General features: G+C 46.9%; 1 protein-coding gene across 1 annotated transcript; it reads right to left on the bottom strand.

Annotated features, from left to right (window-relative positions):
• Positions 1–23,096: 23,096 nt before the first annotated feature.
• Positions 23,097–68,923, bottom strand: NTSR1 (neurotensin receptor 1). The gene is made up of 4 exons (XM_032198538.1): positions 68,261–68,923; positions 34,935–35,136; positions 25,566–25,656; positions 23,097–23,352 (listed from the first exon to the last, which is right to left on the bottom strand). Exons 1-4 carry the CDS (start codon positions 68,921–68,923, stop codon positions 23,103–23,105), a joined length of 1,206 nt encoding a protein of 401 aa, XP_032054429.1. The 3' UTR covers positions 23,097–23,102.
• Between the last annotated feature and the right edge of the window lie 2,391 nt (positions 68,924–71,314).

Genomic DNA, 71,314 nt, shown 5'->3' with positions numbered 1-71,314 from the left:
TGAAAACACATGACAGATCCATATCTCCCACAGCTCTGCAATTTATCGTGCGACTGCCACTTCCATTTATAGGGTACAAATTGACTTGGTGCCCCTTGGGTGAGTGATGGGCCAAAGCATGGAACATCTGTCTTGGCTGTAATATGGCTGTAGTCATGGCATTAGTTTGGTGCCTTAGAGGCAGGAATGCATTTATCATTATAGTACCCTTCGGAGATCAGGAAATAATATTAAGATTTTTCTTATTTTATTTATTTTGAAGACAGGAGGAAAACAAATGAGATATTAAAGGTTTCAGGGAGCATTTCTTGCAGACAGGGACTAAAGCATATTGTTCTAACTCATACTATAATATCCTTACCACAAGACTCCCTTGACAAGTAGCATCCTAAAAAGCTGTTGTATTTTCTCAGCCCCTCCAGAGTCTTCTGAATATATACATGTTGAACATATATCTGCAGAAGACAGAGTTTAATGTTTTTTTGCTGCTTCTCCAAGTGAGATAACTTTAAAATCAGCTGTGCCCTGTTTTCAGTATTGCAAATTATCTCTGAAAAAAATATCAGCTGCACATTGGCTTTTCCTCTGTGTCCATTTATGCTTGATATCTCTCGATATCAGTGATGCCTAAATTACAGGTGACTCACAGACAATGATCAAGCACTAAATCCAGTTTTGTTCCTCTGATGAGAAGCATAGGAGACACAGGAGAAATAAGGTGGTTGAAACTTTAGAACTTTACCAAGAAACACCGTGTTCTTCCTATTATCCCAATAAAAGCTTGTCTGTTAGCAGGAACAGAGCTTCTCAATAAGGCTATTTCCAAGGAGCATCACCATGAATAGTTATTTACTCAGTGGCGTGTCATTGCATGGAGAAAGTTAGGGCCCTTCGTAACTTAAGAAGAAAAGTTGTCCACCCAGTCCCAACTTCTGGTGGAAATAAAGATTTGCCTCATCCTGAATTCCCCTAATTGATCCTTCCGTGCCATGTTCAGGCTGTGCACGCCACTCCCTGAGCCCCAGTAGACCTATAACAAGGACTAGGAAATGTAATTATTCCCACTCTCTCTGTTTTCATTATGTCTGTATTAATAGTCTTCCTCTTTCAAACAACCCTTGCTGACAGCAAACCATTACCATATGATGCACACACACACCAAGTACAAATTCAAGCTAATACACTGTGATGCTGTGTAAGACACTGTCCTGCAGCTGAGCTTAATCTAATACAACGTGATGTAGGAGGCACCATGACACAGCTCAGTTAGCTCATACCGGGATGCATCATCCTGGAAAACCTTGCAGAGGGCTGGTTTAAAAGCTCTCATTCTCCACCAAAAGCTCCGAAGGCGTTGCACAGAGGCTGTCTGTGGCCTGCAGGACTGATATTGGCACCTGCTGGTATCAGCTGGGTAGCTGCTGGCTTCTGTGTCACCCTCTTTCGCTGCCATCTATGAGGATGGCATCAAGGGAAGAAGGGCTTTCAGAAGGGAAGCCCCAAATATCACCAACCCAGCCCTCCGCCAGCAAGCCCAATAAATTTCTTCTCTCTTTACCTCTTTTACATCAAAATGGGCTGCCTGGGTCAGAGGGCATGAAGGATGGCAGCAGAGGAGAGAAAGGAGAGATCTTGTGGCCTTCGGCAGTCACCCAAACAAGATTGAATGAGAGGTGTGAGCACAGCTTCTTTGTGGATCCTGCCAAGGAGTTTAATTAAAGCCACTTGCTGTAGCAGAGTGACCCAGTTTCACTCTCAGCTATCACATCCGATGTGATGTTTTATGAGATGGGCTACAACAGCAGAACAGCATTTCTGTCTTTTTGCTCTTTTTCTCCTCATGCAGAGGAAATAACAAACTTGTATTGCGGGCAAGAAGAGCAAAATGTACCTATGTTGTAGGCCTGGTGGAAAAACATTGACATATCACCTGGCTTTTCTGTTTTCCAGGCTCTGTCAATGGCTCCTTCAATCCCATATTGCCTTTTCCTCTAGGCATAAAGTTCTAGCAGGGCAAAACTCTATCTGGAAATCCGGGTGCTGCACTGGCCTTGCCTCTCTCTTCCATTCTGACACGTCCCACTGAATTCAGTCTCCACACTGTATCTCTGTCTGGGACAGGTCTGCATTACCCCTGGCTCCCCAGGGTGCTCATAGTTAGAGATCCCTTGGTTTTGGCATCTTTCTGCTCCCTGTCATGCAGATCATTGCAAGTCCTTATTGCTATGGCACCATTACATCCGTCTACAGTGGGGGATTTCCCCCTCATCTGCCTTGGTCTTCTGACAGAGGAGCCAGGAAGAAGTTATTCACTGCATCTGGAGAATTGTTCCAAGCACCCTCTTAGAGCTACACAAACAGTCATCTTTCAGCCTGTTCTTCCTCCTAAGAATAAGGACCACAAGCCATAAGAAATGGCAAGGTGGAAATAGTTTGGCTGGTTATTTTAGGGTTGCAGTAGAGGATTTGTATCCTCTTACCAAGGCTGTTACAGCTGTTTAATTCATTGGACCGCAGCATAGCTCCATTTGGCATACTGTACACTGGTGTGAGACCCAGATCTACCATCTGCAAATCAGCAGCAAATCTCACTTTTCTTCTCAGAGACAGATTTATGACAGCTGCTGCAATCTCTCCATTTTTATAGCAAACTGTTAATTTAGACTTTTCACTCAATTCAAATCCAGAGAAAATGCCAGTCCACAGCAGCACTGACAATCACTCCTTCTCTAGAAACAATGACACTGCCTAAACAATAGGATATTCACTGTGAAGTCTCAATAAAAGTTATGCTGACACTTCAGATAAAAATTGACTTATCTTCAGTCGGTGGCAGAAAAACCACCTGCCTGTCATCGTGATGAAAATAAAATGAAAGTTGGATCTGATGCTCCTGGATCTCTGTATCTCGGGGACAAGGAAATGCAGATGTTCCAAATGTAGGCAAGGGACTGTCCAGCTTAGAGCAACATCAAACCCAGAGGCACTCAGCTGTCTCCCAGCACTATTGTAATCTAAATAATCCTGGCAAGCAATAACTCCTACCAGCAAGTGGATGTCCATAGCATCAGAATTACTTTAGCTTTTCTTATTAATTAGATGTGCTAGGAAAGATACATCATACTTCCACAGCTTATATGTATTTCAAGTCTCTGCAAAGCCAACAGCAGTGCTTTGATCTCTGAGAGAGACGCTAGCTTTACATTGAACAGAGCCAAGAAACAATCTACTCCTAGAAAAACATCCCCCCAGTAGTGGGGAAGAAAACCAGTGCCAGGAGACCCAGCCATTTAGCCAAAAGACTCAAGCAAAGTTGCTGAAAAAAAGGTACAAGAACCCAGAGAGATTACGTTTCCTCCAAAGAAGACTTTTGCTTGACCTCTCTTCACATTTACATCATTTTGCACATCTCTGCCCTTACTGCATATCACGCACGCTGTCATTGTTGAAATGCAGAGAAAAGCAAAACCACAGAAATAAAAGAATATCCCACTTCACCTTTATCTTCCTTCCAAAAAGGAGCAAGGAGAAGGAGCTGTATTAAAAAACCAACAGCAACCAACAAAAAAACAAACAAACAAACCAATCTCCTTCCAGCCACCTCCACACAGCTACTTAAGTTTAAATGGTTTCATTGCTGTAGCGGGTCAATTGCTAATTGCTTCCCTGCTCTCCACTCTCCCCCAGATTTGTCTAATTCAACCAATTCATGTCAGAAGAAGAAGGTGAATGGCAGAAAGCTCAGGGGTTGAGCAGCTCCTGCTGCAGATGTCAGTACAAATCTGGGAGAGGCAAGAACCCAGGGAGACAGGACTAACAGATGAGAGAAATTGCAAAGGGCAGCCTATTGCCCTGATGCAATCTGCCACTACAGCCAACCTGCCTCTTTATAATTATGTCCGAGGACCTTTGTGAAATGAAGCAAGTCTTCCAGAGTATTCAGCAATCAATTCTTTTGGCTTTGTGCCTGTGCTCTTTAATAAATACAACTGAAGCTGAAGTAGCTGCAGGTGCCATTAATATAATAGCAGTTGGTAACCACATAGCTAACATCAGTATATACCATTTGCAGTAAGTCTCTATGCATATTAACAGGAACTTGACATTTTGCTCTCATATTTGAAGCCTGCTCTATGGGACCAGATTCAACAAGAGAATTGCTTTCAAAGGCTCTTGAAACAGGCTTGGTAAGTCTGGTAGCATTGTTCCACATGAGAGATTAATAACAGCATGAAAGGTTTTATTACAGTCAGATTGCCAACCAGAAATGAGAGAAACTATTGGTGTCATTGAGAAGGAAGAGGCTGTGAAAACCAAAGATATACATGAAATAGAGGGAGTAGTAGGGAGAGCCTTTTCTAACTAGGATCCAGAGGATTTTATACATTACATGCCTTGTACCACATTGTTGACCCAAACTGGATTCTCTAGATGAGTGCCAGGGGTTTTATGCTTACATTTGTTTCTATGCATGATCATCCCAGCATGAAAAATGCAAGTGCAGATCAGTGATGCACAAACTCAGATGTGAGCGTCTTGACAGTACAGGGCTTGATCCCTCCTGTACCAGAGCTGTGCAGTTTAGTTTCCAGCACTCCAATAAAACAGCAGCAGCCGAGGAACTGTTTGAACATCCAACATTTAGAATAAATGCAATAGCCAAGCCCTGAAGCTGGCAGAGCATGGTGGAAGAGCAGTGTAAGGTCAGGATCCTCTCAGCGTGCAGGAGTCTCTGATTATCAGGTGAGCCGAGACCATGTATACTGTAGTCCAGCTGGCAACATCTCTTGCATGACCAAGGTGAACATTTTTCTGTGCCAATTAGGTCGTGCAAGCGCATGGTCAGTTTTCCAAGGGCTGAGCAGAAACCAGGTTTCAACTGAATAGACAAATCTCTGGCAGATCTTTAATATAAATAAAACACTGGCTAATTTCACGCAGGGGTGATTGCTCCCACCTACCCGAGCTTGCTCTGGAACAGATTTTCTCTCTTCCCTTCTCAGAAAATCACTCCAACATTCTTCAAGTTCTGTAATTTTCTATTATTTTCTGCTTCTTTTTCTTTTTCATTATTTTTAAAAAGCGAACTTCTTTTGCCCTTTTCCTTTAAATACATGGCTTTTGAAAAATATAAATCAATACACTTAATGGAAAATGCACTTCTTCAAGGAGTTTAAAGAAGTAGCAACAGCCATCAGGAAACATGCACAGAGCATCTATAATAGAGTTGTGTCTTGTGAATCTATCTGAAAACAATTTATCATCCAGGGACAAAACTATAGCCAAGGAAGAATATTACGTGAGAACTTTCTATAACATATTGCTGCTAGCATAAGTGGAAACCCACAAACTATGAAATCTTTTAGTTTATTTAGGATAGGACACATGGGAATGGCCCAAAGCTGTGCCAGGGGAGGTTCAGACTAAATATCAGGAAAAATTTCTGTACCATGATGGTGCTCAAACAACAGAACAGGCTTCCTGGAGAGGAGGTTCATGCCCTGTGCCTCTCAGTGGTGACAGGAAATCATCCTTTGAGTTCAGCTGGCTCTGACCCAAAATGACAAGCTGGTCTCTCACAATAATGTTTGTAGCACATAAAGTTTAGGCTGTCATTGCTAACACTTACGGGGAGTCGTTAGTAAAGATTCCTTGTGTGTCTGGCCTCGGTTTTCAGTATGAACTTGTAGCAGTAGTGCTATTTTGAGGCTTCACTTCGGAATTAATATGCTTGAAATGGTGCGGGGAAAGGAGCTCATTACATAATTGTGTGTTACAAAATCTTGTTGTCACTATCATTTGTTTCCAGCCCGTGATAAGAACTCCAGAAAGGGGATTGTAAGGCTACAGAGAGAAAAAAGAAACAACCACAACAGAACAATTGGATAGTGTATAGGCAGCAAAACAGGGAGGCTAAGGAAGTACATAATGGAGCTCACTGTGATAAATAGGCAAAAATAAAGATCTGTAGGCAAAAGTGGGTAAACAAAATAGGCAATCATTTCCCCAGACTGACTTCTCAGTAGCAGATCCCGTGTTTAAATCCTTCTGTGCTTAAATCCTCACTGTACTACCCCGTGATGTTAGGACTTGCTCTTCTTTCAGCCACAACATCCTCTTATTTAATATGGCTACAATATGGAATTTTTTAACTAGATGGACGTTTTTGTTCAGCTTCATTTAAGCAGGTCTCTGGCATCTCGGCAACCATTGATGCTGCCCTGAAAACTGGTGCTTTGTAAAGAACCGCTGAAATAACAGGGGAAAGCTAATTCGTGTTCTTCTGTGTGTGTCTGGAGTCTGATGAAGGGAATGAACAGAGCTGATAAAGGATGCTCACAATTAAATCCTGGACACATAATAAAATCAGGTGAAGCACAGACCTTTGCCCTGAAGCTTTAATTCTTATTGGCAAAGAAAAGAGAGCATTAATACAACTTAATGTACTGCTGCCTTGACTCACTTCTCTTTTTCACTGACAAGTACACTTGTGTACCTGTACACATCAAAGTTAAGATTCTGGGAAAGGTAATTCAAAATCTCTCGTCTCCATTTCTAACTTTGGAAGCTTGGCTTTAGATCCCATCTCACTGAAAATTGCTTCAGCTGGTTGTTATGGCAGTATCTACATCACAAAGAAAGTCTAGCACAACTAAAAGGAGGGAGAAAGAGGCGAGGTCCCATTAAAGTGAATTTTTCAGAGTGGGAACTTGGAGGGGAGCCGAACTCTTTGTCACCGTGGACACAAAACAAAGCTGCACAGGTGCCATGTTCTTGCTCTCGGTTCATTAGGCAGCATATTGCTCTCTGTTTTCAATGTCATCATCATCCAACGATGATGGCTGCAGGTTGGGCTGCTTCCAGGAACGCTGTAATAGATGCTTGGATATGCTTGCTAACCATGCTAGCCATGATGGTTGAAGTTAATGCATTATTATCCGTGGCTGCAGAGCATACATCATCTCATCAGCCACCTAGCGTGCTCATCCAAACCCCTTAATTAGCCAATGCTCATTGGATTATTCCTCCTCTGCTCCTTCTGCTGCCAGTAGTTTCTAGAGCAGGTTCTGGATCTGTTACATTTCTGTTAATGCTGTTGCTTCTTTCTGCTTTTGCTAATGCCAGGGTATCTCTGTCTGCTTAAGGAGATGACAGAAAGATGAGAAATGAGTATTGACAAGAGTAATCCCTCCAGCACAGGAATAGGAACCTCTACTAAATCAAACGTGGATACAGTGCCCAAACAGTCAGATTAACACAGCTTCACCCTGTGTGGTGTTTAACTGAAAATTAATCAGACATATTCTTTATCCAAAGGTGTTGATTCTGCTGTACTTACTTTGATAGAAGACTGCCGGCTTCAGCTTCTGGTTTTAAAATACTGCCAAGGAGGTGGGATTTGCATAGACCTAAGGTAGGCAGCAGTCCTCCTTCATACAATGCAGTCTGTAGTTTTAGCTCTTTGGTGTGTACAGGGAGAGGCAGAAAGAGTCTGTGTCTGGTGACTACCAGTAGAAATACATGTTGCAGCACGAAGAGGTTTTGTTTCCTCTGCAAATTGCATCAGTTCCACTTCCCTAAGTAAAAAGCCAGCAACAGAATTAGCTACAATGCTAAATGAGAAATGGAGTTGAAAGAGAATAATGTCAAATAGTTGAACAGAAAGAAAGGAAATACGTGTGTAGCAGACCTGAAACAGAGACAGAGGGCTAATTAAATATAGTGCAATGAATTTCACACAGTGTCCTTCACATGCAGCATCATAAAATGTCTAGCTGAATGAGTTCACCTAGAATCAGCTGAAATTTAAGAAACTTTTCCCATCTCTTCTGCTCTGGTTTACTCTTACCAGACAGATGCAGAACGCTGTCATGAGAATAAAACATCACAGCTCAGCTTTCTGAAACTGAGCTGAAATTCTACCATCTCGAGCAAAGAATGCTAAATTGGGCAGCACCAAGAGCCCAAAGCTCTGGCATGGGCCACAGGTCAGAAGGGCAATCTGCCCTGTGCATTTGCAAGAACCACGCACATTTATTGAAAAATGTGTGAAACCTGTACCATGATACCACAGAATGCCTGTATGAGTACACACCACGGGGCTTGTTGCAGTGTGTGCACATGTGAAAGTGTCTCATGGTCTCCTTGGAGCTTGCTACCGCAGGTTGCAGGAAGGATTTCCGTGTTCCTAATAAAATTTTATTTCCTTGTTTCTGGCATTTTGGCTGCGCTATGCCAGGGAACTGAGTCTGAGGACCAGCTGGAGACCCCTTAACCATTTCTTGCTCTCAAATGGCAGGAGCCTGCTCCCTGTGTCAGGTTCCAAGAGTGCTATTAGAATGTGCTGCAAATTGAAGGATAATGAAAATAGCATATATTTCATTACTGTTAGAGTAAAAAATGGCTGGAGCAAGCTGAGAGTCACTGGAGAATGATGGGGATGAAGGGAAGAAACGAAGTATGTGAGCGTTCTTTTATGATACCAGCAGCTCAGTACCAGTGGCTTTGTGCAAAAGGCAGAGCTCGTGAGTGATAATGCTTCCTGCTCTGCCTCTAGTCTCCACTGCCTGACTTTCCTTCTTCTAACATAACATTTCCAGCAATTTATGCTGTGCTTGGAGCATGAACTGCAGAAATTCCTGGGAGCTGCGGTGCAGCTAAGTGCCCGATCAACACAGTTGAAGTAATTGGGCACACAACTCACACACACAGGGAACCAGCTCCTCTATTACCTGCACTGCTGGTAAATGATGCCCATCTTAGAGAGGCAGATGTTGTGGGCGGAATTCTTCTCTTTGGCCTCAGATAACTTTTCAGCAACAGTAACTTGGAGTCTCACAAAGGCAGGCTTTTCCTTGGCCATGGAGGAGATTCCCCTGTTGGCATTATCCATTAGTTAACAGCCCATCTCCAGGAATAAATCAGAATAACAAGTTAGAGCAAGCCACTTTCCTCATTCCCTATCTTAGGAGGACATCTTCAGCGGGGAGATGCTCTCCAGTGTGTTTTTGCTGCTATCCTAATTTCTCCTTTGTTGCCCATATGGGGAATAATTGAATCATAAGATAATTTGAATGTCAGCGCTAACCCCCTGGGTCATCCACTGTATGTGGGACATAATGAGTGGAAGTAGAGCTATAGCTGCTGACATTACAGCCTGTGGCTTAGGAAGGTATCCTTTTGCTCATCAGTGAGCTTGAGGTTGCTGCATTATATAGTTTTCGGGATGGAAAAAATAAGCAATTATTATAAGGCACTGTCATCTCCTGTCACATGCAATAAAATCAGTTTGGCTTTCTGAAAGCCCTGTGAGGAAGGCAACGGGATAAAAATTGGTGAGTGCAGATGAAGAGACGTTGGTGAATAAGACCTTGTGTCAGTCATTACCCTGAAGATCCTTTTAAAGGGAAGGAATGAGTAAGCTGGGGTTAGGGGACCTTGCGGTGTGATTTGCTGGGCATTTCGAAATGTCAACCCTCCATGTAATGGGCAGTAATGAATGCAGGTTGCATTAATGAGTTTTGTACCGCAGCAAGGTGGGGGCATGATAAGAATCCAACTCTGCCCGGGGTGATGGATGTTGGCTGCAGTCACCAGGCCACGGCTCCTTGCAGAGAAGAAGTGGTTCTCATTAAGGCAGAGACCTTCTGAAAGGTGTCACAGCATGAGATCTCTCATGGGCTCACATGTGGGCAAGGATGAGCGAGCAACATCCTCAGAGGCCCAGGTGAGCATCCCTGAACAAACCCTAAGTAAACCCTACGAGCTTGTGACAACGCCATGGGAGGGAGAGAAGAAGCCTCCTGTGCTTGAGTCCAGACTGCTTCACCGAGGTGAGATCTCTGTTGTGGGCCAGCCAGTGGCTTCTTTCTTTGTTGCTGTTGATTGTGGTAATACTGCTTCTATGAGCTGCTCAGAATCGTTGATGTGGATGCCAGGAATATGTGTGTTTAAATCCAGACTTGACACTGGAAGGGAAAGGACTCATCTTCTGCTCTGATGTCAAGGCTCTCTGGTGACAAACTGACAGGGCTTGCCTTTCTGACACAGACATTGTCACTTGGATCCTTTTGACCATGGGCTAGAAAATGAAATTCTGAAGTCAAATGACCCGTATTAATGGGCTGGTCCTTGTCTTTGGTGAATTCCTGGCTGGAATAGCTTAGATCCTTTGGAGATACTTCGTTAGTGTCCCAAGGGAAAAGGGGAACAAGAGGCTGCAAGCAGCCTTTCTGCAGCCCCATTCCAGCGGCGGTGGGCAGCAGAGTTGCTGATGTGTGCTCCCACCAGGTGTGCAAGCAGAGGGGCTGCGACCACCTTACCCCATTAGCTGACAAGGACCTCGGCAGAGTCCCCGTGTAAGCAAGAGGTGACACTGGGGAGGCGAGGCTGCTGTGGCTCACTGGCCCTGCGTCAGCACCCAGCGATTTCTCCAAAGGGGTGGTGAGAACTGAGGAAGTTCACAGCACCTACAAGCAGGGCTTTTTTGCTTTTAATTGGTTTCCATCTGTCAGACTTGTCAGTGGTGAAACTGGATGTTTGCAAAGAGAAAAAAAAAATCCTTCCCCTTCATCCGCCCCCACACCTCCTCCCTTCCCGCTGCTCTGTCTCCAAGCTCCAGTGCAATATCTGAGCAAGTTTATTCCAGCACCTGCAGGCAGCAGGAGTGGAGGAGTTTGTGAGAAGAGGCAGCCCACAGCCCTGATTGCTGGCGGATATTTTGCATCCTGTGTTTGGGAATCAGTTCCTTTGGGCCTCTGAGGGTCTGCCATGATCCGTGCCCTGGCCTTCAGGCTCAAGTAGCTTCTGGGACGTGCTGGTGCTTTGACAGCTTCGTAGGTCTGCGAGGGTGGGGTGATCAGGATGATCTGTCCATCCTGAGGAAGTCCCAGGTGCCATGATAATGGTTTGTGCATGGCAATTACGAGATAGAAAAGAGGACCAGACGTGGTGTTTACTAAAATAATGAATACGAGGGGAAGTGGGAAACCTCATATGATAACTGATGCTGTTCTCAGCATCAGCTGCCACAAAGCTGTCGTGTTGAATTAGCAGTTCTTAAGGGACAAGAAGTCCCTCAGTGAATCACAACTGCAACATCACCTGCACAAATAATTGTATTAGGTTTGGATCAACAATGAAAATAAAGGATAAACAATTATCTAGTTAAGTTCTTCATCATTTTTGGTGACATCACTGTGCAGAGTAACTGAATTACCTTCGTCTTCCCGTTTGTCAGAGGGTTTATAAGACACCCTTTCTTCCTTTTCCTCTCCTCTTGTTGTGAGCAATGAAACTGAGTGGGGTCTGCCCCAGCCAGCTCCGAGATGAGCTGAAAAACTTAGATCCCCACAGGGCTGCTCATGATCCCCATGATGGAGCTAGAATATCTGGCTGTAAATCTGTTTCTTCACCTAATCCTGGCTGTGCAATCCCAGTTTTGGATGTCTCAGATTTGCTTTCTGTGTTAATGCATAAATTTCATGCATTAACTCCCAGTATAAGGTATTGCTTCCACCCCACTTCACGATTTGTTTGAGATTAAATCCACTTTTCTGCATCACAGTTTTTCTGGGTATATCTGGTTGTGATGAGCTCTCAGTGTTTGACTTCTGAAACATTACATTTCCTAGTAGCACGGAACAGTCTAAGGGAAAATAAGGACTTGTTGCTATGAATATTTATGGTTAGAATTGAATTGTATTGTAGATTGCAATTCATTATTACTGGTGCAATAGTATGATAGAAGCTAACACTTAATTTAATTGATAAATTTTCTCTTTTGTGCCTTGACCAGTGAACGGATTTATCTGAAACCTGTATGCTGTTAGTCTCAGTATTTAAATCTGTTTAAAGTAACAGCCATACTAAAGAAAACTAAGGTAGGAGTAAATCTGTCCGTAATGCCAATAAGCCAGAAATATTTCTGCTCACAAAGAGTAAAAATGTAAAATTGACTCAATTTATTTTATAGAGCAGATATTCACTATGAACAGAAACACAAATTATCCTCAATTTAAACATCCTTGGGGTGTAACAACACCTGGTGAAGTGAAAAAAAAAAAAGGAACTCTCTCCAAAAAGAACAGCAATTTTGGGAGCAGGCATTTGCTGGGTGATGTAAACAAATGTAACTGCTTCAATGCTTTACCATGATGCTGGGTGAGGGAATGCTTCACTGAGCAGGTGAATGGGATTGTACCCAAGCCATGCCTTCAGCCCCCTGCACTGGGTGCAGAGCATCCCTCTTCCCCCTCCAGTTCATTTTGACCATTGTCCCAGTCTGGGTTTCTCTGTCTTGGCACAATTGAACAGCTTCCTGAGAAGCTCCAGTTTATCCCTCCCAAGAAAAAGGCTCAGTTTCAAATAAATATCCGAGATCCTCAGGTTTATTGCTTGTTACCCCAACAAAACTTCTTTCCCATCCTATTTCATTTCAGTCCTCTAGCTCCTAATTCTCCATTACTCCGGTGCCAGCTGCTAAGGAAGTCTTTTGGGCTCATCAAAGTCTTGCTGTGACTCACAGCCCCTTCGTACATCAAACAGCCTTGTCGTGGTGAGCAAGACAACCGAGCTGCAAACCCTATGGTGCCTCCCGGAGAGCTGGTTAGAAAAAATGGGCAGACCCTGAGCCCCGAGGCAATCTGTGAGGAAAATGAATAGCAAGGGGGGGGTGAATTGTTGTAAACAAGTAGCAGTGATATTCTGCTTGAAGAGAAAAGCTTTTGACTGATTTGTGAATATGTGAAAATCAGATGGGAGCAGAATGTTGGTTGTTGTTTTTTCCCCTTTTCCTTTTCCAGTGTTTTTCGCTATATGATGGTGTTGCTAACACAACTGTCTCCTCTCCGGAAAAAGTCTGCAAATCCTTTTGATGACATGATGTATGTGAAGACACAGAAAGCAAATAGAATTCGCATTGTATATTCATTTCTCCCACGCCTTCTGATGACAGTTGGAATTCTTTGTCCCTTTTATCCTCCACTTTAAGCTGAAATAGCAGCTTAAATCTTCCTTAAAGCTGAGCTTTGAAAAATGGGTAGTTTTGGGTCCGGCAGGAGTTTCAACTGGGGGCCAAAATGAGATCTTCCTTCAGAAAACTTTTCAGCCTTTGTCTCCCTGTGCAGAAGTTCACTGATTTTGTGTTTGCCTTCCAGAACAGCGGGTGGAGCACAGACAGCCCTTCGTGATTTCTGGTTTGGTGTTCACCCATGAGTAGCTTTGACTTTCCTGTTCACCAAGGGTGCAAAGTTCCCCCTCACAGTTAGCCCTGTTCTTTCTCAAGCTTCGTGCTGAGAGCTCTCCCAGCAGAAGCCAGCCCTTCTTCCACAGGAATCAGCTGATAACAAAGAAAATCAGTGGGGGCTGATGTCTGAGAGCTCTCCTGGCACCAGATCTGGAGGTAAAATCGCTGGTGATAGAATGAGTGGGTGGCCAAGGGATTAGAAGAGAGGCCACTGAGGATGAAGTGCAGGACTGCCATTCAGTGCAGCACTGTATATATCCTATAAACATCTGCAAAGTGCATTTCTAATGCACTAAGTGCAAATTTACAGATTCCTGTAAGCCAAGTGAAGGTCAGCAGTCTGATCGGGCTCCCCACTGGGTGCGAGCCCGCCGTGGTGCTAGCACCAGCGTGGGTGTCCATGCACCTTGGCCACTCCTGCACCCCTGAGTCAGGGCAGCTCTTTGGCAAGTTTCCTGTGACTGCCAGCACCGCTCAGCCACTCCCATGAAAAGTTTTGTTCTAGATTGGCAAATTTCGGATTTCAAAATATTTTCTCAAATTGTTTTCTTCTGTGACTGAACGCAGAGATCAATACCACCCTAGGGCAAAGGGAGGGGAATTTCTACCAGTTAGCTCTAATATTTTTCTCATTTCCCAGGCACCGCAAAGAACCCTATTTCTTGCAAAAAAAAAAGATGTGTCTGAATCTTAGTGCTCAAAGTGCACTCTGGTTTTGTAGCAGTGACAGCAGCCACCAGAAGGGGTGGTGCACAATGACCCGTGTCTTTCTTCCACTGAACTGACTGTGGTTGTTTGGTAAAGGACATCCCTCTTGCTTTGGTGAGGAGCTGGTTTTGACTGCATGTGAAAGGAGTAAGAGTGGCAGCATGGAAACAATGAGTATTTGTCTCCCAAAGTCCATGAAAACTTATTAAGATACAAAGTGAAATCTGTAAGGGTGCTTTGCAAATGCCAGTGAGCTCTATATGATAAACAGTATATTAAAAAGCACTGAAGCATGCCATGATAAACAGTCTCCTTCTTTGCAGTTGTAATATATACAATGAGCAAGAGATATCATCCTGTATTCAATCAAAATCAGGGCTGGAGTCTTTGTTCCTTCCAGACATCAGCTATGAAATGTGATTTCTTTTTTTAATCTGATCAGCGCCTCTGGCATTTAAGATTGGCTGTGGAGCTGCTAACATAATGAACTGCTTTATTCTCCCCCTGCTAAATGATATTTAGAAAAAAAAAATAAAAATAAGCCTTAGAAACGAGAATCAAACAAAGCTAGAGTGGGTCACTTAAAAACACAAAGGGTATTTGTAGGTGAAAACTGATTTATACCAGTTGTGCATGTGGCCTTCACCTGGCTGTAGCATCTTCCCCTGCAGTTTTACAAACCTCCCTTGTAGCTCTGGCTCTGGGATTCTGCAGGTTTGTCCCTGGCAGGGAGACTAACCATGGACCTATGTGACCTAGTGCAGACACTGCTCAATCCTGAGACATCTGTGAGAAAAAAATAGCATGTGAATGCTTTCCTTGGAGATTACATAGGTGGGGAGCGGTGACGAGTTGCAGAGCAATCAGACCTCTTTATTAATTACAGTGTGTTTGAATGCCTGAGGCTGAAAGCTGCACTGCAGTTGTGGTAGACACATCTTTCCTAATAAATAGCTTCCAAAGACGGGAGAAAAGACGAGTAAAGAAAGGAACAAAGAAACTCCAGGCTAACTGGTTCAGCCTTTAATGTGACTGAAGCTGATGCAGTGGCAAAGTACGGTGTGTCCATCTTCATGCTGCACATTACTGGGATGAAGGAGGGCGAAACAGTGCATCCAAGATGCTGATGTTACTCACAAGTGAGGAGTCAAGGGATCTTGAAGCAGATCTTCCAGGCTATACATTCACACTCATTCCTTTTTGTAACGTCAGCTTACAATGAAGCTGAGATGTCCACACCGCCCATGTCAGCTGCGCACAGCAGAGCAGCAGCAGCATGAAAGCAGACGAAGTGGGCTGCTCCTGCTTTACAGGGTGGTTTTACATTTTTGTGTTAAAAAGGTGGAGGATATTGCTTCCCATTTCTTCAGGATTTCATAGAGAAACATCTAAGAGTAATTAAATGTCCTGTCTGTGTGATACAAGCCAGCTGGGCCAGACAGTGCCTTCAGGTAAGAGGAAGAGCTCTGCACTGGAAGGACTGAAAACTTGCAGTGAGGTGTGTGTGGGCAAGAGTTGCACTCACACCTGTGATATCTATTTCAAAGACAACCATAATTTTTCTGGACTCTTCCCATTTATTTTCTGCTGCCAGGAATGAATTAGCTGTGCTCTCTCTGTAGTCACAGTCCCTGAGGGATGCAGGTGAGCTGTCCCAAACTTGCTATCACCATCCTGTCCCTGGGCATTCAGTCTCTGACCGGTGTGTGCTCACCCCACAGGGCTGCCTGCCCCCCCTAGAAGCAACCCCAGCATTTTATTTGGTGCTTGGGGCTGTATCAGTGCTTGTGCACTGCAGGAAGGGTTTTGCACTTGAGTGCCCACCGTCTCTTCATGCTTTCCTTCAAACTTAACAGCCCACATGAGACTTGTAATAATAACCAGGATGCGCTGCCTTATTGCTTGAATACCCTCGTGGATATACTCAACCTGATCTACAGTTCAAATAAATTCAATAAGGCAGAGGAGGGTTTAAAGACATTTTAAATAAATTAACTTCTGGATGGATGTTTATTAAGTTTTATGAAGCCATTTGCTAAAACGCAATGTTTGGTTCAAAAGGCATCTTAAATATTCCTCCTGTGAACTATGGAAATTACTTTTGTAATTGAAATGAGAAATATGGGCCAAATTGAAAGTGTTTCTCCTTGCTTGAGTCTTTGCCTTTCTAAAAGGAAAAGAAACAAAGAAACTCATTGACTCACAGTTTTTTGCTTTCCTTTTCATGGTGGGGCATGATGTGAGGCCTCATTGCATGAGATAGGTGGGAGGGGTGCATGGGTGGACTGAGGCTCTCTGGTTCCCAGGAGTTTTTGAAGAAATTGGTCCTGAGCTAGAGAATTCATGGGCAAAGGGCAACATTTTTCACCCCAGCACAAACCTGGTCTGGGTTTCTGCATGAGCACTGGAGACTCCACCGGGAGCATCCTGCCCTGCAGAAAAATCCCATGCAGCCAGAAGACGAGGCCATGGCTGCATGGCGTGGGTTTTCTCTGCTGAGGGCAGCCACTGCAGCTCTGTGGGCAGCAAAATGAAAATACACCCTCTAACAGAGCAAGGCTAAATACCAAATAAAAGGATCCATCAGATAAATGATTTGATTCTTCAATAATTGGTCGTGTAGGAGCAATAGTGGCTCCTGCTCTTCTCATCTAGAAGCAGCACCGAAATGCTTTTGGAGAGGCAGAAAATCTCAGCTAGGATTTAAAAGACGAATTTTGTGGCCGTGAATGACTCCAAACATTTAAACTTTATTTTGTTGTTGCTTTCCAAGCAACCTTTCATGCTGCCAGAAATCAAAACGGTTGGGCTGAATGGCTGAAAACTGTGAAGATTTTGTGGGTTTTCCTGGAGATCAGCTGAGCTATTTCATGACAGAACTTTACCTGGGAGCTGCGGGGGGAATGGAGCTGACTGATTTTTGCTCATTATGTGTAAAGACACTTTAATCTAGTCGGCAATACCTAAGCGTCCTGTTCTTACGAAATTACATCTGTGTTAGAAAAATCAGTGCCGGGAGGAAATGAGCCATGCAAAAGAGAGAGGAAGGTAGGAGGGAAAGGCTCACAGTTAGGGCACAGTAAATAAACCTGCTTTGTCTTTCAGCAGCAGATTATTTGGGGCCAGGGCTGTCTCCTTTGCTGTGTACCTGCAGCTCCAAGTGCAAAAAAGCCCCAATCTGCCCAGCGTCGTACGCGGAGCTATTGTAGAAGTAATGGCTGAGACAGAACGGTTTTAGTGCTTGCTCTACAACAGGGGAGAGCAAGCAGGCAAGGAAAGCAAGGCAGGAGTTTGGAAAGCAGCAAAACTCGTGTATTCCCACCTGGATCTGTGCAGCACAGGTCTTCCTTGAAGGCTGGAAGATCTCCACTCCCTTACTTCAGCCTTGTGTATGCCACACTCTCAGAGCCCAGGAGTTCAACCCAGGATGCTCTCTGCTGCTGCTCCTAACACCACAGCAGGCTGGACTCTGAACCAGCATGGACTCTCTGATTTTGCCAGGTCTCGGGAGGAATTTCTCAGGTTGATCTTCACTGATCAGTGTCTCCCTCAGCCCAAGCCAGGCTTCTCACCCCTTTGTTTGCCTACTTGCAGGTGCACACACGAGCTGGCGTTTGGACACAGCATTGGTGCCAAAGAGCCAGAGCTTGCTGTGGGACAGGAGAGCTCAGGACCCTTCTGCAGAGGGGTTGCAGTGGTTGGTTGGAGGTCGATGTGATTTCACAGGTCAGGATGGGCAGTCAGATAGCCTGCTGTGGTAAGCAGGCAGTATGATCCAAGCACAGCTACAAGGTCAAGCATAATCAGCCCAAAGCCTTAAATTCAGATATTTATTTCTTAGGATCAATAAACGACAAAATAAAATAAAATGAAGTAAAATACCATACAGTACAAAGGCTAATATCAGGAAGTAACCATTTCATTACTGTTTGATCAGTAAATACAGTATCAATAATATCATGTTACATTGAAAGAGTGTTTCCCATTGCTATACAAAAGGATTTCACACCCTCTTCCTTCCCTTTGTCACAGAAACTCATACAAAAGAGACTCACACACTTTTAACATTCATTTTTTTTCCCATTGCACAACAGGCCACAGAAAATAAAGCACATCAACATTTTGTATTTCAGAAAAAAAAATAATAAAAAAAAGGTGCACTTCAAAAAATGTTTACCATAGATACAGTATATGCAGGACTATCAGGTGGCACAGCTGGGGAAGGACTCTTGATCACAAAGCCAGGACACAGCACCATGGATTTTAGCAATTTCTGGTTCTCTACTGAATGGATCCAAACTGAAAACAGAAGGTTCGTCTGTGATGTCAAGAATCAGACAGAGCTCCAGCAGGTACAGCGTTGTTGAAACAGCCACCAAACAACACGGTCAGGAAGATACCCGACTAACATCTCCCTAAATGTTTGATGCTAGAAATGCAAAGGTCCTGTGACTCTTGCCTGTGTCCTGCTAACCCTCCTCACCAACCTTTCCGTTTAGGTTTCTTTTTTACTGGCGCCGCTGCTGAAGCGAGATCTCGTGCACTTTACCAAAAGACAAGCTCAGCAAAGCGTTCGGACTCTGATGCATACTGGGCCTCTGGTGAGAAAGTCCTGTCTGGGGGAAATTTCTGAATAGCATAACGACTTGGGAAATCTGATTTCACACGCTGCCAAATGGATGGCCCTGCCTAGAATGCTGTCAAGATAAACGAAAGCTGAAAATAATATCTGGAGAGGTCACTTGGTAGTCTCTCTTCAGATGGGAATCCCTCCGAATCCATCTGGCAGCACTTCACATCTGTGGGTTCAACAGATTTTTTTACTTGAAACAAACAGTTCAAAACACTTAGAGGAAATTTGCATAGATTAACAGCGTGCTGCATGAATGCTCACCCCTCTGCCCCAGCAGAGAATTCAGACAAGGCAGGAATACAAAGGATGAGAGCATGCATTTTGTCTAATGGCAAAAGCCACTTGTACTCGATCAGGTTTAAAGCCAAACCTTGTTGGGTTAGTTGTTCAACCATCGTTAAAAGGCATGGAAAGAAAGAGAACCATTTTTCTGACAGATGCCCTTGGTATATACCAGGCTTTTTGTACCTTCTTCCCTTGAGTACCATGCGTTCATCTACAAAACCGCGGGGCCTTGTACTGAGTTATCCTCACTTCTTTGAGCTCAGGGACACTAAAATTCTATGCTGGATACAGCAAAACTAGGTGGGGAGGAGGAAGAGGGTGAAACCAGCTGTAACTCCTGCTTCTCAGCTCAGGTAGTCAGATTTGCCCTGTGGAAGAGGTAGCTTTGAGCTGCACTCTCAGGTTAAGGCCATAGGCTTAGGTCTGCACCCACTAAAATTGCAGGAGCAGAGCTTTAGAAGCCAGTAAACTGCTCGGATAAATCTCCCAACATGAGCAGCTCTGCAGGACTTGTGTAGCCCAACAAACATTGCAGAAGTTTCTGATCAGTTCATTTTCACTCCAGCTCATTCCCGTTTTCATGTTAAACCCAAAATAAACCTACCACTCTCTCAGAGCTGTGATCAAAAATTCTGTAAACCGCCGGTGTGTCTCAGCAATGAAAATCAAAGCCAAACAGCTTATGTGAGATAACATTTTTTGTACAGTGTTTTCTAAGCTAATCAAGCGCATTTCAGCAGGTTGGTGTTTAACAAGCATAGTAGTAACTTTAAACGTTTCAAAGGTGGATATTTCAAAAGCAACCAAGACATGCAGGATGTTAAATCCTAACGAAAGTCAAAGCAATGCACAGTTGGAGCTTCCACAGGAGGCTTCCGACATCACCTCCCAGCTGTTGACTCTTTTTAGATGTGAAGTTAAAAAGTGTGGGTCCTCTCCAGAGCCATTTAAAAGTTGTCTTGCCTTGAAGGCCAGTAGTAAGCGTATGACATTAAGACTCTTCTTCCTCTGCTCCTTGTACCTGGACTCCTGTAGCACAGGAGCAGTGAGGGCAGTGGAGATGAGTGGCTTTGTAGGGTCTGTTATAGATGATGCCCACACCACGTTATTTGCTGTGTGGCCACCTCAACCTCCTTGTCTTATTCAGCTGGAAGCTGCCAAGCTGCCATGAGTGCTGCATCTCCCCCGTGCCTGTACAAACCTGCCTCTTTTAGGGCTGCTGCTCGCAGCTGCAGTCCCCCATAAAAGTCAAAATTGACTGAGCTTCAATGGACAGACATAGATGAAGGCAGCAACAGTGAGTAAACCAGGAGTACACAAGTAAGTCTGCCCATGGTTCTGCAGTTCCTACACGTAGTACATAGCCCACAAGGCAGCACGTGAGGTCTATAGCTTCTTCCTCCAGCCTGCCCAAGCCATTTCTAACACACACGCGATATTAAACACCAACATGATAGCATTTGCTGGTTCCTCACAGATTTACTTCCAAGGAGAGACCAGTCTCCTTTTTGCCTCTCTTATTTATTTGTCCCATTACCAGTTTTTCTTACCAAAGAGGAGTCGACTGCAAACGAGCAACAAAAGTGCTTTGTCAATTGTAAACTCTGCCCTCTGTTTCGTGCAACCAGGGCAAGAAATTAAGAGAAGGCATGGCAGGACAAAGCCTGTAGTTTGGCTGAATCAGAGGGAACTAAGGCCCTGCTGATTCCTATTTGGAGCCCTTTCTTTTGGAGTGGTTCTGTACTAGGCGTTAAAATAATTTCCCCATCCCTGCTAGGTGCGGTTGTAAGTCACGGCTGGTTGTAGCCAGATCCACGTGGTAGTAGCCAGCTCTGTACAATGGCTATAAATGCCTCAGGAGCAGATAGCCATCGCTCCCAACTCACAGCAAACACCACAACATACTACATCTGGAGTAGGAAATGTCACTGGTACCTGCTGGAGGTGACTGCTCTCCACGGCTGTGTGATGCTGCTCTGCAAGGGCTCACGTAGCTGCCTGCGGGGTCAGAGCCACGTATCCAGCACTGGGACCAGTGTCACGGGCTGTGGGTGCTCCTCAGTTGCAGGGTGACAGGGGATGGGCAAAGCCTGCAAGCTGGATGGAGCCAAGGGGCTCTTTTAGTCTTTATAGTCTTTAGTCATTATAGAGGGAAGCTAGTGACACGTGCCAAGGGGCTGGGGCAGCTCCTGCACGGAGCCTCCTGCCACCAGAGCTCAGCATTGTGCCCTACCCCTGGATCTCCCTTCTTACAGAGCCTTTCTGTGCTTCTGACCAGGAGCGATCCGCAGCCACTGGCTTTCCCACAGCTGCTCTGAGCAGCAGAAATGAACAGCAATGTGTGTCACCGCCAGAGAACAGCCCTTCTCACAGCTAAAAGCCAGCCTTAGCAGCGCTCTTTGGTCTGCCCTTTGCCCTGACACTGCTCGCCTCTTTTTTGGAGTCTCTCTGAATGCCTAGCAATGGTTTGTCACTGTCTCCCTTTGTCAAAGCCAGACCTTTAACAAAATGTGAGGTTTTCCTGATAGGATGTCTTCAGCTCACCTTAGTGTGAGCGTAACTGGAGGCTCGCTGGGTGGGTTTCTGACTCTGCCCAGGGTGTGGGATGTAGGAGGAGTGCACTGGCAAGGAGCATGTGGGCAGGGACCAACCCGATGTAGTTTCTGCCTTGGTGTGAAGAGGGACTCAAGGTTACTAACAGAAAATCAAGCCTGGGCTGCACAGGATGATGGTTTGGTTCCCAGGTTTGTGCAGGTCACAGCACCATGCTGTGACCACAGGGAAGGCCCTTTGGCTTTGTCCCAGAGACCCGTGACTTCTGGTGGTAAAGGCTCAAGAGAATTTGTTGCATCTCCCAGTTGGCTGTTAGAGGTGGGACCGTATGGGTGAAAACCTCATGCTACCCATCCTGGCCAGCTGAGAAATTTCAAATTCAAAAGAAAAATCAAGGTGAAGAAAGAAGGGGAAGAGAAGATAAGCTTTATATTCTCTTATTTTGATCCCTTTTTTTTTTTTTTTTTTTAGAGTATGCTCATAGTCATGGTGCAGCACAACCTCTGGCTGTCCCAAACTTGGATTTGCTGCAAACAGCTCTCGCTGCTGCTCCTCTGACTTGTTAAAGTTGTTTTAGAGCTAGACTCCCCAGCTTAGACTGTCCTGTGTTCTTCATTTGCATTATCTGAAGATGTGTATGTGCAGATCAGTAAGCCAGCAGGTTTGGTAGCAAAAAGAAATAAAAGAAAAGGTAGAAAAAGAGGCCCTACCGCCTACAACTGATAACCCATGAAATGTCAGCCGTGTGAAAATAGTGCAGAAACAAGCAAAACTGGAATCAGATTGTGAAAAATCTGAGAGTCCCACAGAAATGGGGCAGGTTGCTCTTCTCTCAGCAGACTGGAGCCTGGGAAAAAAAATAATAAATAAAAAAAGCAGGGTTTGGCTGTGTGGCATAAGGAAGATTTTCCATTTCTGTTCATTTGCAGCAGTCCAGCTGGGTACAGTTTCTGCATTCCTGGCTTTGCCAGAGACTCTGTTACTTACTGGTGTTGCAATACCCAAAGCAGGGGGTGCAGGGCTCGCTGTGCCAGGCACTACACACACCCTAAAGTGAACGATGATCCCAGGCTACTCCCAGCCCAATCTAAGTAAGGCATCATCTGTTGGTATTTAAGTTCAAGGAACCATCGTGGCTCGACTGAGCACCCAGGTCATATGCATAAGAATTTAGATCTATTTCTAAACCCACCACCTGGCTCCCTGAGGTTTCACTCCTTGCTCATTGAACATCCCATAGATGAGCACGTCCCTTCTCCAAAAACATCCCTCCCTGTTCAAAACTGCTTTCTCCTCGTCAGACTCTGCTCGCTGCCGCCAAGAGATGTGATCTCGAACCCTTGGACATGGAAATGGCATCTCTGCCTTGAGAAAAGGATGAAATGCAGTATGAATTTGCTTACGTTTAACATATATTGGCTTCCCAGTTAGCACTGCACCTGGATTTATGCCAGACCGAAGTTACAAAATGTGTAGACATTACTCACAAAGAGGCAAGGCCAACGCGTTAAAATAACCTCAAAGTTACTGGCAGAACGAAGCCTATTTTTCCCAACAAAAATGACTTTGCTAAACACGCTTGTGTTACGTGAATTTGGAGACCATGCCTGAAAGTCACAGAGGCCTCTCTCAAGTTATGACTCCACGATGAAATGCATTTCTCTTCCTCCTTTGGCTTCAGTACGTTGTTTCCCTTGTGACCTGGCTGGAAAACGTGTGGTTGCTGGAGATGCTGTTGGATTTCCTGGTGAAGGCCAGTCGTTTTTTCTTCTTCCTCCACGGCAGGCACAGGAGCGTGAGGGTGGAGAGGAAGATCTGTCGGAAGTTTGCAGACACCAGGTTGTACAGGATGGGGTTGATGGCCGAGCTGACGTAGAAGAGGACGTTGGTCAGCATGTAGAAGTAGTGGTAGAAGTTGTAGAGGAAACTGGAAGGACAGATGAAAGACAGAAGTCTGAGTGTGGAGAACTGAAAGAATTCAAAATCACAAGGGTGAAAAAAGTGTAAGTTGTTCTTCCAGCTAAGCTTTCTCTGCTATGTGCCCTGTGTTGTCAGCTGCCACTGGACAGATGTAGGTCAAATAGCTTTACAGAGCTCTTGCCCCCGTTGTTATCAGTTCAAAACTCATTTATGCCCTGGGACTGGATGGGATATTTACCTCACATACTTATTTTGCCTTTGAAAATAGACTCGCTTGAAATTGAGAAACCACTTGGAGATTTGCTTCCGTGTCATGCATATACATGAGCTTGACTTTCTGGCTGCAATTCTGGTAGACAGAGCCTGTGGAGGAGCCAAGACCCTGTAAGAGAAGCAGCGATCTCCTCCCCAGGCAGCGAGAGCTGTGCCAGCTCCTTCGGTGGGTCCCCGCGTTGGGATGTGTCTGTGCTCTGGGATGGTTTTCTCTATTCTGGGGGCAGGCTGATGACAGTGTGCTTTTAAACATATCCTGACCACCACAAGATAATGTTTTCAGCTAGAACTGGTTGAAAACACTTAGTTATTTTTGTTTCTTTCTGAAATAGTTTTCTTTGGGAAAACTGAGATCAACATCTCAGAGATGGTAAAGGGTTTATAAACAACGTGGGTCTCATTTTCAGGAAAATGTTCCTCGGGATCATTTATCTCAGTGGAAACCACAGACCTTTCTGTTAGTCTGAGCACTGTCTAACAAAAGATAAATAGCCGTGTGCTGGAGTACATCACCACTCCCCCATGGCCCCCACAGCCCTGCCAAGTACTGCCCGGCCCATCCAGCTCTTAGGAGCAGAGTTTCTCAATGTAGTTGTGAAGAATTAATTTAACGCAGATTTATCTTCTTCAGGGGCAGGCACATGCATTTCATTTATAAATGATTATGTCAAGCTGCTGCGAGCTCTTGATTAGCTACCATACTGATAGCTCAGCATTCATAACATGCCTGTAAATTCAACGTTTTCCTAAAATCACGTATGGCTTTTAATAGAAGAGAAAAAAGAAAAAAAAAAAAGTGAATGCAACCACAATGCATAAATTCACACTAACTGCTGATGGGATTCTCTACCCCTTTTGCTCATAGCAAACGCGGGCACTACAGAATTGATTGCTGCTTTAAGTACTTTACTTATAGGAAAGCAAACAAGACACCACAGTTGGCCCCAGTGTGTGCCTCGAGCTCCGTTGTTTTCGTGATTAAAGATAGGCTTTGGCTTTTACTACGGATGGATGTACAATCCCATTCAGGAGGCTGCTGTATCATAAATTACTATTATTTGCTTTTGGCGTTTATGAAATTTTAATGTCTCCTTGTTGCTCAGCTTCTTGGTACCGAGGATTTTTTCGTTTCCTGGACATTGCAGGAAGCAGAGCTGGTTCCAGAGGGAAGAGGGATGCAGCGCTGTGGGAGGAGGGAAGCATCTCTCACCGAGCACCTCTCATGCCATCTCTCTGCCAGGCTAAACTAGGTTTATATCCCTGGACATAATGAGCTCTTAATTGCGTATTTGAAATGAATAAACAGTTCTGTGGCTGCTTTGCCAAGGGACCTGGCCTGATGTGGCAGAAAGGCTGCCAGCAGCCGTCTGTGAGCACCGCACGTGCGTTCAGTGTAGGTGTGCAATGCGTGTAGGTACCTGTCCCTCAGTGACAACTACTGGTATTTAATTTTGATCCACTCGCTTTAAAACCCAGTAAATACCCTCAGTGAGCAGCCCGGTTATTTTCTCATCTGCGTAATCTCTCCTGTCACTAAGGGAAGGTGGCGTTGGGGAATGAAACTGCGCTGACAGGAGCTGCCTGGTCCTGGGGCCGGTGATCGATATCTCCACCACGGAGACAGCGATCCACTTCGGATGCATAAATGCCTCTGCCAAATATCATCTCATCAAGGGCTGTCAAAGGTGAATATCCATCAGCGTTGCCAGCGGGGGCGATTCTGTGGCCACAGCCACAGCAGGAAGGGCTGCTGATGCATTTCAGGGCAAGCTGATGCTTTCCCCTCCCACACCTGGGGGATTTAGGTGATAAAGCGAGGACTCCTAATTTTGTCTGGAAATCACGGCAAGAAATCCATAATAAAGAACAAACCAATTAAGAGGTTGAGGCTGTGACCCCGTGGTCACACCTCTGCTCCCCAGGCCCCACTAGGCCCCGATCACTCACTCTGTCCAGTGGCTGGAGGGGACGTAGCAAAACATGAGGCGCCGTATGTGGTAGGGGAGCCAGCACACCACAAAGGCGATCACCACAGCACCTGCAAAGAATGAAAAAAGTTAACTTTTTGCGAGCAATTCTTCATCGTGGGTGAGAAAGGCACCTGTGTGGGGAGGTGCTTATCGGCATAAACTGATTTCCTAAAGCCCCGCTTTGTTCTTACCTTGCTGCTGTGCCAAGAATTAATAACCCGGAGGGAAAAACAGCCTGAAAATGTCTGTAAAAACAGTCATAACAGAAATAATAGAAAATATCGATAAGCATGGAAGCAGTGACATTATGAACAAAAGATACAGCACAGATAAGGGATGGTTGATGCCTAGTTCAGACGCAGGCTAAATGAAACTGCTCTGCATTTGCACCTGTCCTTGTGTTTTATGCCCTTACAGCACCAGGTATTTTGTCTACAGTGCTCAGAGAAGCAGTTAGTGGATGTTTTTCATGCAGGTAGACAGGGAAGCAGGGACGCCGTAATCCCATTAGTTGGTTATGCGGAGCCACTGGCCGCAGTCCCCATGGTGCTTGGGATCATTAAACAGCCTCAGGAGCTGCTTTGTGGTGGCAGAGCTCGGCCTTTTGTTCTATATTTGTGCAGTACCTGAGACAATGATTACGAGATGCTTGGGTCTGGACATTGCCATCATACAACTCATTAATTAAAGAGCAAAAAGAGAAGGATGATAGTTTTTCTTCCTCTCCACATTCTCGCCAAGGACCATCAACCAATGAGAAACAAAATGCAAAAACTCTGAAGGATAAAAGCTCTTCTGGTGCTGAGCGTTCGTCAATATAGATTAAAAAGCAGATATATCAGGCAATCAAGGGAAAGACTTGTTTCCTTTTGTAATATGTATTTCATCCTCTGTATGAAATGACGGGATTCTGGCAGAATCCCAGCAGGAAACAAAGAAATCTCAGTTAAAACATAACACAATAAAATCCAAGAAGAAAATCAAGACTAAATAAAATGATTATGTTAATTTTTTTTATCCCAAATTTGCTCTACAGACAATAAGGGCCACATTTTTCTTGTCCTTTATGTGACCTGTAAAGGGCTAGGAAGTAGCAGAGCTCTTATCAAGCTACTTGGCACTTGGAGGCCAAAGTCTCTCTGCCTTGGGACTGAAAATATTTATGTGACTACATAGAAGTGATGTGTATCCCTTGAAAAACAGTCCATGAGGAGCAAGACTGCCTATGGCTGCATCTTCCCATTGCTATTACACAGCCAAGGAGCACAGGGGAGGCTCAAGTAAATGCAATGAATTTCCACCCCTCCAGTGGGGCAGGGGTGGGGAGACAAATGTCTGTGCCCTCTTTCTGGGAGTGTTATCAAGGCTGGAGTCACCGAGCAATTTGTACAGAAATCCAATAATTCTTGGTGTCCAGCTCTGTACTCACAGCTTTATTTCAAGCCCACGTTATCGCGTTTATTAAACGTGTTACTAACAGTGGAGATGGGGAAATTCTCTTAGCATCAGCCCGTGTGATGTAGGAAAGCATCTTCCAGGAATGCTGAAAAAGCCATTTAATCAGTAAAGTTGTAGGCATTGGGAAGGACAGGTTTAGGAAAGAAGGCTACAGAGTTTGTTCTTATTCTCTAGAATAAGAATTCATTATGATATATAATTATCTATTATATAATTATATATTATTATTATATTATTATATATTATTATAGTCCAGTTGAATTCATTATTTCAATCTGAGTAGTTTTGGCTGCTATATGGCTGTTGCGATCGCAGATGTAATCCATCACTACAGCCCCTGCAGCTCTTCAGCAGTCCAAAAAGACACCACTAAGGGGATGGATTTGGGCCGTTTCTGAGATTTCATGCCTCAGTTTTTTGAACTAAAAAATTCAAGAAACCTGTGACTCGTTTGCCTCTGTGCAGAGAGCACGGCTGCTCCCCTGCTCTGCTGGACAGGTAGAGGTGCATGCCTTGCATCAGAACCAGGCCCTTCCCTCGCTTCTAATTAATTCAATTGCCACGTGGAAATGTGGTTTGCAGAGGAGCAGAGCTGCTCCATTAACTCCTGATATTTCCCACATTTGAGCAAACGAGGTGCCAAACCTGTGAGGCTGGGAGCAGAGGGGGGAACCTGGGCAAGCCAACCAGGCTGCGTCTTCATTTCCCTTTGAACTCAGACTCCTAATTTAAAAGCGTATTTAAACCTGAATTATTGCATCCTATAATTCTCTATTTGGTCTTGTTGTGGCTCAGTTCTCTGCCTGTTTGAACCACATCCCAAGGAGGAAGGGCAGGGAGGAAGGAGGCGCGGCGGCACGGCGAGCCCCTGTTTATCACGCAGGAAACATAAATTTTGAGCGACAGCTTTTACATTGTGCAAGAGAAGATTTAAACCATGCCAGTCTTGACTTTCAGACTAAACTGAATGTGGAAGCAATCCGGGAATTGCATTAAATTGCAGTGAGTATTTTGTTTTACCGTGTGTATCCTGGGGCTCTGGCTGGGAGGCAGCCCTTGTCCGGGGCCAATGTCTCAGAAAACTGTCATGGTGTTAGCATGAACCTGGAGCAATGCCTGACATGTACAAAGCTCTGGCAGTGCCCAGTGGAGGGAGAGAAGAGAGATGCTGCTCATGCTTTCAGCTACCTCTGCAGTTGGTAAGACTTGCAGAGAAGCTCCAACCCAGCCTCCCTGATAGCTTTGTTGCAGCAATTTTGGCCAATTTACCACTTTTCCTTTGTGTTTCGAGGGGAGCTGAAATACGTGCAGCATATCAGAACTTGTGGGCAAAGGCAGGAGCTGTTTGGGTAGGGACAGATCTATCGGAGCAAAATCTCTCAGCCTTTCCTGAGGTTCAGCACATCAGCAGTGTCACATCTCCAGTGATGCTCAAGGAATGCACTCTCCATCTGAATAACCTATAAGGCAGTGTAATGGGGCTCACAGCAGGGATTTGCATTAATTTGGGTTTCTGGAGAAACAGCCCCTGTGTATTCGAAGCTCCTTGGGTCTGTGCTCTTATTTAGCTGGTGCCGTTACAAGAGAATCTATCCCAAAGGGAACACGTCACCGTGCAGTTCGATGTGAAAGATGGAGAGAGCTGGGCCAAGTGCAGATGTGGCTGGCAGTGCCTCGCTAAAGCTGCAGGCGCTGTTTATGTTAACATGATGCAGTACCTGACAGGTCGTCGGCAATATTTATTCCAGCAGGCCCCAGACTAGGGGTTGTGGTAGTTACAACGTGGGCATGAGCCTAGTAAAATGAAAACTGCTTATGCTGGTATTTGGGTCAGAAGGCTGCAGAAGAAAGGATTTCCATAAAAGTCGATCCCCACCAGTGGAGACTGGAGACCACCAATATGCACCAATAGTGCCTGAGAGAGCAAAAACGAAGAAAAACTGGGAACAAGAAAGGGTCTGGGAAGCCCTCAGCTCCTTTAGAAACTGGTGAAGATGCAGCGTTTGCGGGATGCAATCCCCCTGTGCTCTTGTAATCATTACTGAGCAGTGTAAACATGAGATTTGACTTCTTGATTTCCATTCCAGTGCAGCCAGAGGTCTGCTTTTATCTTTCCATATTATTTTCAGATAGCAGAATAAATAGAAAAACTTTTTAAAAGGTTTCAAAAAACAAAGTTTCATACTCAGGCTCCAGTACTGATTTTCAGTGGCTTCAGCTGACGGGTTTGAAAATGGATGTGAATTCCTGGCTCTGCTCACGCTGGTGGTTAAAACATCCCCTGGCACCAACAAGACCTGGTTTTATCCAAAAAGAGCAAGGCAAAATAGGAAGGTTAAAAAGCTAAGCAAAGAACCGGGCCCAGCGAGCAGCATGCCCATGCCAGCGCTGTGCAGACCAGGGCCTCTTCCAAAGTTCCCTTGTAAAACAGTCTTTGTGAAAAGAAAGAAGGTGCTGCATTCAATTTGAGCTTTGTTCATGTCATTTCCTCCAGGGATGTCAGGGTGTTTGAAGGAGAAGAAAGAAAGACAGAAAAATTCCCTTTTGAGGGACAGATGAGGGCTCTCGCCTTCTCCTCACCAGGTTCAAGGCTCTTTCTCTGCTATATCTGCTATAACCCAAGCTGACATCCTTTGCAGCCTCTCTTAATTCCCCCCATGTTGTCTCATGTGTCTTTTATTCCTCCCTGAGCTGTTTCAGCTTGCAAGGGGGGCTCTGAGGATGTGTTTGCTGCGTCCTTCTGCAGTGACCAAGGCTTCAGAGCTGTAGCCACGAGAGCCTGAACTGCAACGCCGGCTCAGAAGGAGCAGGAGCAGGGTGGAGGTAAGAAGGGCTCTGCCCATTGTTCTGCTGTGTTCTCCTCAAACTGAGAGCTCAGACTTGGAACAGCCAAGAAGAGGAATGCAGGAATTCTTCAGGACTTTAATTCAGGAGGGGAATTACTCACACACAAAGGAATGAAACATGTGGGCTGCACGCATGCTTCCTTAACACTTGGCATTTGCCTGGTATTACTTGAAGAAGTGAAGAGGCCCCAGCATCACAATTTAGAAATTCTCAGATTTTCAATAAAAAAACATGGTTTAATTTCCTCTCCTAAGAAGCACCTCACTGAAGCATCACCCAGCCAACGGTGGGAGACTGAAGGATATTGTTTCAATTGCTTAAACCTCTCTAAGTGCTTTCTGACTGCTTTCATTAAGCAGCTCCTTTAACAGAGCAAATGCTACCTGGAACTGATCACACTAATAGGCTTAGCCAATGTCCACCCGGGGACGTGCAAAGCCTCCCCTTGACGTCCATCAATTTGCCTCAACGTTGTTCTCCGTGCTCAGCTGTGCCATTCAGCGACTCCTCCTTCCAGTTGCTGCAGGAACCAGCCTGGTGTGTGGATGGGGACAATAAGTCCATGTCACAAAACTGTCCCCATTCGAGAAGAGGATGTTGGCCAAACAGCGCTTTCAGCCTGAGCCAAGCTCAAGTATGCCCTGATTTTTCAGCAGCTGTACATGTAAAAATGAGACCAAAAATGTTTGTATTGCCTCTGGATTTGGTATGCAATAGTCTGGACAGTGTGTACGGGGTTTAGCTGCTGAAAGCTGCTTGTTATGAAGGCTGAGTGCGTGCCTGTATGTGTTTAAGACTTAGTGCTGTAGTTCAGATTAATTTAGGAAGTTTTATGCCTTCTTAAATGGTTGGTGTGTCAGGATAAGCAATCAGATTCACCCTTCCATGCAGTATCACACAGCACCCAAGAGACTCAGCTCCCCAGCACCCCTCCAATACAACCAACGAATAACAACACAACAACAGAAGTCCAAAAAAAAAAAACAAAAAAAAACACACAAAAAGTGGAGGTGGCTTATTTTTGGAGACCTGGAAGCTGTATTGGCTGGGTGAGGGAGGGTTGAAATCCCTTGGTGGGAGGTATCGTTAGCGGCAGCACTGCATTGCCCAAACATTGCCCAGTTATCCTCAGAAAAGAGCTGGAGAGCTGCCAGATCCTGGAGCTCCCTGAATTGGGATCCTCACACCTGGAGAATGCTGACAGCAGAGAGGGAATTGCAATCAGGAATCACACGCTTAGCGAATTAACGAGCTGGCTTACAGGCAGCTGGGCTGACAGTTCCCTGATCCTGAGCTCCCTAATTATTTTGTGCACGACCAAAGTCAGCCAGAGCCAAGAAAACACTATCAAAGAGGAGGAAAATGATGCTGTGGACATTTTGAATGAAGCTGTTAGCCTGACCATTATAATGTAAATAAGTACATTCTCTCAGTAGATGTGGAAGAAGGAAGAAGGGCTTTTGCTGCTCCTATCTCATCAAACCATTCTGCACACCATGAACCGCAAAAATTTCTTTTCTGAGCGCTAGTTTGATGTGTTCTGAAACATTTCACCCTTAAGACAAAAACAAGCTTTCTGTACTTCAGGCCAAAGTTTACCTTTGGAAATGGAAAATGCTTTGACCCTCATAAAGCCTGATTTTGTGCCAACAGTTTTATTAGTGTGGACAAGTGCCATTTTTCTTTCTCCACTGCCTTCCATAAACTTGTCCAGTCTGGGTAGATGGTTTTGGATGCCATGGAGGCCAGGATAAATCATGTGTCCCCGTGTTTGGTTTTGCTGCTTTTCAGACAGCTCAGATGTTAAAAAAAAAAAAAAAAAAAAAAAAAAAAAAAAAAAAAAAAAAAGAAAGTTGTGAGGAAGAGGTGACAAAAGTAAATGTGAATCAAGCACCTCCAGTAGTCAAGTGCATCTGAAAAATGAAACAAAGCAACACTTGCTGGATAAAAAGAGCCTTTTTGCGTGATGTGGTGAGACACAGGCAAAACTGACAATGGATTTATTTGCTGCTTCTTCCTCAGTCCAGAAAGGGCACAAGCAGCTGCTCTGCCCTCCCTGCAGGGAGGGGACCACAAAGATGCACACAATGTCTGCGCATCGCTGCCCAGCACCCTACAGTGCCACCTCTGACCCATTGCCACATCAATGCAGACCTTCAGGACCAAAGCCCTCACTTCTGCAGACTTCTCTAAGTTTTTTCAATACATAACAAAAGCAAAAATTGGCCTGGAGAAGAAGAAATCAAGCTTATCATTCAGAGCAAGAAGGGCTGGTTTTCAGTGCCAAGGAGGAAACAAGGTGCTCTCCCACCACCACCAAGCAGTGCCCGGGGAATGACAGCCGAAGATGTAGGTCTCTCTGTTATTATCCACAACAAGTCTCCCTTCTTGATGTTAGATAAGTGTACAACACTGAAAGGAGAGAGTCAGGTGTGAGCTGTTGGAGCAGAGGTGAGAAGAGGCAGCTGCTCACTTGCCAGCAGGAGGCAGGAGCACAAGAGGAGGGCAGGGAAGCACAGCCCCGTCCTGGGAGCACTGAGGCTTGGTCCTAAAGCAAGATGCAGGAGAGGAAACCCCTCAGCCTAATAGGATCTGATGTTTTCTGGGGTTCTGACTCCTTTTCTCAACAGGCGTGGTGTTTGAAGCCGTGGTGTACCCGGTGGATTGCCTGTGGCACAGGCACAGTGCGCTGCATGGGATGCATCCCTTGGGAAAAAGAGCTGGAAAAATCTGGAGGAAAATCTAATGGGGGTTTTTGGTGGCTTCTCTAGAGCCAGGATTTCTTTCCTTATGGAAACTGGGGCCAAAGCACTGCAGCCACCAAGAGCCTTGCAATGAGAACTGCTGGTCGGAAAGCTTTCGGCTAGCAAAAACCATTTCATGCTCACGAGGGCTCTCCCAGTGTAAATCCAGACCTGGTGTATTTTATTAGATATCTTAGTGTGCTATTTTTGAACAGCTTTTGCTTTATCATCTGTCAGACGATAAAGCTACCAGATTCTTTGGTCTTTTCCTCAGCTTACTTAATTAAGGCATCCAGTATTTCACAGCACAGCTCAATTCCTGGGTGCAGGATCTTTCATTTAACCTTTGTCTGAACCTGAGCTCTGCAGAAAAAAAGAAAGGAATAAAGCCATATATTCAAGTCTTAAGTTGCTGCTGACAGAATCATTGAAATGCTGGGCCAGTTTTGCTTTTGAATTCCTTCAAAAGCTCTTCCTCGGAGAGTCTGTGTGTGCGAGCAGGTCTGCTCTGTAGCTTTACATATCCGCAAACAAATGCAAAAGAAAAAGATTATTTGTGATTACTCTAATTGTGGCTGTCTGGAAGAATAAACAAATATTGAAGCTCTTTCTGCCTTCTTGCAGGGAGATGATGATTGTGCCTCGTCTCTCTGCGAAGTTATGAGTGCTCATCCAAGCAGTTCATAAATGGCCATTTGTGCTCACAGCTATAAATGTTGTTTGAAACACTGCAGTAATTACAAGTGCAAAGGTGAACCCTTTATTGCATGTGAAATATGGAGAAAGGCATTTTCAATAACAGGGCATAGGAATTCATCCAAAATATATTTAGATACCCAGCCCTCAAAGCTCTGCAAAATTTAATAACATTCATATAAGAGGAAGTTCCTTTTTCCTTCTCTTCTCTTCTCTTCTTTTTTTTTTTTTTTCCCTCTGCTGCATGCAAATTTGTCTTAGGACAGAGAAAACATCTTTATTGTGATATCGTGTATGGCTGGGTCAGAGTTTGCAAAACATTGGTTGCAGAGTTTGGTGAGAGCAGAAAAAACACAGCTCACAAAAAGGTGATGTGCAGCCCCCAGGAAGGCACGGGGGAATGATGATGATGCACAGTCTGCTGCTGTAAGACACCGAGCACCAGCGCAGATTTGCTTGACCCTGGTTACGTGCAGCACAGGGACGGGGGAATTCTCTGCCGCTGCCGACAGAGCCGTTGCCCGTCACTGCCTTGCCTCAGGCAAGGATTGTGTGAAAAATGTTTTGCTATCAAATCAACAGAAATGGTGACATTTTAACATTGTTTCACTTCGGAATTGGAAGTCAGCGTTCTGAAGAGGAAAAACAATCTGATTTGATCAATTATTATTATTTTTTTTTCTGTCAGGAAGACAGAAATGGAAATCTGAATCAAAGCTGTGAAGGTTTGTGAGAAACTCATTTCTGTGTGTGTATTTTCAGGGCAAAATTGATTTTCTGTACCCTCTGTTGAAGCAGAGAACTCCTTCGGAGCAGGAGCTTTTGCCTGGGGAGCAGGGGAAGGAAACCCCAGCAGCGTGGGGCCACCAAGTGGGATCTGCAGCCGTAAGTGACCATGGGCAGCACCAGTGGAGCTGCCCATCCTGTGCCTTGTGGCCACTCGAGCTGATCTGTTGAAACCCAACCCCATGAAATATCTTTGGTTTTAAATCTGCATGAGTTCCCCCATCACACTCAGAGCCCCAGGCCAGCACCAGCTGAAAGGGAAATGTTTGGGCTGGAGCTGCCCAGTGACAGAAGGAGGAGCAGAAATTGGTAATACCAAGTTGTTTCTGTCTCACAGAACACAAAGTATATTTTTCCTTAAATTTGCAATTTTCATTTCTCAACTTCTCCTTCATTGAGCACAATGAATTAAACGCTACTTAAATCCCTAGCTTGCTTTCTCTATAATGAATTTTTGTATGCTTTAAGGGAAGATTAGGACTCAGAAAACTGTCTCTGGGAGAAAAAGAAAATAAAGGGAAATAGAGGATAAAATTCCCTAGAAGACTCTTGGTGTCTAAGCAAGAAATAGATGAAGAAGAAAGAGACCAAGAGAAGAAACAAATACAATTTCCAGAATGTGAGGCTTTGAGATGAGGACTGGACAATTACGGCAAACATCAAAGCATTTGTTGGAAGCAATTTGGATTAAAAAAAAAAAAAAGTTACTTTCCATTTAAGATGTTTCGGATGAAAGCATTTACCAATTTCTACCTATTCACCTTCAGATCAGATTTACACAGACAAGTTCAGTGCCAAAATGTGTTGCTACTTACGCAGGACCCTGACGCCGTGCTTCAGGGCTTGCACGCGGCCGGGCTCCATGGACATGCTGAGCATCGTCTGCTGCCCGCCGATGGTGCACACCTGGTTCTCCTGGGCTGCCTGCTTGAACATGACCAGGAGCTGGTTGGCGATGATGGTGTTGAGCACAGAAATGACGACCATGGGGAACACGAAGGAGATGAAAGTGTTGACCTGCAGGAGAGAGACGTGGCACAGTCAGGCAGGAGGAACGATCAGTGAAGCGGGTTGTGCTTCATTTCTCACAGCAGCAGAGGAGCAGCCTGCAGTGGAAATCTTTTCCTTCCTTACTCTGCTGCCTTTGGTTTTAGAGACTTATTGAGCACAGGGAAAGCTCAGTCTCCACTGACATACGTTCATTCAGGTGGGTCAATGCTCATGAAAGTCAAATTCACTCGCACCCAATTACATTTCCTTCCCCTTTTCAGTGTAGTTCATTGCCACAAATGTCATGACCAAAACATGCTGTTATCTTCCTATCTTGCAAGCAGTAGGATGCTTCTTAGCTTTCACTGTGCGTAGCATGACTTCTAAATAACAGCATGTTATTTTCTTATTTTTTTTTTTCTTTATTATGAGCTCTACTTGGGATGTTTTTAACTTTCAGTTTGTGCTCTGGCCTTCCCTTGTAGATTTAATGACAGCTTTTCCTTATCCAGTAATCAAATTATCCAATAGCCCTTGTGCCTTAACGAATTAAAATTGATCAGAATAAACAAGTGGAAGTTATAATGGTTTTAGTACAAATTATTTGATTACTGCAGTTTTGATAAAATTAAATGGAGGATCAAATTAAGCCGTGATTGAATCAAGTGGAAGTCGCTGTTCGTGTCAAATAAAAGCAGGAAGCCTTTGTGAGGGCCTCCTGCACTGCCGAGGAACCTGCTGGAGCCGAGTTTAACAAGCAGCAGCCTGGGGAAAAAGATTTGCTCGGCACCTGCAGGGCTCGTCCTTGCTCTTCAGCGGTTCAGGAGGAGGCACAGCACATCCCTGAGATGAGTATGTGACAGATCAAAAGCCTCTCAAAGTTTAAAATTTCAAAATATTAACAAGAATTGAACTGCATGCTGCAAATTGCCATGGAAGCAATTTTATTAAAAGCAAGGAAACACCAACAAAAGGACAAAACCACAAAAAGTAATAGGGAACTTTGCCCTGTGGTGGGGTTACGAGGCATGCTAACTTCTTCCACCCAGATAGACCCATCTCCTGAAGCTCAGTGCTTTAAAATACAGAAGCAACCTTGCACCCTGAGCCAACCCCATGTCCCTCTGCAGCCCCAAACCCAGGAAAGCCTCATCTACCAACATTTCAAATGGAGATGTCCCCTCTCCACCACCACACACACAGCATGATCACCATGGTGTCCAGGCACGTGCTGTATACCCGATACCTTGTTCGGATATACATTCTCTTTGTCCTGGAGGGATTCAGAAATACCAGAGATGAATGGAAAAATGAAGAATGAACAAAAATCAAACCAAACCAAACTAAAACCTAACAAACAACAACCCAGAATGCAATAGAGGATCCCTAAAACAAAGAAATAAGAAGCACGTAATCATGTGCGTAGCAGGTGCAGTGCAATCAGAAGCACTTCAGTTTCTTTGTCCATAAATTTAAGCACGACACAGCTCCTCTTTTGGTGAGGACAGGCAGGGTTGCTGCTGCCAAAGTTTTCTTTAGTTAGCTCAAGTCTCTGTACAGCCTTGTGCTGCAGAGCTCGAAGCATGCAGTAGAAGTACCAGCTGGGTTTTGTCTCTAGCAGCCCACATTGTGAGAACATCGTCTCTTGGTTTATGCTTGTAATAATAACAGAGCTCCTCTGTGGACAATTTCCCAAGGAAATTCCTAGATATACCCCACCGCTGCAAGCTGTTAACGGTCTCTGTTGTTAAATAGATGACACTTTTCTAAGCTTGTGTTGTCTTCTAAAACCTAACACGTCTCACAGCCTCCTGTATACAAAGAAGTTATCTTCTGGAGTTCCTTCAAGATGCTGAGAAAGATCATTAAGCGGCAGGGACCAAGTTCTCAGCTGGCACAAGATGACAGGCTTTCACTCGAAGTAGCGTGCTTGTCAAGGACCAGCTTTATTTATTTAACCTTCACAATTTAGCCTCAGCTGTGCTGAGCTGGGGCACACAGGTGAAGAAACTTTGCTCAGGCTCACCCAAAAAAAGCGATGAAATTCTATATTATATATAGAATATGTATTTTTTTGACTACGAAAAAAGCCCTGTGGTCCCACTGCTGTTTGTGCTGCTTCAGCTGCTGAGCCTCCTTCTGTCCTACCATTTTGCAAATAAGCAAAAGGAAATGCTTCACACTGTCACCTGGGATTCAGAGCTCATTGGATTTCACTCAATAGCATCGTCCAAGTTAAAAATTACTCTTGCCTAATATAATTATGCAGAACCTGAAAAGTCTTTTCTGAGTTTTCTTTAAAGTCTTGATTCATTCCCTAATTGTGTTGGGAAGTCTTTTTAAAGCTTGAGAAGCTGTCTCATACATTGCATACATTCTATGAAAGGATTTATTTAAAGATTTCTGTCCTGTCTTGGTTTGTACCAAAACTCTCCTATAGTTAAGAAAGCCCAGCTTGTAACATGGCCACCAAAGGTGCTGAATTTCCAATTTCCATGAGCCTCACAGGCAGCAGAATTTGACTGTGGGCAAGGCTGCCCTACACTGACCCCAACCTCTCTTCTCTGGATGCGCTCTGCAAAACGGGGACACCGCGGATGCCAGCGGAGGGTGAAACCCCAGCAGAAACCTCTGCCCAGATGCTGGACCCATAAAAGCATGCCTTTTGTCTCCTGGGGGCCCAACGGCAGCACACTTTCCATCCTGGCTTTCTCTTAGCCCTCTGTTTTCATAGATTTTAATCCCAGCCAAAGCACGAAGCACTGCAGTTAGGTGAGGACACTGCAGAGGGAGCGTGTCTGGGGATGGGGCTCCATCAGCTTGTGAGAAGACCAATGGAAATTCAGGAAAATGAAATCACACTTCTGGAGGGGAAAAATGCAGCTAGCAGCCTCTCCTGGTCAGCTCAACACAACCCGATTTGCGCTGATAGCTGAGCAGCAGAGCGCAGAACTCGGCAGGATGCGAGCTTGGGGCCTCCCAGACGAGCGCGTGGGAGAGGCACAGGGGAAGGGACTGGTGAAATCGAGTGAAACAAAAGAAGAACCGCTGGCATTTGTGCCTCTTTCTAAACCTTTTGTCCAGAAAACGGCTCCCTCGGCCCTGCGGAGCTTCGTGCTGACGTGCTCTGCTCCTGCCGAGCCGTCCCTGGCGTTACTCGGCCCCGCCGTTTCCCTGGGTTACTGCTGGAAGCAGCCAGCAGCGTTCGCCACGCTGATAGGGAAGATGGACACGTAACTTGGCCTGGTGGCTCCCCAGAGGGCTGAAACGAGCCCTGTAAGCCAGAAGTTCTGGGAAGGATCGTTCGCTTGTGCTGCAGGGTGGCTCCTGGAGGAGCACGGTTCCCCAGGCCCCTTCGGAAGGAAGTTTTATCCCAGTCTCCTGACTTTACCCTTCATATATCTGGAGGGGAAGCGTTACATCTATTACACACATTTTATACAGATGCAGACTGAAGGTGCAGCTGGTTCTGTGCCTCACCCAAAGCAAAAGGAACCCCAAGTGTGCCTCGCTGGAAGCCGCCCCAAGCAGCATCCCTGAGGATGCAACATGGGGACCAGTTCCACCCCTCAGTGTGTCCTTTCCTATATTATTGTGCCAAAGCAATCTTAATTAATTTAATATTAAGGCTTCTTGCACCTAGGACAGAATCTTTCCCTAAGGGATCACATCTTCCAATAAACACACTGAGCAGTTTTGGGGTTTCAGTTAAACTCCTATGATTTTTTCCCTCTAATAAGCACAGCAACAGAATCTCCTTACCGGCAGCCCCACACTTGAAGCATCTTTTCCCCGGAAGCATCACAAGGGAGCTCAAAGCTGCTATTGCCAGTGAGGAGAAGGCTTTGCAGAGTCACTTTCTATTTCCTCTATTTCTGTGACATTACTGACATTTACTTTCAAGGTGCATAAAATCAATGGCGAGTTCTGCGAGCAGGACCTACTTATCCCATCCGAGGAAACCCAAAATGAAGGCTCTGCTCCAGCTCCAGGTCACCTCTGCTGCCAGCAAATCCAGCTGGCTGAGTTACCAGCGTGCCGAATACTGGCTGCTTCCATGGCCTGTCAGTGCATGGTTTTGGAGACCCCAAAGGAGCTGGAAAGCATCTCAGGAGATTTGTCCTTGCTGGTTTCCTGGAAGTGATGATGGAGAGGGCTGAGGACGCAGGGTGTCGTGCTTTTGAGCAAATCAATTAAACCACATAGCTGGGTTTTAACAATCTACCACATTCTGGTTCACCTCATTTCCAATGGAAATGAAAAGTAAATTATCCTCCCCCTGGCTGGGGAGGTAGTACTGTTAGCATATGCCAATCAGAAAAGCACATCCTGCTACATCAACATTCGGCTGCCAAAAAATCCTATTTGACTACACGTCCTCGACAAAATTACCAGTTTTCGCACCCGGTGGCTGGAATTAGCATTTTTTTTTAATGACCCAGTGGATAATTCCTGCTGTTAATAAGCACACTGCCACATTCCTGGGCATGCAACCGGTGGCAGACAAAGCAGGGCAGGGAAGCGCACACGCTGCTGGCACGCCACAAGGAACGCTTGGCATTGGCACTCGTGTTTGATGTTCACAGGATGTATCTGATGAAATACCCAAAGTTGTTTTTTTTTTTTTTTCTCCTCAGGAAGTAAATTACCATCTAATTAAACCCCATCTTTGCATAACTTTCCAAACGTCCATGCCAAGCACTTAGCAGTTATCAGCTAAATGCCATTCCTTAGATGCAACGGGGCAGGAGAGATCATATTTGTAGGTGAGGAAAGAGAGCAACAACTGCTTTCGTAGCCAGTGCCTGGCACAGGGAGGAATGGGGAAACTGAAAAGCAGCCTAGGAAGGATTTCCTAGGAAGGAAGGCTGCTAGGAAGGATTTCTGCTCTTCTGAAAAACGTTGAGGCATTTTAGTAATTTCAGTTCGGCTTGGTTCAGAGCATATTATCCAGTACAAAGTCTTTCTGATCTTCCCTCTTTTGGATCATTCATTCGATACATATCTAAGTTAAATCTACGGACTAAAGAGGAAGCCTAAAAGAGTACAGAAGTGAGAGAATAAGGAATTGGAAGAGCTTGAGTGGGTGCCTAACACCCGTGGGGACTTGTACTGTGATGTGGGGCCCCTCGTCCTTATCTCAGGAGAGCTCATCCTGGCGTGGAAACACAAATAATGGGTAGATAGGAGCAAGGCCAGGTGCCAAAGCATGTGTTTGTAGGTTTGGAGTTCTAAGAAGGAGCTTGAGCAGGAGTTTGATGTTGCACATTAATCTCTTAACTCACAGAGACGCATTTTGTTTCTGGTGCAGCAATGAAATAGCCATGGTGGCGTGCTGAGATGGATCTGATTGATGCTGCCAAGTAAGGGACCAGGTCCTGTCCCTATGTTGCTGTTGCTCTGCACCCACTAATATCAATGAGACTGATAGTTAATTAATTGCATGGCAAGGACACGTGAGTCTCTGTTATGGATACATCCATTACTGGCCTTATTCTGTTCACAAGAGGAAACCACTCGAAAGACAGCTCAGACAAAAGCCTTGCGGATGAGCTGGGGCTGCTTGCTTCTATTAAGTTGTTGTAGGTTTTATACTGGTAGATATTTAAGATCAGAAGAAAATGCCTGTTACTGCAAGGCCAACTGTGGCAGCATGCACAGTTTTTGGGCTGTACTGAACCTTGATCCACCTGAACTTCATTGTCATTAGCTTGCTCCGAGTAGTGATGTTTTCCTGGTAACATGCCTTCTCTCTTTAGACCCAGGGACATCACGAAAGAATGACCAGCCAGCGTGGATTTGGACATTAAGAATAATCAGTGTAACATTTTTAAGCCTGTGTGTGGTCCTGCGCTGATGAACTATAACGGGAATGCAGAGCAGCTAATGATCTTGAGGAGTTAATCACACACTCCGCAGGAGTTAATCAGAGACAGAACAGATGGAAATAAATTGCATACTGGCAAAAAATCCATCATATCTCTATGGCAAAAACATTCCCCCAGCTTTCCCATTCATAAATCTCTCTCCATGGAGAAATCAGTTGTTCATAAAAAACAGCATCTGATGCAGAACAACTTAAATGTGTCTCCTGCTTATGATGGGATAGCAAAGATGTCAGAGCACTGAATAATGGTGGCATTCCTGAGCTTGACTGGGTACCAGATGAGATCATTTAACCTCATTTCTATGCATACTTAGAATCTTGTGGCCCAAGTTATTTTCAGAGTTACCATAGGTAATAGCAAAAAGGTATGATTCATGTTTGATATAAGGCGTATTATTCCTAATTGTACACAAGGGTAATACCTAAGCATCAAACTCCCTGGGGACCTCGGAGCTCCTCATTACCTTGCTAAATGTCAGAATAGTTTCTTCATTATAAATATTCATACGAGAAAACTTCCTCCTCTCCTGATCTTAAGGCCACCGGTCTCAGACTTGAATGGCTCTTCTGATTCTAGCTCCTGAAGGTAGAGAAAAGCTGTGAAATTGAGGAAATCCTGGAAATAATGTGCGAGAGAACTGGGCAAATGGGAAAACTTTAAGGTTTGTCATGGCGTGATGCAGAATGCCTTGTGGTGCCTCATGGATACTCAGCTTCACATCTCCATAAAACTGAAGAATGTTTCTTTAGAAAAATGAGAGAGTAAAACAATTATTAAAAAAAAAAAAAAAAAAAAAAAAAAGGCAAGCAACTAAAAAGCCCACCTCACTGGGATTACACTTGATGGTGAAAATAGGTTTGGGGCACTTGTACATCTCACCTCATTTAATCTGGAGTCTCCTGCTACTGACCTGGGGGATGTGTGGAAGCTAAAATGTTGGGGTTTTGGTCCAGGATGACTCCTGCCTCCCTGTTCCTGGTGATGCAGGGAGGAAGAAGTGCCAGAGCAGCACTACTGATCCTCCATCACATCATCCTTAACCTCAAAGATTCAAATCCTGTCTCCTTTGTGTTGGACTCGATGATCTTAGAGGTCTTTTCCAACCTGAGTGATGCTCTGATTCTATTATTCCTCCTTCAGGAAATCTGCCTTCTTAGTTTCCAGCAATTGGGTACATTGTGCTACAAGGTAAATTAATTAAATTTACTCTGTTTTGCTTGCAAACAAGAATGAAGTCAATTTGTCTGCTGTCAGAATGTTTACTGGCCTCGGCTTTGCTTCTGAGATCTAGTTATCCATAACACTATTTAGGGCAATATTTTTGGTTGAACAAAAGCTCAGTGAATAATGTTTTCGATTTTCCCTTTGAATGTGCAGGGCTCCGTTACTCCTTCCCCCTCACCCTCCTCACCAGCTATATTCTACTGAAGGGGAAGTAATAGTTTAGCTGCAAATGACAGGTTGGAAATATGCTTTAAATAATTTACTCGTGCAGTTGGGTTTCAGTTCTCAGTGTCTGTCAGTATTTGGGTTCCTCCTTGCTTCCGCCAAAGGGATATTGCCCAACACCTATCACAAAGTATTTCCTTTCCTCCAGCTCTGCTGCTTGTCAGCCCTCTAAATATTTTAATGTTCATGCTCCTGACATCTGTGTAATCCTAACCCAGGTTTTTTGCAGTGATTTTGCTCCATCGTCCTGTCTGTCTGCAGTGCACACCCAGCGGGGGCTCCTTTTGGGGACATTCATCCATGGGAAGTGTCTCCACGGCTTGGTGCTTCCCTGGTGCGGGCTGCTGCTCCCCATTGAGGGTAGTTGATGATATCCTTGTCAAAACCAAAAAAAATCATCCTCTCTCCTATGCTTTTAGACACAACTGCAAGCTCTCAATGCATCCAATACTCCTGCTTCTGCTGCGCGGGGTGTGCTGCCTGGGGTGGGTGCAGAAGAAACCGTTTCAGACTACTCCTGTGCCTCGGTGGTTTATCACCATGTAAATAAAGCACGGCAGCTGTTCTTGCGAGCCGTGCTGCTCTGATATCTGCTTGTTATTCTGCACTTCTTCGGTTCACGCTTGGGATGTTGTTGTAATGAATGAGACTATTATACTTGGATATTCTCTCGCAGAGCATGTCAGAAAGAAGCAAACCGCGGTGACAGTCGATTATCCCCCAACTTTTCTTCTTCTGTCATTTGGTAATATTGAGTCATTTCGGCCGTGATAATCAAAATGGATTGATTTTGTAGGCTTTTGCCTACGTGTGTATTAAATCGCTTAAAGGGACCAGGCCAGCTTGGGAATTTCTAGCAAAGAGTTTGGGGTTTCAGGAGTAAGCAAAAGGCACAAGCATGGGAGTGCATGTAGGAGGCAAAGATTTCTAGCTGTGAAGATCGGTAAAGAGTTAAATCGAGTGGTGACTTCTTTCTTTCTTCCCACACTCTCTTGGCAATGCATGGGAGATGGCTCGTGGGTCTGCTCTGCTCCCCTGGTGGCTGTCGGAGCTGTGCCAAAGGGGTGCTGGGGGTGAAGCAGAGACCTGGGGGTGCTGGCTGGGTGAAACGAGCCAGGCTGCAGGCAAACAGGCATCCTCAGGGACAGCAAGAGCGAAAGGCAATTAATAAATCAGCTCCGACCCCCAGGACGATGCTGAAGATTTGAGGCAGAGCCCGCGCTATAAAACCTTCAGCCTGATGCATGAGGCACACGGGCTGCGGGAGGATTCAAAGGAGAGCTAATTTGAAATGAAATGGAAAGAACAAATCATTCTGCTCCTGAAACACATGGGACCTGCTTCGGGTTTCGTACTTTCTGCCGGGTGAGAAGGAGGTAGAGAAGGGCGAGAGATATTATAGGTGCCTGAGAGACAAGTGAGATCATGGCAGAGAATAGTTTATCTGTTGAATTATGATTCGGGATCAAAATTTCTGCAGCTATTTGTAATATTTCACATATGCTGAGAAGTCACATTTAATATAGCCGGTGAAATAACAGCTTGTCTGCTTAAAATAATTAATAGTTGACAAATGGGTTGAATTTTAAATCCACGAGGAGCTTTGGTTAGCACTAATAAATGTTGATTAAGGTAGCAATTAAAATCTAACAACCTCTCTGGGGGTCTGAACTTTAAAGCTGAAGTTTGGAACATTCCTCAGCATACTGAGAAAATGCCGCAGTTCTGCCCAAGTTGCGTTATTAAGCCGTGGCAGCCCAGATCTTCTGTCTTTATTTTTTCCAGTTTCCACAAATTAATTGTGGTCAGAAGGAGTGTCCCCAGTCGGGGACAGAAACCAACACCCAATCCACATAAAAAACAGGTTTTTGTACAGTGACAGCATTGAGCCATGTGAGTTTTAGCGTTGCTGTAATGGCAAAACTTCCCGTGAAGCCTTTCCAGCAGAAAGGGTTTGTGTCGAAGGAATTACTTAATTTCTGAAGGTTTTGGGAGAGGGTGGTCAGGGAAGGAAGCTGGCCAGGCCTGGAGGCACTGAGGTTGAGGAAGGTGCAGGAGGATGAGGTGGGTACTGGGCTAAGCACCACGGGGGCTTTGGCTGTGAAGAGATGCAAGGCCAGGGGACTTTGAGATGGTGCTTGAGGAATGGCTGTGATTTTGCACAGTGTTTCTGCCAGCAGCTTCGTGGTTTTGCCCCATCAGAGATGGCTTCCAGACAGAAGCCCAGAAAACCCATGAAACTACCACAGATCCCACAGCCCACCAGCAAGCACCTGCAGAGAAACCAATTCCTCAGGCTGCGCTTCAAATCATTACACCCAGCACAGCACCGGGCTGTCTCTCAACTACGCTAATGCCATAAGACCCTCTTCAAGTCCCTATTTCCATGGCAGTCCTTCCCAGGAGGCAGTACCTGTCCCTCTTCTCGTCAGGCGTTGAAGAGGGCTGGAGAGATCTCCATCTCCCCTCCACGATGCGCTGCTGCCGCGGGGCTGTAGCTGACCTCTCCAAACCGAGCACGGTCGAGTGGCACCAAGTGAGGACACAGCTCTGCTGAATCTCTCCCTGCTGCTCCCAGGGAGCCGGCTCTGCATCTCTTAATCAGGGGGATTGGATGAGCTACCAAAAAAAGACATCGACCAGGTAGTGTCTTGAGGGAGACCGAAATTATCTCCCTCTGCTGCGCTCGAACAGCACGACCAAGGCACATCAAGAAGCACAGTGCTGTTTGCAGGCTTATTTCACTGATTTATGGTCATGGGACCATTCAAGAAGGGCTCAAGGCTTTTAGGATCTTACTGAACCTGAGAAGATTTCAGTCATTTCTCAGCAGTTTCTATTTTTGAAGGAGGAAAGAGCATTTGTATTTCACAGAGCACCTTTTATGCTGGCCAAATACTTTTTTTTTCCTTTTTTTTTTTTCCACTCTGGCTGTGGGCAAGGCATAAATATAACACACCGCCAGATTTGTCTTCCTTTGTCACACTCTAGCTGTGTGCCCTCCATTAATTACATTTCCTCCCCCAGATCAGAAGCTGAATGCCAGCAGGCCAGAAATAGGAGTGCGCTGGGAGCTGGGAGTGACTCGGTTCCCGGTTCCTGGTGTGCAGGGGGGGACGTTGGCACGTCTGCCTTTGTCGGGCAGCCTTCATCACCAGACGTCTCATTATGTTGTTATGTTACAGTCCATTTTTTCAAGTCTCTTCCCGCTGACTTTGGGAGCAGCTGAAATAAGGTGCATTTCTTCTCGGCTATGTGCAGAGCTTGCTGAATGAGTGGACCAGCACGGAGTTTGTCCATGCGCATTGCAGTCACCGTGCTCAAATCTAGGAATCCAGGCGCTGTTCTGGGGGGAATCAGGACCAGGAGGAAGCCTTGTCCCCTTCGCTGGTGGCCCTGGTGGCTCTCAGTCCTCCTCTTGGCCCAGAATGGGAGATTGTAGCTTCATGGGGACCTCCAGCCTCTGTCCTGGACAGCTTCTTGCTCTGGGAAGGCCCTTTAATAATCTGTTGGTGCTTTCTTAGCCCAGCTTGTGCAGTCTGAGCGTGGCTGGTGGTTTCTGCACAGCTCTGCGTGCTCCTCAGGGCACTTGTAGGGTCCGTCCATTGCTGAGGATATTTACAGCAAGAGAGAGAGGGAAGAAGATACGAAGTGCTGGAGGAGGAAGGGGAAGAAATCTGTCCATTGGGTGAGAAAAACCCTATTCACTCTCATTCAATGTGTATGTCACTTTTTTTTTCTTTTTCTTTTTCTTTTTTTCTCCTTTTTTCTTTTCTGTGTTGGAATGATGAAACACAAACGGCTCAGTTAAAGGCAGGAAGGGACAAAAACGAAAGCAGAAACTGGAGATGCTCAGAGCTATATTTTTTCGAAGGAGGCTGGAGAACCGAGCACCGCCATGCATTGGCATATCAGCCAGCAGTTTCCATGCCTGAAGTTGTGGACAGGTCACTCAGGGTGGACACAAGGCTTGGCCCAACTCCTGTGCTGGGCACAAGAGACCATGGGGAGCGATGCCTTGGCTAGCTCCACACTGCCAGAGCCAGGCTTTCAAGGAAAAGAGCACTTGCAAGAGGTCCCCAACTGGACATGATCATCTTGGGTGTCTCCACCCGCACAATCCCTCCTTCCACAAGTAGGTGCATTAAATCTGGCTGAGATGGGTCTACCTGTGCAGCAGGGGGTGCTCAGGGCTGCTGTGGCAATGGTACCTGGGGTCTTGAAGCAGCATTGCATGGAAAAACATGAGCTGCCAGAGGGACACTGGGGTGTTTACTCACCCACAGCCTTCCAGATTACTTAAAAGACCCCACTTGGTATTTTTACAGTAACACTATGCACTCTGCTGCCCTTACTGTAGAATTACAGGTGTCACCCTGAGGAGGGGCCCCGTCTTTGGAGAAAAGCCATTTTGCCAGGGCGATGAGACAAGGCGAGGAGCTGCAGGGGGACCTGATGTCTCCCAGGATCTCAGAGGATCTGCTGGTTTCAGAGTGCTGCCCTCCCACCTCAGCAAACCCCGGGGGTAAATAAACCAGCGGGTAAATATGGGAATAGCAGAGGGAGAATGGAAGTACCCCATGGCTCAGTGGGGAGCAAGGAAGGTGGTAGCAGAGAGAGCAATTGCAAACCTAATGTGGCTGGAGAGGAGAGCAGATATGAGCCATCCTTGCCTGGTGCCAGCACCTCTGTTGGCTAATTAAAGCCCCCGTGGTGAACAGATGAGGTTCCAGTTTACCCCAGCAGGGTTTTGGAGCTGCAGGTGCAAAACCTAAGTGGACAGCCACAAGGCCACAATAACCCCAAATCCACACAGTGCTTCAGGAAATGATCCCAAGGCAGAACATGCCCAGGTCATTGCGCTCTATGTAAACCACAACAAAGACAAGTCCTGTTGCATGTCCATTTATCAGAATTGATTGTTTTTCTAATTTATTTTATTATTATTTTTTTAAAGTAAAGTGCAAAATGAACACGTGGAACTAATTGCCAGAGGATAAGACTGCAAATGAGACCGACAGGCCAAGTGTCAGATGTGTTTCTGGTGTGGCTGCTGAAGAGTCAGTCCTGAACACAGACTTCGTGTAACCTCTGCTTTGAGGCTTAATCTAGCCCCCAGGTGACTGGCACAAGGAAGACGTTTTGCCTGTGAGCTGCTTTCTTTTCTGTTCTAAATTTCTTAGGACCTTGCCCCAAATCAGCTGGCTGTGGCCAGCATTGGAGATGGGCTGAAAGTCCAATGGATGAGGCAAGTGTGAGGTGCTGGGTGAATGGACTCCTTGGATCCTGTACAGGGCTTGGCTGCCTGCAAAGACATACGTTGCTATTCCTTGCATTCAGATTCTGATTACAGGTTAGAAAAATCTCTATTTTTCCATGGCATTTCAGCCTCCTGCATGGCAATTTGCAGCCAGTTCACAGGAGGGCTGTTTTTCAGAATTGCCTCTCTCAAAACCCCAAAGGTCTGTGGAGGAATGGCTAAAAATGCTGACATAGGAGCTGGAGCAGAAACTAGCTCTGACACCCTGACTTTAGCAGTGCAAGAAGTAGGAGCAAAATCCCTGCAGACAGGGAAAATCCCTGCAAGCCCTTGGTCCTGTTCAAGGGTCTGAGCTTGGCTGCAAAGGCTGATGGCAGCAGCATCCTCCGCTTGCAGAGATGCTGCTTACACTGACCTTTGCTATGCATTAACTAAAATCATTTCCTTTTTTAAGCACAAGAAAGTCATTGTAAAAATCACTACGTTTATCCCTAAGGCAGGTCTCCCAGACACAAGAAGAGTCAGTCTCAGGTAGAAACTTCTCCTCTCCAAACAGCTGTGGAGGCAGAGTCCTTGCAGAAGAGGAGGCGGTTTAGCACGATGAAATAATCACAGTGTCATGCATGCAACCAGGATTTCCCTGTTAATTACCTAACTGGTTAATTAAGGGGTGATTTTTTTATTAAAATTAATTCTTATCTTCGTAAAGTACATGGCTTATAAAGAGGATAGTACAGAAGTGTTTATCACTGATGCCCTAAGATGCTAATTTCCCTATGTTATGACTTGTAATCAAGATTAATTTTCTCTGACTTATCCTCCAAAGGAAAGACTTTACACCGGTTTTGACATTTAAATTATCTTACATTTGCAAGTCCGATATTGCCATAAATATTCATAGCCAAGAATTGAGTATCTAGTCCTTAATTTCTTTTAAATTCACTTCTCAAAACCGGTTTCAGAAGAAGCCCAGGGAGATGGAAGCCGTTTCATTTGGAGCACCTGGCTTTGCTACCAAGCAGCGGGCTGACAGCCCACGTTCCTGTTCGATTCCATCTAACAGTAAGGAAGGAGCCTCCAGCTGAAGGTTGGCCGTGATATACATGTATATTATATATATATATACATGGGTATTACATATATACTTGTATATCCACATATATACATATGTGTATTTACCCATGGCTGGCTGTGCTTGCAGCCCCCAGCTGAAGGCACATACCTGCACACGTCTGCCTCAAGAACGGGCGAATTGGCTTGCTGAGGAAACATTCTCCTCCTTTCCGTGACCGATGACTTTTTGTATCTGCTACCTTGAAATGCAATTACTTTGTCCAGGCTTTTTTTTTTTTTTTTCTCCCTTCAACAGCAAGGCAGGGCTGGAGAAACGGCGGTATCACTATTCACTTCGCAAAAACGTCTCTATTTGCAAAAGGCTAATGAAAAAGGAAAAAAAAAAAAATCCACCAAGCTTTCCAGTGACCTCTCCTACCCTTAAACCAAGAAATGTATTTAAGCAGCTACATCTGAGAAGAGCCACTGCCAATGCTTTAACTAACTCAAGACTGACCACTGCAAATACTGTTCTTATGGCATGTGAGGATGTTCTTCAGCTCCCCCGCACCCCGAGGCCTTTGGGTGCCTCTCCTGCTGCCAGGGGCCCACGGGTGACGGCATCCTTACCTTCCTTAGTGACTTTGCACCACAAGGACCAAGCTGACTCACTCTTGCTGACCAGTTAGCAGGCGAGTCACACTCACATCGATTTTCTGATGTATAACTGAGGTGTCTGCTCCTCCGTGCAATAAAAGAAGGACCTGCTAGCCAATATTTTTTGTTTGCTTGCGTGCTTCTCAGTTCATTATTCTAACAACGGGTGTTTTCTCTGCAGGCGAAATCCTGCCTCACAATGGATTACAGAATCACTTCGAATATTTTCCTCTTCCGGTCGAAAAGAAATTCTGATGCAGCCCAAAGTTACAACGAAGGTGAATTATTCAGCTGGCATAAGACTGCCCTTATAAAATGAACCCCCAAGTTTTGAGGATGTGAGCAGGGACATAAAAGATCTGGGATGTCAAGTTCAGGCTTGTCTCTGCCGGAAATACTGAAAAGTGTAATTATTTAATTACTTGGTGGGGTGGTGTTCCCCTAAATTCAGTGTCAGGACAATACATCTCAGTCTTTCTAGGTTCACCCCCCATGAAAGACTGGTCATGAGAAGGATGAGCATCAAATCTGGTGAGGATGAAGCTCTGCAGCTCTGAAGTGTTTCGAGAGACTCCACTTGAGCTAGAGTGGATAAAGAAGGTGCCAGAAATCTTGGGCTCTGCTCTCCCAAACAACTCCCTGCAACGTAGGAAGAGAAGCTCCCATGTCAGGCGGGTAGAAAAAAAATATGACAACAGCCTTAAACTTCTTGATTTCTGAATCAGTAAAAAACGAGCGTCTTTTAAGTGACAAGTTCTCATAAATAATTCCATCTAATGGAAGATACTTCGGTAATTGCGATATTTTAATTTCAGCCCTTTAAGTGCAGAGAATTCTCATTAGCTCTCAGCGTTCAGGTACGGCAATGAATTTTCATGGAGAGAGAGCAGCGTACATAGCACTGAAATGGCGGAAGGAAGTCAAATTTATTCAGCGTTTTATGGACAAAGACATTATGTGGTTCATTAAGCAAAACCATCCGTTCCCTTCTGGGTACGAGAAAGTTTTTATTATTCCTTTTTTTCAGGTTAATAAACTGAGGCAGAAAATAACTAGATCTGATCTAAACCTCTTCTTCGCAAGCATTTTCACAATGCCTTCCTCTGTTTTCTAGCAAGATTTATTATTAAATAAAGCCTTAAAGTGACCCGGAAAGTCTGACTTTCCATACCTCAATCTAACTCCTGCATAATATTGCTTTGACTAAAGGCAATAAAAAAATCCATGAGGGAGCTGAAATGCCAGGCTGGCAGGCTGAATACATGGATATTATAAATGAATAAAGCAATATGTAGACTTCAGGAAAAGAGGCGTGCCATTGCACCAATACAGAGGGAATTTGGCCTGCTAGCCAAGCCTGTAGTTGTTGAAATGAATTTGAAGTACCTTGGAAAAGCAACTCTTCTAATTGCTATATGGTGCTCACTCTGAAACCAAGCCGTGGAAATTAAAACAACGGTGTCCTTAAAGGAAAAAAAAAAAAAAAAAGAGAGAGAGAGGAAAAAAGAAAAGGAGAAGCAGGGGTGCTGGAGCAGGGGGAGCAAGGATGAAGGCAAATGCTTGCTACATACTGCCCCTGGATCCTGTGAAGCTGTGGATCACAGCATCTCAGCCAAGCGGGGCTCAGCAAGGGGCACTGTGGGCAAAGCAACACGAGTGGCAGCACATTTCCCTTCTGATTCTTGCCTGCTACATGTCTTCAAAGCCAGGTATAAGCAAGGACATAAATACTGCTTCCTTCATGTCTGATGCACTCCGTGGAGCAGGCAAAGGTAAAGCTCTGCAGGTAAAGCCGGTGGCAATGGGAGCCACTGATGTGAGTCATTGCATTGAATTACCAGCTCCGAGAGGCATCGCTTGATTTTAAGGTAGAAATTAAATGTTTGCAAGACCCAACTCCCTGCTGGGCTGCTGTTTACCATCAACATGTGAGTGATCGTCAGCGAAGAGGACAAGCGCTAGAGCAGTGCCAGACCTCAGCCAGCCTGGAGGATTTGCTCTGCATCCCTTTACCACTGCTGCAAATGTTTTCCTTTGGGGATTTTTTAGACACGCTGCTGCCTCCGTGCTCACCCAGACAAGGCATCGGTCACCTGCATCCAGACGTCCCCACACCAAGGTGTGCTTCTCCTGCCTTCTCTCGTTGTCTTTCTTGATCACCCAAATCTTACAGGGTTTGCTGCTGGTTACCTCCATTTCTCTCTAATCTTGATATTACTTCTACTTGATATTCTCCTTTTTATTTGTTGGTATAGGAACTTTCTATCCCCAAACCCAACCATGCTGTCATCTTCCTTTGATTACACCCAGCTTATTACTGAAAATAGCTCTTCTTTACTTACACATCTTACTCCTTTTACCTTCCTACATTAATTTGGATAAGCACAGCCCCAAGGACAAGGTTATGCAGCTCTGACCACTTTACCAGGGTCACAAGGAGAGCTGAGAAGGGTAGGTTGCTCCTCACTCAACCTCGACCTGGGTCTCTTTGCAGATCTAGTTACCACAAGCAGCCAGCCCTGCAATGGCTCTTTCAGTTTAATTTCGAAACCACCTTCTCTGATCTTTCCTCCTTTTGCATGAAGAAATGGCTTTTTGCTCAAAACGCGTGCATCTAATACCAGGGACGGCTTTAATTCTGAAGGCAGGGCTCAAACCCGATGGAGCGCACCGAAACGTCGCACAGGTGGGGACCTGTCTGGGGCTCATCCAGAAGGCACGCAGAGGTTCTGCTCTGCTGCTCAGCCCTTGGCAAAGCAGGGATCGTGCAGATGAAAAAGGGGATTTGTCTGATGGTTCACGATACGGTCAGAGTTCTTGCACAACCTCTGAGCAAAAATAAAGAGCCCGAACCAAACGTAAAGAGAGAGAGGCACCAGCCAGTTGAGTGCTATTTGGATTATTATATTTAGAGCCTATTAGGGAGCTTATTAAAGACTCTTCATGCAGGATCTCTCTGGTATAAACCTGGCACAGACGAGGGAAAACATTTGATCTTCAGCAGGGGAGGAACATGAGCAGGCTAAAAAAAGGCTATGCTAGAAAACAAATACTTTAAACAAAATGAATCAAGAGACAATGCCAAGAAGGCTGTGCCTAACTTTTAGGGGAAAATTTATGTTTTTGTTTACTTATTTATTATGCATTAATTGAAATGCTTAAAAGAAGTGGAACCTGGCTCAGTGTTTGATGAAGCTGAGGCAGACATGCTTTGACTCTGCAGTGAGACACTGAAAGCCGTATGAAAAATATAACCAGGATGATCTGCTTGTATAATTTAAAAGCTTTGTGCGTTTAAGGCTATATCGTGTGCTGTCACAAGGCAAAGAGAAGCTGAAAAAGGGACTGAGCAAATTGCAGGTATGCTCATTACAAAAACACCTAAAAAATGTCATTCCCCTATGAGGAGATGCAAATAATGGACTGCCCTTAGTTGCCAGGATTAAGTGAAAGGGCAAACCTTGTGCCCCTTGACACCTGCTGTCCCCGTGTTGGCGGCTGTGGGTAGCTGCTCGGTGCACCCTTGCTGCAAAAGCTGTGTCTTTTTGCCCCCTCCCATTGAAAGCAGTTGATGAAATGAGATGCAGTACATGGGGAGCCTCAGCAGGACACGCAGGGCGAAGGCTGATGCCAAGGGATGGGGAGTCCCAAGCCGAAGGCGCACGGCTCTGCCCTTGCTCGAGGATCAGGAGTTACAGGCAGCTCATCTTCTCGGGAGACTGGTGAATTTGATGAACAGCGAATTTTTGGAAGGAGACCAAAAGCTGCTTGAGGATTCAGGTTAAATTAAAGGAACAGAATTGACAAGAAAAAAAGGGGGGAAATGTTGAACTCTTGCAGTGCTTTGAGACAAATGTTAACACATCTCATTTCAGTGTATTAAGTGAAAAAACACGCTGAACTTCTGCTTTATTTCAGAACTGTCCTAAGCTAAATAAAAAAGAAGGAAGGGTTAGAAGCCAAATAGGAAGAAAAGTATTTCACCTCAGCTCAAATTAAATGCTTTATTCACAAACAAAGTACTGTAGGTCAACCCCAAACTAATTGCTTTGTTTCTCTCATCTCTGCTAAATTTCTGAAGTCTTTCTTCTTGGTTTGATCCAAACACATTATTTTTTTCCTTTTATCATGAATTATTTCACTCCAAAGCCACAAAACCCAAGTGAAGGAAGAACATCTCCAGTGGAGAGAGGGGATGAAGGAGAATGAGTGGCAGGAGTGCTGCTCTTGCCATGGGCAGCTGCATCTCTGCAGTCTTTGAGCCTGGTTTTCCTGTGACAAGCACTGAAAATGGCTAAGGGCAAGGGAGGATCAACTTCTCCTGCCACAGCAGCCTGGAGACACCACGCCAGCATCTGGGGAAAGCCAGGGCCAAGCTGTGACACCTCTCAGTGCACCCCAGGGCTGTTTCTGTGTCCTGCAGCAATGCTGCGCGGGGCTGGTTCATTAGAATTAGGCAGAGACGTCTCCATGAGTACATCTGTGCCAGTGACAGCTGACTCCTCGGTAATGACACCTTTAGAGACAATTATGACAGACAATTGTTTAATGAGAAGTGGCATTTTTTGTAAAAAATAATTCTATCGATGAAGCACGAGGGCATTTTAGCTTCAAATCTCTGTTGTTTCAGCCAAGCCCGTCTTGGTGGTTGACAGCCTTAACTGCGTTGCCCTGGCCACCTGGCTCTGGACTGCTCACACAGCAAGCACTGTTTGATGGAACACCAAAATCTAAGCAATGAAATCAAGCTGGCATCCTCCTGAGCACCAGTGCAGGCAGAAAACCCACCGCCAGGCTTCAGGACTTCTTTGGGCATTGCAGTGGGTGCTGCAGGTCTGCACGGCCCCCTGCCTTCACCTCCCTCCAGCTCTTCATATCTTCTTCCTAGTGTGACACTGAGAGGCATCCTCCTGCTCTTTCTCTGCAGGGAGCACCAAATATCTTCATTTTCCAGGCATCACCTGGGCTGACATTAGTCATTCCTGACACGGGCATTTCCAGCTAACAGATTAAGTTTCTCCTACTGGGTACAAAGTATGGCACATCGTCTTGCAAATTTAATTCATTGCTTGACATTTACTGTGCTCTCAGGCTCTTTTACTCCTTCAAGAAGGGGCTGTTGGTGCAGCTCAGGAGAGATGGAAAGGAAACTGGGAACTGCTGGGGTTGGTGAGATGCTGCCCTCCTGCCAGCCCGCCTTCCAGGGTGGAAGGTGGAGCTAGAGCCAAAGCAGCAGAAAATCGGTGAAAGTGAGCACTGCATTAACAACCCAAGGCTTGCACAGCCTCTGGGAATTGCTGCAGCCAATGGTTTATCCAGCACTCTTCATGCTTTGAAAAATAATTTCCTCTCCCTCCTTTTTGGCCAGAGCAGTGTCTGCTGTTCGCTGGTTCAGACAGTGAAAGCATGGAATATTTTGGAAAGAATGACAAAAAAGTAATAATCCGCAAATATTTCCAGTTCCATCAGATCTTGCTTAATAAGCCTTTAGATTTTATTAAGAAGGCAAAGTTGTTGACAGTGAAATTATTTGCCTGTGCTGGGAGTGGCAAAGCAGATTGTTAGACGTGGAGAGAAGGGAGCTGGCTGCGCTCATAAATCAGTCAATGTGTTACTCCTGCTAGACTGGAAGCGGGATGACAGCTCCTCCACACGCTGATGCTCTACTTCTCTGCGCCCTTCGCTAAACTGACGTTTGCTAAAAATACCCTGCAAAGGCACACGTGAAGCTTCAGGGCTACGGACACACCTGGAGCAGGGGAGACTTTAAATGGGCAGGTTCCAGCTCGCAGCCTCGAAACCCAGCCACGTTGCCTGTTGCACCTCCACCTCCATTTCATGTGCCCAGCTTTTGGCCATGGCTTTGCCTCCCTGCAGCTGGGGATGAAGGTTCCCCACTTCCTCAAAATGCTGCTCACTTGCAGCCAGCAACCACCCTAGAGCCAGCCTGGGCACATCACCATCCCTCCACGAGACCCAAGGGAAAAAACACATCGGGTGTCACTGACACCCAGGCTTCTCCCCCTTTATCTGCAATTCAACGTCAGAGAGGCATAAGAAAAGAGAAAGCAGGAGTGTGACAGCGTGATTCATGCTCATCTTTACCTCTGCAGACAACGAGTTACCAAACAGCCGCTCTCTCCATCCCTATCTCCTTATTCAGCATGCAAACGAGTGAAAGAATAACATTTTAATTGGATGGAAATGGAAAAGCTAGAGGACAACAGTGTTGTCGCAGCCTGAAGTTCCTGAGCCACGTGTCCTTGCTTGGGGAGGTAACACATAAAAGGGCAAGCCCAACAGCAGAGCTGCCACGAACAACTCCTTTGGGAAAGGACTTTCCGTGCAGCACAGCAAGGACAGCCTTCGGGGCAGGGACCCAAGCTCCTGCCCTTCCTGCTCCATACCTGTCCTGCATTAAAAATAATAATAAAAGAATCCCACATCTCCAATTAGGAGGTGCTTTAATCAAAGAGAGGTAATGAAAGACGTCCCTGCTCAGCTCTGATGCTGACTTGTACCTGAAATCACTGCAAGGTGAGCAGTGAGATGTCTCCCATGTGGTGCAGGGATCGGGTCCTTGCAGACGGTTCCCCAAGGCTCACTGCAGCTGCAAGCCCAAATTTTGGAGAGGCGCAGCCTGGACTGCATGGTGCATCGAGGCTTTTGGGATGGGGCCGTGTGCCAGCACAGGATGTGTCACCGTGAATCATCTGGTTTCAACGCGCAGAACCGTTCCCTGAATCGTGGCGAAAAGCACAAATGTTCTGCGCTGAAAAAGGAAATTCGCTGCCTCCTTTTTGAGCCAAAAATAGGGAAAAAGGTTGTGTAATTCATTTGCTTGGAATAATAAGCTTTTCAAAGTTATCTAAACAGTATTAATAACAGGGAAATCTCTGTTTATTTTATCAGTGCATTTGATACTGGTGCTCCAGGCAAGCTTGGCTCCTTCACCTTCAAGCCCAGAACTGCACCCAGCAGCTGGCAGAGGCTGGGCAGCAACCCCGTGCTGCCCCAAAACCAGCCCACTTCTCTTGAATGCTGTCTTGTAAGCAGGAGGAAAACCTGAAGCATTTTGTGGGTGAGTCCTGGAAAAATTTGATTTTTTTTAGGGGTCACCAGTGCACATTTCATCCCCGAGTCGCCCCCTTTTCCATCCCAAGCAGCTCTGCAGGAGCCGCGTTCCTGAGGAGCTGCAGCTAGAACTGTTAATGGCAGCCCCAATCGCTAATGACAAAGCCACGCTCATTTTCAGCTGAATTTCTTGTCTCCCTGGATAATAACTCTGCTTTCTTCAGCAGTCTTTGCAATTCATTCTTTGTGACAGGACACAAAAGGCCTGTTTGCTAGATCCCTTATCTCCAACAGAACTTTACCGGAATATCAAATGAAGGTGTGAAAGCTCCATCAAAACAACCGCTGTCCCAGGCTGGCAAGTCACAACTCACAGCTCGGTGTTTGCTGATAACAATTTTCAGGCTGTTCTCTCCCAGGAAAGGCAGAAGAAATAGCTGGCCAGAGGCTGTGCATCCCTGCACCCCATGGAGCTCACAGCAGGGCTTAAACAGCCCCTAGGTGACACCAGAGAGGGAAATTTGTAGGATGGAAATAGAGAGAAACACCTCTTGCCCTGAATGTCAAGGTATTCCTTTGGTGCAAGGCGTGGGGCTGTGGATCAGCCTCCCAGAGGGGAAAGGAAATCCACTGCTGGAAAGGAATTAGTGCCCAGCAAATCTGCAGCTGGGCTTCGGGGTTGTATCGGTGGTACCCGCAGGGCGTGAGTCGAAATAATCCCTACAGCCGGATCGATAGACGTGGCCTTAAAAGCAAGCTGCTCTCTGCTGCCATGAGGACCGCTCAGGATGGTGCCAGCCCCGCGGTGTCATCCTGCAGGGAAAGTCAGGGACTGACCTCTGCCAGGCACTGCCGCCAGCCCCAGAACCACCAGTCCCTGCCCCGTAAAACTGGGAAACGGGAAAAGCCCCATAAATCACTCCAACCAGCCCCTACTCATGGGATTAGTGAAAAACCACCCTGCAGTGTGTTTTGGCTGGATTTGAAGGCACAGCTGTTATTTGTGGCACTGGTGAGCACCGTCCCTGCCTGTGCTGGGCCAGGTGATCCCGCACAGGGTGCAGAGCAGGCATGCGGCTGCTGGGCCGTGCTCCAGCCACAGCTGTGCAGGACGGGGCAGGAGCTGCTCTGAGAGAGATCCAGCCTTGTTTTACAGGCAGAAAGGCCTCTTCTGCACAGCAGGAGGTCTATAAAACTGTCATTTCTTGCCCTGTTCCTGCCCTTGTCTCTTTACTTTTGTTTTTTACAGGCTGCCAAAGGATTTCTTATTGCCTTTTTTTTTTTTTTTTTTTTAAAATTGAAACTGGGTAAGTTACTTTTTTTCACTTAAGTAGTCAATGAGTTTAACAACGGTTTCCATTATTGCATGTAGGAGAAACCAGCAACCTTCCCATCAGGAAATAGAGAGGTAATTTGGACTTTTTTGTGCGTGAGCAGGGGACATAACCTCACAACAGGAAGGGCAGTCCCAGAGAGCCCTTAAAAGCAATTTTTGCCTGGGCGAAATTTAAGGGATGGAATTTGGCACGGCAATACATGATATGATAAAAACCTCTAGCGTATGCTCTGAAATTTTCCCTTTCCCAACCAGACTCGTTTGAAAGGACTGAAGAATCCAGGCAGCATTTTCCCTGGGTCTCCATACACCAAGCTGTGGCTCTTTAGCTGCTCAGCAGCGTGTTCTTCTCTAAGACCTGTGCTTGCAGTAGCCAACGGAGCCCGAAGCAGTTTCTCTGCAGAACTGGAGCACACAACACATCCACGGCCAAAAGCAACCCCAAACTGATTCCTGTCCTGGCAGCTGCTCTTGGGTTTGGCCACATTTCTCCTCCGTGACGCATGAACGTGCTCAGGAATGATGGGACAAGGAGAGAGCTGGGCAGGGTGGTCACTTCTCAGGAGGGTGGGAGGGACCCAGAAGGACCCAGGTGCAAGGACAGACACAATCCTATTAATAGAGTCCCTAACGAGGTGCTGAGCCCACAGCATTACACCTGACAAATTCATCACACGAATGTATAAGGGAATAAAACAGCTCCGGATAATTGCAGAGCACGAGAATGTGTTCGATGGCATCCGAAACTTGGCGAGATTAATTTTCCTGACAGCTCGTCTAAAATGGAAATGGGCTATGTAATTGAAAGGAATAAAACCCCCACAGATGGCACGTTGCATGATCAGTGGAATTTACCTTTGCAGGTCCCTGTCACTGGCATTGCTGGGGGAGGTGAGGGTGTAGGGCTGGGGGGGCCTGGCCCCTTCCCCTGGCTTAGGGGGCCCTTTGTAAAATTAATATTCACCCTCGTTTGTGCAATACCCATCTGCTTTCTTCTCTTTCTCTCCTGCTTTTCTGGATGTCAGCATGTCCCAGAGGTTTTTATACCTTTCCTTGGGCTGTGGATCCCAGAGCAGGATGTCAAGCACTGATTTTTTTTTGCAGAATGGCAGCCTTAGATGTAGGTTACTCGATTCCACTATCCTAGCACATGTCTAAAAAGCACCAAGTGCAAATCAGCGCCGTATAAACCGGAGTAATAGAAAAGCCAGGCTGTTAATCTTCATAATGTGCCTCTCAGTGGGGATTTCGCTTGAATGTTATTTGCATTAACTATGATACCAGCTGCTGGATATGCAGTTATAAATAAATTAAAGGCCAAGTTAAGTCAAATACCGTCCCAGTGCTGACTGCAGACTCCAGTGTGAGCGCTGTTCCCAATGCAGTGGGCAGATGCAGTCTGGTGCCCTGGAAAACTCATTTTGGGGTCAGGTAACCCCTTAACGGGGCTTACGGTGTCAGCCCAGGCTCTGGTGGTAGGCACTGCATGGCAGGAAAGAGGAGGGGTTTGCTGGAGCTGACGTTCAGCAAAATACCTCAAGCACGTGGTTGTTTTCATTTGATATACGACTATTTTATTTATAGTGACACGGCCAGTCCTGCTCTGCTGGCGAAAAGGAAAACAAAGCTGGTGCTAAACGGCGCGGAGATGAATTCATCGGATATTTTAGGTAAGGAACTGCAGAAACTGCTCTTGGCCTGAGAGTGGAGAAACTAATAGATGGGTTCGGCTGCATAGATGTCCAAGCAGAGCTGAAGCCCTTGGTGATGGCAGTCAAAGCCCCGGTGCAAGGCTGGGTGCTGCTGCAGGAGGTTCAGCCCTGGGAGGTGCTGGTGCTCCCCACAAAGCCTGCTGCACCATCACAGCTGCCAGCACAGGGGTTTTGCAGGGCCAGGCAGTGTGCAGGGCATGAAGCAAAGGGATTTGTTTGGCCCCCTTCTTTCTGGGGCAGCAGGAAGGAGGCTGCTGGATTCGGGTGCTGGGCTGGAGGAGCACGGGCTGGGATCAACCATCTGGAGCCCAGAGCAGGACAGGAGGGCCTGGGGCTCTTCTGGCTTGCTTTAGGCTCTGGGAACAGCCTTGGTGCCCCGTGGTGAGCCTGGCTTGATGGCACCAACACAAAGGCAGGAGAGCACCAGCGTGGGATGAAGGCAACCGGTGGCTGTGCTGTCACGCCACATCCCTCTGCCCTCCTGGCTGCTGCTGCTGCCCTGCCTGCTAAGCCCTCTCTAATTCCCTCAGCAGCTTTCGGAGCCTGCCAGCTTATTTTTTTACCAACCTGCTGCAAAAACACGAAACCCAGGCCCTCTGCTTTCTCCATGCACTCGTTAGGGATTTTCCTCAGGAAAACCATGCAGCCACGAGGCAACAAGCCTACCTCCTCTTGTGCTGCTGGGAACAGGAGCAAAGAAAATTCAATTCAATTTTAGGGAAAAAAAAAAAAAAAAGGCATATCTCAAAGGAGCCTGTGAACTTATCAGTTACTTTCTTTGTTGCTGCTTTTTCCCAACATCTCTCCCTGACTCTTCTGCCTCTCGGAGCCTCTGCTGCTAAAGGATTTGTCTCCTGGCACTGCTTTGTCTCGGGCTGGACCAGGATGAACAGACGGGCTGTGTGTCCCACTCCTCTCTGCACTGACATGCTTTCTAGCCACATGCCTGCAGAAATTTTTGCCCTTTGAAGGGATTTTTTTTTATCCCCAGCTCCATTGGGCTGCTCTGGAGCTGTATTTCCCTTCGCTCCTCCAGTGCTTTATCACACACTTGGAGTTAAAGGACATGGAAGCATGACAGTCATAAGGCCATAACTGAGAGTAGTAAAAAAAAAAATTAACTGTGGGCTTTAGGGAGGGAAAGCCATTCCTATGAGTTTCTCTTTCGAATGAAAAGAGTAAATTAAATGTATAAATTGTCCCCTTAAGGATAAAATGGAAGGAGCAATCGATAGGATGATGCAAGCAACGAGCTAAACTTTCCCAGTGGCTGCATGCGTTTCATTCTTATAAGGTGGTTTTGAAAAATTCACAGAATAGCAGCGAAACGCAAGTGAATATTAAATTGGTATTGAACACGCTCAGGTACTTATGGACTCATTAAACAAGTTCTCCGAGGGAGCAGTCCCACCAAGTACTGAGACCACGGTTACTCAGCTCAGCCTGCGAGGGCAGAAAACCCACCAGCCCGGACTGGGAAGGCAACCACAAATTCATTGCAGGCTTCACCCTTTTGCACAGGCAACCCTCCTGCTTGCTCATCTCCTTCCTTTCAGTGCAGACTGCGATAGAGGAGCTCCCCGAAGGAGGGACACTTCTCCCGAAGCCAGGTGAAGCATTTGCTTCAAGAGCACACGCTGGCTCTAGCAGCAGCAACCCTAAATTTATTCTTTATTATCTAGAGGGAGTAGTAGTTGGCAGGAAGCACCAGCAGGCATTTGCAAAGAGAAGGGAGCACGGTGCTGAAATCAGATGATATTCCCAGCCCTGTCTGGTCTTCTATATATTTAGAAATGCACTTGGCAGAGGGACAACTGGAAGGTTTTATAAAGGGAGATTTACAGCACCGGGTGCAGCATCTGGGGAGATGTAAATCCGCAGGCTGGGTGCAAACTCTGGGCGAGGAGCCGGCGGGCACGGGGACGAGGGGTGGCTCTGCTGGAGCCAGCACCACTGCCACCAGCCCCAGCACTGAGCCTGGGGCACGTCTCTAGAGGTGCTTCCAGGTTTTTCGTGAGCACTTTTCATAAAAGAGAGGGTTTTTTTCCTTTCACATATGAAAGGCTTTTTTTTTTTTCCCCCACTAGGAAAATCTCATCTCTGTGACTGCTGTCTTCAGCTGACAGTCAGCTCTGGTCCCTGAGAAATTAAAAGTTTCAGAGAAACCTCACTGAACTTTCTCAATCAAAAGTTCTGTTAAAAAAGATTTTGTTCGTTCTATTTTTGTTTTTCCTGGGAGAAAAGGAGCCCCCGTGGGGCCAAGCCCAGCAGCACACTTTCTGCGCTGAGAAATATTGAAATACGGACAGGTTCCTGGTGGCCCAGGGAGGGAGGAGGATGGACATGCACACACATGTGCCAGGCAGGAGTTTGAGTACAGGGATATGAAAGTGTCTCCCTGTTATTTCCCTCCCATCTGCAGAAGATTTAACAACAAATACCGTGAATGCAGGAAAACACTGGAAAACAGCAGCTCAAAAACTCCTGCTCCCCAGAGATGGTCAGCGCCCCATCACCACCACCTTGCCTGAACCATCTCCAAGCACATTTTTCCTGAATAACACATCAGCTCGACTGATTTATCGTCAGCTTGTTTTATAATCCCACACCTACGATGCTTTGAAATGGGATTGAAGAAACGGCACCTACAGGAGGCAAAGAGTGGGGGCAGCTACACGCGAGACCCTCGGCTCGGATGTGTCCTTGCAGGGGGCAGCAGCCAAGGCAGGGCTGGTTCAGGTGGTCACACCAGAAAAGGGTCCGCAGGGTGCTCACCTGGTGTGAAGGCAGGAAAAAGGCTGGGAAAGGTGAGAATTTGTAATCGTCTTTTCTCTGCCATGCCAGCCTGAGCTGTGAGAGGGAAGATGAGCGCTGCAAGCACCTCCAGCTTCACGTGGGGTGAGTGGCTGATACCAGAGAGCAACCAGCCGGGTCAGGGGTGTAATAACCAAGCTCCACCTGCTTAGAGCAAAGGTAAGGAGGGACGTCAGCACTGGTGCTGTCGGTATCACCACCTCACCACGCCTGATTTAGGGCTAGATGGCCACCAAACTCCATCTCATCACTGCCACCCCCTCCGCAGAGCAGCACCCATCCTGCCACGGCCCTCGGCAGCCTCACAGCTGGGCAAGGTGACGGTGGCAGCCCCGATGCCCAGACCCTGCTCTGCACCCACCTGGGGGTCCCGGGGCAGGACGATGCCACCATGGGTGCCTTGGGCAGGACGCAGAAGCGTTTCTGAACATCAGGGAGTGAGGGTGCCATCTGCGAGCCTCCAGCAGATGCAGCACAGAGCTGAGTGCGAGCCTTCAAGGGGAAGGAGGGAGGAAGGAGGGAGAAGACAATTAAATAGCTGTTTTAAATGATTTGGAAGAAGATTAAAGGCAGCTGCAGGTTTTTCTTTTTTTTTTCTTTTCTTTTCTTTTTTTCTTTTTTCTTCTCTGGCAAGAGGAACCACCAGATTACCTTCATCTCTGCTGCCTTTACAAACTGCTGTTAAGAGGAAACCTAAAAGCTAAATTGATGGGCCGCATTTCTTCACTTTTTATTCCCTCCAGCTGACATCTCAGGAAGGGGGGGGGGGGGGGAGGGAGGGAGGAGGAAAAAAGAAATCAAGTGAATAAAAAAAAAAAAAAAAAAAAGAAATTATGTAAGAACTGGCAAAACCCAGCAGGCCAAGTGGTTATGTAAAGCAATGAACACAGCAGCTTATTTAATTCAGATCTGGCTGTAAGACGGACCATGGTGTAAATGGCTGGGGATTAGTGGGGCTGAATTAAAGCCCCTGGGTCCCTGAGCAGCCTGTGGGAAGAGGCAGCTCCTTAGGGATGCTCAAACCACCAGAGATGGGCATCACCCCGGGCCAGGTGTCTCTCTCCATCACTGCAGGGATGGATCCAGACACACTCCAGCACCAGCACCTTCATTTTCTCCTCTGTCTGGCAGCACCCACAGGAGCACCGTGCCCTAATGGGACACCTTGCATCGGACACAGCCCTGCCACCAAGGTGCTGACCCGTGCTGCTGCCTCTGCAGGGGCTAACGGCACCCGGGGGGGCTTGCCTGGTGGTCAAAGACCCTTTGTGGGGTCTCTGTGGCCAAAATAGTTCTGGCAGCTTGGCTCAAATTGGGGGGGGATTATCTCTGTGTGGAGCTGTAGCGAGTGACTGAAAACAGCACTGTTATTAAAAGCCATAGCAGGAATTTGGCTGTGACTGAAGGAAAAGAGGCCGACTTCAGCTCCTGCAGCCCCGCTGGTATAAACGCAGCATTCCTGGGCTGAGGCCATCGCCTAACCCTGGATACGATGTGCTCAGAGAGAGCTCAGCCCTTGGGCTTTACGCACGGCTGTTTTTTGTGTACTACGAGCAGAGCCCTGCCAGATTGACCCGCAAAGCCCTGCTGGGTGTCCTGTGGGGACGCGGGAGGTGGCGGGCACAGCCCCACTGCCCACACCACCCATGGGGCAGGGGGTTCCCCATGCGTCCCAAGGGTGCTCCTTGTCAGAGGAAGGCATACAGAGGAGTTTGTGACAACGTGCATGGGATTCAAAACTTTCTGGGCCTCTCAGATAATGGGATTTGAATAGATGTCCTTGGAAGAGTGTGTAGGCAGCGAAGCATCGAGGCCAGGCAGCAGATGACCACAGAAGGGGCTACTCCAGGAGGCCAAGGCACAGGTCACATCATGGGAACAGATTTGGGACACCTCACATCCCCCAGCTCCAGCACCCGGTCCTTCCTCCCATCCCCTCCAGGTCTGAGGCTCTTCAGCACACTCCTTCAAAGGCATCGCAAGAAGAAAGCAAGCAGAGGACCTCCCTGGGCAGGCCGTTGTTTCATGTGTGGTGCTATTTACTCTACAGATCAGCAGAAGTGGGAGCAGGCTCCATCAAACGTAACCAACGGGAGCTGCAGGGTGGGCTGATGCAGAGCAGAACTGCAGCAAAAAAACTGCAGCCCACCAAAACCGGTGAGGAGGGCCACAAAAGCTCCCAGGGTGCTTGCCAAGAAGTTCCCCTATGGAACAAGCCACCTGGAGCCGATGGGGCTGTGATGGTTTGTGGAGGCTGCTGCCATGTGTTTTAATAAATGGGTTCACACCAGCTGGCCGTGCCAACAAAGCACCAGCGTGTGTCAGACACTCTGCCCAGGCACCGTAAACAGCAGGTCTTCTGAAAGGAAAGAGGAAACGCTTTCCTGCTGAGACTGAAAGGTTGCAAATGGCCCTGATGTGGTGTAGGGGATGTTCTGCAGCAATGCCACCCGAGCTGAGGCTGTGCCATGCTGTGAATTGAGTTAGGGGCTGGCAGGGAGCTGCCCGCACCCCATCTCCACTGCCTCTATAACCAGGATTCATTAAAATCCTCAAATTTTAGGTCAAGGAATTGCCTGGCTTTGTGCTGGGTGCTGGGAGCTGCACCAGGATCGCGGGGACTTCTTTAAACTTCCTCTTACCCCAGGTTCACTGAGGACCTCTCTGGAAAAGATCTATCAAGGTAAAGTAAGAAGCACTACAGGAAAATGGTATTTGCGCTCTGGCCATTCGAATTCAGACCTTTTTTAAAGAGAGGATGGAGAGTGCATGGTGCTAGCAGCACGTGGGGCAGCCGCTCAGCTGTCCCCTGCTCCGGGGAGCAGCCCCAGAGCCAAGAGCAAAACCACAACAGCCAAAACCACAGGTACCGACCTGCAAAGGAACAGGACACTGATCTCCTTCTGTCTTGGAGCTCTTTTATCTGGTGCTGCCACAACGAGTAGCTTTTACAGCCTCCTCCAGTTGAAGTGGCATGAAAACAGTAATTTGCTTGTATGGAAATGGCTTTGAGAAGTGCTTAATTTGTGTGGGAAAAAAAAAGAAAAACACCATCAAATTGGCTGCAGCGTGCGAGAGAGGACGTCTGCCAGTTAAAGTGTTAACTAGACCTAAATGATGCAGCTATAATGGACTTATTCCTGCCACCGTACCCCAAACCGATGCCAATATTCAAAGCAGACATCCCTAACCAAGAGAAGTAGCAGGCAGGCTTGGCGCTGAGGAACACAGAGCAAACCAAAAGCCTGATTTAGGATGCTGCAAGGATGGTGATAACCAAAGCCGGGGCTTCTTCCAGTGGCTGTGCAGTTTTAGTGGTACAAGCTAAGTAATATGAGCAAAAATCTAATATGCCAAGTGCTGTTTGAATAGTTACTCTTCTTTTTCTTACTGTAAAGGAACCTAATTGTCTGCACAGCCTAGCTTTCCTTGGGGTTGTCCTTTACAACCTAAAGATTCAAAGCCAATAGTGAAGAATCTTTTCAAAGAGAGACTTAAATTAACACCCTCAAATATTCATCCTGGGAAGGCTGTTCCAGTCCAGGGAGGAGCGTGCTCCTGGGCTTATCTGAGCTCTCAGTGGGCTCCGAGTCTATAAATGGCTACATTCGCTCTGTTTGGGGACTGGCTTGCAGTCAGTCACCAAATAAAACCTCTCGGAGAACTGATGGTTTCCAAAAACATCCCCGTTTGCTTTAGACAGTATGCCAAACAGGAAGAGTGAAATATGTTGAGTGAGTTATTACCAGAGATTTGCCAGCTTGAGCAAGTGTATCACTGCTCTGCCTAATTTAAGGACAGAAAATGAACACAGAGATGTAGAGACCTGCTTGAAAGCAGCTTCAGTCCTCTGCAAAAGTCAAGGGCTCCGACTTTCAAGCTGCAGGACCTTTGTGCATCACTCTCCCACATCACCACTGCCATTTCTCACAGGTCTTCCATTATTTGCCTTTTTTTAAACCTCTGCACAGCGTACCAGGTGTGAATGCCCGGCCACACGCTGTGCGATGGTTCCCATTAATGCACTTCAGCCCTGACTTGCAGCTGCTTTGCTTATTCACTCCGGAGCCCTCCCCAGCCCGGGCCCTGCTTCTCACTGTGTGTGTGCTCCTTCAGAGTCTGGAGGAACGAGCCCAAGCCCTTAAATAACCTTCCCATCTTAGCAAAGCCCCATTTCAGCTCCCCTGAGAAGGAAAGGCATGGTGTTCACCCCCCAGTCCCCGATAGCTCCCCCCAAAAATCGCCTCCTTTTTACTTTTAAATTAAGTCACAAGTGAACTTCAAATGAAACACACAAGGAAAAGCCCGCAGGCAAAGTTCACATTCACGTCTGCCTGCTTCTTCCTTGGGCAGCAGGACAAGGTAGATCCTGAATAATAGCAAGACTGTAAAATATGTTGAGAATTGTTTAAACTGTAATCTCCGAAGACGTAGCTAGGAAATAATCCGCTCTCTTTAGCCCTATCATGTTAACACAGAGCAGGAGCCTAATCCTAAAAGGAAGATGAGTGGAAATAATGCATTTCAACCACATTGTTCTCAAATCAGACGGCTCACGTCTCCTCAGAGAATAGAGAATTTGGGTTAAGCACACTGGGCTGCCACTGGCAAAAGCTACAGAGCATGTACAGGAGAAATACAGCCTCCAGGATCTCAAGGTAGAAGTTAGGTACCAGGACGACATTCAGGGGGAAGTCAGTGCTTTTGGTTATGGGGGCAGAGGTGGGAAACTTGGAGAGACATGATTAAACATCTAACTGCTCCAGGCTTAAACCTACCCGCTTGTACCCTCGCCCCCTTTTAGCAGGAGAAAGGATTCTGGTTTGTTTCCATTTGCGTTCCCTCCCTTTGGCTGCAGGAACATCTCCAAGGCGTCAGTACACTTGCAGTTTTAAACTCTAATTGGCTACTGATTAAACCCACCTAAAATTCATGTTCCAAATAAAAGATTGAGGAGCTCTCACATGTAAGCCTGGCAGCGGAGGAGCTGTGGAGATCGGCGTCTTGCTCTTTCCACCTCTCCTTCCGCTCCTCTTACATTTTTCAAGCCTAATGCTCCAGTGAACAAATGCTTCGAGCCCTCAGAGCACCGGAGCGCTGCAAGTGTTGAGGCTGAAATCCTTCCCACGCCTGGGAGTGTTCGATTTAGCAGCGTGTGGAGACCAGCAAAGCCTTCCCAAACTCAGGAAGGGGACTGCTGGCTAAACCAGCTACGGATTGCCCTGAAACAGCCAAAATACCAGCTGCTGGCTTTCAAGGTGCCGTTTCCTTTTGGAAGCCTGCGCTTGTACCCAAAACTTTCTGACATTGGGGTCTGGTGCTACACAGAGGAAAGGAGCCGTGGATCAACCCAAGGAGCTGGGAGGGGGAGGAGAGGCGGTTTTATTTCCCCTGCTCCTGCTGGCCCCTTTCCAGCCGGAGGAGAGGAGCTGCAGGCGATGCTGGGGGGGGAGATCTGTGCATTTTTCTGGCAATGAGCTGCCACGTTTTGGGGGAACCCGAGTGCTCCTGCTCCGCTGCTCTCAGAGCAGTGGCTGCACAGTGGAGCAGGGCTGGGGTACCCCGGGGTGTGTGGCACGGAGGTGTGTGGCACTGGGACAGCTGCTCTGGGGGGGCTGCACTGTCTCGGGTTGGTTTCAACCCCATGCAAGATTTATCCCAGTGTGGGATTAACCCCTGAGCAGGCTCACAGCGAGCAGAGCCACCCTCTGACCCCTTAGCCCTGCTGCCACCCCAAGCCAGGCTGTCCCATCAGGGCTGCTGGGGTCCCCCCTTCCCAAGCCGGCTCCCCCCGTCCCAGATCCCCATTCCCCTCCTGGCTCTGACAAATCTGGGCTCTCAGAGCCCGGGAAAGGAGGCAGCTGCCCGACCCCAACCACTCGGGATCCCCGTCCGCCTGGCTCCTCACCTGGATGACCATCTTCAGCGTGGGGGCATCCAGGATGGTGGTGCAGATGAGTGAGTCCGGATCGTGGTCCTTGGCGTAGATCTGCCCCATGGTGAAGATCATGGGGATGGCGAGGAGGAAGGAGGCGATCCAGATGCAGCTGATGAACTTCTTGGTGCGGCTGCGGGACATGATGCTCTTGGCTTTGAAGGGGTGGCAGATGGCCATGTAGCGCTCCACGCTCAGGCTGGCGATGTTGAGCGCCGTGGCGTAGGTGCAGGCGTCCCGCAGGAAATAGTAACCCTTACAGACGGCCCCCCCGAAAGCCCAGGGGTGGTGGACCCAGATGAAGTTGTAGAGCTCGATGGGCATGCAGAGGAGGAAGATGAGGAGGTCGGAGAAGGCGAGGCTGGCCAGGTGGTAGTGCACGGTGCTCTGCAGGTTCTGCAGCGACTTTTTGCGCACCAGCGTGTACGCCGTGATGGAGTTGCCCACCGTGCCCACCAAGAAGAGCGCCAGGTAGATGACGGTCACCATGACTTTGGAGTAGATGTCGGTGTTGACGTCCAGGTCCTCCTCGTCGGGCCCTTTGGGGAGCAGCGGGTCGGAGCGATTGGAGGCGTTGGTAAAGGCGCTGGGCTGAGGTCCGGGGGTGCCTCCGGGGGTTGAACCGTTTGGGTGCATCCCGGGGCAGCGTCGCCCCGTCGGGGGCTGCAGCTCGCCGGGAGCCTCCGCTGCGCCCCGCCGGGGGGACTCGGCCGGTTTTAAGGCTGCGGGGAGGAGGCGCCTGCCCCTCCCGGGCTGCCGTGCGTGTGTGCGTGTGCCCGGGGGTGTGCGTGTGTGTGTGTGGCAGCGGGGGACACGCACTCACCCCCTCCCCTTCTCGTGTCCCCCTCCCGGTTCCCCCTCCCCTACCACCACAGCATCCTTCCCCTGGCTGCCCGGCTGCGCGCAGCCCGGCAGCTCCGGAGCTCTCCTCCTCCTTCTCCCCGCAGCTCCCCGGCTTCCAGATGTGCCCTGGCAGGGCAGGAGCCTCCCTGCACACGCACACATGCACACGCACAGCCTCGCCGGGAGGCTCTGCTCTGCAGCTGCCTTCCTTCCCCCCCCAACCCTCCCCCGGTCCGGGGCCGTCCCCTCCGCTCGCCTCCCTCCTCCCCAGCCCCGCCGCCGCCCCAGGGTTTCGCAGCCCCAACCCCAAACGGAGCCGATGGGGAGGAGCAGAACGGCCCCCCCCGGCAGCTGGGTTGGGGGAGAGGAGGTGCAGAGCCCCCTCTGCCCAAACCGGACCCCCCCCTCTACCCCCTGCTCCCTCCTGTATCCCCTCTTCTGCATCCCGTGCAAAGCCAGGCACAGGCGGGGCTGCAAGCTGGGGGCTGGCAGGGGGGTCCAGAGGGGTCCCAGCACTGCTTACACCCCCTCTTCTTGGCCCCTGGGAGGTGAGAGGCACCAGGGATGCTCCATCCCGCCTGGACATCCCCCCTGCTAGCCCCCATTTGGGGGCATCCCCCCCACCTTGCTGCTTCAAGGAGAAATACATTTTAAAGAGGGAAAAAATAAACACCTACAGATATCTCCTTCTGCCCTGGGACCTCTCAGCCCCATAGCACAGTGACAGCACCGAGCTGCTTTGCTTTTGTCCCCCTCCCCATGACTTTTCCCTTCTCCCACATGCTCAGCTTTGGGGTGTGTGATCTCTCTGAACTGTCCTGTTGCAGGGGCAGTGATGCGGAAGAGATGCTGAGGGTCAAAGGGGGATCCTCCACACCAAAGAGCCCCCAGGACGGGCATGGCTGGAGTGGTCTGCTGGGGGCTGCTCCCTGTAACACCCCAGCGAGCTGCTCACTCAGCTGTCTCCACGATAAATCTCGTTGCTACTGCACAGAAGCTATCTAGGAAAATCCCATCCAGGGAATCCTTGATTTGGTCAAAGACGACCATAATTTCTCCCGTGTATTCATGGACAGATGCTGGGTTTCCAAACACCAGTGGGCTCCGAGTGCACCTGTGGACTGCTTATCCATTTGATGCAAGAAGTGCTCTAAACCTGGTCAATCAAATAATGGCTGCATGAACACAGTGGCCTTCACACAACCATCCACCAAGAGCCAATATTCCTCCAAACTTTCCTTCTCTTAAATCTGGCTGACAGGGTCACCATGGAAGGCTGACCAAAACCAGATTTATTTAGTCATGTGTAGTCATACAAATACGGAGAGAGATGTTTTCTAGCCCTCATCCCACACTGGTTTAAAGAATGACTAATAATCTCTTAAAACCAATGTTCCTTTCATTTAAAAGCCTCTGCTATGAAATGTCTGTTAGCAGAGAGCAGTTTGCCAGGGCTGGTGTTCCCAGCTGCTCTCACCCCTTGCTCCTGGTCCTTGGACGGGTTCTGGGGATGGATCAAGAATATCCCGAAGAAGGGAAGTGGGACATGAAACGTGGTGGGTTGTGCTCACCTACTCTTTCCAGGGGAGAGCTGCAGCTGGGGTGTGTGCCCAGCACCCCTATTCCTGGACCCCCCAGCTGGGGGGAGCTTCTGGCCCCATGATCCAAGCCCAAACCCACGCTCCTGCACTAAAGCTCTTCTCCCCCAGAGGCAACGAGAGAGTTCCTTTGGGATCCTTGTCTATAACGAAGAGTTATTGTCTCTTCCTGGCCCTGTAACTTCATTTTGGCCTTGTGGAAAGCAATTGCTATCCCCACAAACAAGCTACCCATCTGCTGGTCTAATTTTACAGTGTGTGTGTGCACGTTTATATCAATTGCTGTCTGTAGAAAGGCTCTGTTTTGGATCCTGTTGCCTCATGTTGCTGCACGCAGACAATGCAGGCACGGCTGCTTACGAGGAGGATGTGACATCTCCTTGCTCTGTCCCAGCAGCTGTCCCCGAGTGCTCAGTGAACCACCTCCTCCATGCCAAGTGCTGGCAGGCAATATCAAGAAATATAATTAAAAGAAAATCTCAATTACGCTCTGAAATATCAGCTACCTGGAATCAATGCAGCTGTTGATTTACAGTCAACGCTCTACCAGGTTGGTACAGTTTGTATCTGTTGCCAAATCTCTCCT

This window comes from Aythya fuligula, chromosome 16 (genome assembly GCF_009819795.1).
Source record: "Aythya fuligula isolate bAytFul2 chromosome 16, bAytFul2.pri, whole genome shotgun sequence".
NCBI lineage: Eukaryota > Metazoa > Chordata > Aves > Anseriformes > Anatidae > Aythya > Aythya fuligula.
Note: the sequence above shows the minus strand (reverse complement) of the source record. Positions and strands in the feature narration are given on the sequence as shown.

Bases quoted from the DNA above. Each gene is read 5' to 3' on its own strand.
- NTSR1 (XM_032198538.1), bottom strand. From the start codon at position 68,923: ATGCACCCAAACGGTTCAACCCCCGGAGGCACCCCCGGACCTCAGCCC. The intron at 35,137-68,260 runs GTGAGGAGCCAG...TCTCTCCTGCAG, and splicing joins CGCTGAAGATGGTCATCCAG to GTCAACACTTTCATCTCCTT. The intron at 25,657-34,934 runs GTAAGTAGCAAC...CATTCTTTGCAG, and splicing joins GCACGGCGTCAGGGTCCTGC to GTGCTGTGGTGATCGCCTTT.